The sequence below is a fragment of the Musca autumnalis genome, unplaced genomic scaffold (assembly GCF_047663935.1).
Source record: "Musca autumnalis isolate F117 unplaced genomic scaffold, ASM4766393v1 scaffold_1, whole genome shotgun sequence".
Lineage (NCBI taxonomy): Eukaryota > Metazoa > Arthropoda > Insecta > Diptera > Muscidae > Musca > Musca autumnalis.
In genome coordinates this window covers 114679435-114751523 of record NW_027411644.1, presented here as the reverse complement: position 1 = coordinate 114751523, position 72089 = coordinate 114679435, and the positions used below count along the sequence as shown (strand labels likewise).

Below are 72089 nucleotides of genomic sequence, written 5' to 3'. Positions count from 1 at the left end.
TATTTGTAGAACACCCTATATGTAAAACGTTGAATATCACATGACAGTAGCAGTATCACACAAAGCTGCGGTATCTTTTCGCGTCCTTGACTATGTCTATTTATTCTCATACCCACGATTAACCATTTAAATTCTTGTTTTCGCTGTTTTTACATATCGAATATAACGTTGTAGGCATTATAATCTATACCAAGTTTCGTCTTGTTTGCCGTCTTGTATAGTTTTCTGCAAAGCTTCCTAAGATTAGCTAGATTATTTATACATTAATTGTCTTTGTCCTAATATGTGATTTGGTCACCTGGTTCCCCACATTGTCGACTGCTGAGATCGATGTATTGGAATTTTAGATCTCTCAGCTTAGAGCCCGCTAGCATGCTACTGGTATTCCTTGGATTTCTATATGTTATTTGGCAATTATCACCAAGATAGACTTGATATAATATCTTCCGGTGGACGGAAAATTAACCCTATTGAGAGATCCCATCATGAAGAAGAATATACTTACTGAGGCTAAGAGAAAACTTATTTTCTAGTTTTTAGTGCATTCGTAAATAAAACACTGTAACTTTTATTTTTTTTATTTTTAATTTTTTAGTAACTAAATATAACTATTCCGAACAACCTTCTCCAAACTTTCGAACAACCTCCGCCGAATTTCCGAACAACCTCCTCCGAACTTCCCCCTCTCAACCTGCCTTTTCCACCTTCAACGAAAACCCATATCCAAATTATAACCAAATTAGGCCCAAAATGTAGATAAAAAATACCTGTAGTGCGATTCTCTAACTCATTTTTTGAGTTACCGACAAAAATCGGTAAAATTAAAACGCAAAATTATGATGAACAGTTCAAATAAAAATTGACAACACTCTTACTCTCGGTAGAACTTTACGACTGCTTTTTATTCATCGATAACTATCGAAAAACATCGGTAATTACCGAAATTATAAACATTTTAATTTTACTGACAATTGTCGGTAACTCAAAAAATGAGTTAGAGAATCGCATTACTGAAATCGGATGGTATTGAACGGTGCTCTTGAACCAAATTTAAATGGAAGGTGCATACACCTGGGAAGTTTTTGCGGATTCTGAAACTACAATGTTCATTGAATGTATCGCCTCCTTATAAATCAATGTAATGACTGAAATTTCCCAACTTAAACTTATTTATCTCAAAAATAGTAAAAACTAGGAAAAAATTACGAAAGCAAATCTTGTAGATAATTTTCACAGCTACAATATATTCATTAGTCCCATTTCGAAAGGATTTGCAGTTTTCTAGCTAAATCCTGAAGACCCAAGAAAAAAATCTGAAAGTTTGAAGTGAACCTCTTTATCTCAAAAGTGGTAAAACCTGGGAAAATATTAATCAGTCAATCTTGTACAGAATTTTCACTGCTACAACATTTTCTTTAGTCTCATTTCAATAGGACTTGCGGTTTCCAAGCGAAATCGTGAAAACCTAAAAAAACTAAAAATGTGAACTTTGATCGCGATTTATTAAAAAATCCATACAGCGATTTTTTCTTGTTTTTGGATTTTTCTCTTCTATAAACATTGCTGTTACAGAACCCGCAAAAATTTTCCTGATGTACGCGTTTTTCATTTAAAGTTAGTTAAGGTGCACTGTGTATAACATTGTAATATAAGGAGGCGATACAGTCAATCCATTGTCCTAATTTGAACTTCCATATCTCAATAACGGTAAAAACCACGAAGATATCATAAAAGCCAATCTTGTAAAAAATTTTCATATCTACAACATTTTTTTAGTCCCATTTCGATAGGATTGGCGGCTTCCAAGCAAAATCGTGAAAACCTAAAAAAACCCTTAAAAATGTCAACTTGTATCGCGATTTATTTTGTTTTTTGATTTTTCTCATCTATGAAGATTGTAGTTTCAGAATCCGCAAAAACTTCCCAGGTGTAAGAACCTTCCATTTAAATTTGGTTGAATAGCGCCGTGATCGCTATATGGGGCTATACCAAAACCTGGACCTATTTTCATAATATTTGATGGGAAAGTATATGTACCATTGGGAACTCCAAATGCCAAGTTACATCCAATTCAAGCTAAAAATGAAGATAAAATCCTCAATATACTTGAAATATGGTTGTGCCGCTATATGGGGGCTATACCAAAACCTGGACCTATGTCCATAATTTTTAGTGGGGAAGTTTCTGTACCATTGGGAACCCCAAATGCCAAATTACAGACAGTTCGGGCTAAAAATTAAGATAAAATCGTGAAAATACTTGAAATAGGGTCGTGCCACTATATGGGAGCTATAGGAAAAAATGGACCCGTATAGGATTGGTTTCATATTTATGTATGATCATCCAAATCTGAAAAGTGTGCAAAGTTTTAGTTCGGGCTGAAAGAGTCCGCTATCCGGCATCTTTCTGCGAATACCAAACCTTGTTCCATATTGTTTCCTAAAAGTTCTACTCCACTAAAGTTGGCATTTCAATAAAATTTAATACCTGATGAAAAATAAAATAACTGACTACGTGTAAGCACTGACAAGAAGTTAAATAGATCACACGACAGGCCGTCTCCTTGTCTGAAACCTCTTTTGGTAGTAAACTCTTCGGATAGGTTCTTTCATATTTTAACTGAGTTAATGTCATCTTACAAAGCCGAATGAACTTTGCGGAAATACCAAAATTAGACATGGCTTGACATACCTTTGAACGTATAGGGCTGTTGAAGGCTGCTTTATAATCGACAAAAAGTTGATAGGTGTCGGTCTGCATTTCTTGGGTCTTTACCAGAATTTGTCTCAAGACAAATATCAAGTCAATGGTGAGTTTGCCCGATCTATCTAGGGAGCCATGATAGAACAAATATAAGGTAAAGTTAATACTACAACAAATACAACTCGAACAACAACCACAAAGGAATTTGTTTTTGTTTGTAACGTTACTGCCAGTTGTATTTGTAAACAAAACAAGGAAATGTCTATAAATTATTGGAATTTAAAAAACTAATAATTTTTCACATTTGGTTGAATATTTTGGAAAACATGAATGAAAATTCGTTACATTTTCAATTTTTATGTTTCCACATCATTCCACTAAATGCATAAATTCTCGCAGAAAGTAGAATTCTTGCAGAAAAGTTTGGGGTCGCTGGAAATTCATAGAAAAAGGAGAAGCTGTTTCAATGTTTTGTTTTAGAAATCAAAGAAGCACATGTTTATTAGGGCTTTATTTTTTTTTTTAATTTTAACAAAATACCTCACATATTAACAAACGTTGTATCGCCTCTACAAGCGGGGATTTACTGCGCAGCTTGTCGTTCGAACTTGGAGGAGGTTACATATCATTGATATGAAGAAGTCTTTGTGAGAAATGGTTTTTTCGGAATGATATTTTTTTCTCAAAAAATATATGTCCCTATCGAAATAGAAATAAATGTATAAAATGTCATATGAAATTTGACACTAGCGTTACAACCCAGTTCAGTCAGCTGTGTATTGCTGCTACCTTTTCTTATTCTACCATGCTAGGGAGCAGGCTTGGAGCAAACAGTCTTATCTCCCTTCTTGTGGACGGGACATAGGATGCTCAGGTTCCAATCGCCAGGTACGTGCTCTTCCTGCCAGATGGTGCCAACTAGCTGATGCATACATCTTATCAGCGTGTCCCCCCAGTCTTAAACAGCTTGACTGATAAGCCATCAGTTCCTGCGGGCTTATTATTCTTCAGTCGGTTTATTGCTGTTTTTACCTCATCTTTGCAGGGCTGTATACATTCAATACCAAAAATGTTATTTCCATATACCGAGCACTCTATCTGTGTCAGATACAAAATTACCTTGCTGGTCAGTATAGGAGGATGTACCTGTACCAAAGCTATCAGTTTGGTGCTTCACTCTTTGGTAGAATTTTTGGACTTCATTCTTACTCCTGTACATCTCGATTTTTTCGCACTCTTGCTTTTCCATTTCTCTCTTTTTCCTGCGGAATCCAGGTATGAATTCTTCGGCTGTTTGCATGGAGTGGACAATACTTTGCCATTGCGCTGATATGTTATCGGAACGGGGAATGCTTTTATTAAGCAATTGGGCCAGTTGAGTTGAATATGCTGTGGCTATCTGTTGTGATTGCAGCTTACCGATGTCCATCTTCCGTCTGTTCGTATTTTACTTATGTTTTATAGTACATCCAACACACCGAGTATGTCCTCCATCTATCACAACGTGATGAATTTGTTTTTTTGTTTTGTTTTTGTTCTGGAGACAGCCAGGTGCCCTTATGAATGTCGGGATGCCTAAATCGGGTACTGCTAACAACCATGTTTTTGCTGTTGCGGAGTCTATCAGCCTCATTCCATTGTCAGATGTTTCAAGGTGGAGACTGAATTTCCCGACTGTTGGGCTAAAGATATTGTACTTTTCAATTTTGGCATTAAAATCGCCTAGAATAATTTTAATGCCATGGGCAGAACAACGGTCATATGTTTCTTCTGCTGTAGTGGCTACTGAAATATTTCACTCCTTCTTTTATGTCTACAATCAAAAATTTAACAAGCAGAATCGGCTGTATCCATAAAAATGGGAATCAGGTGAACGGGCCTAGTTGGGCAAATAAAAATGCAGTGTAATGGGCGCAGTCCACACGTAAGGCTTTTTAGGTTATGGTCTCCGATAACTGTTTTCACACGTTTGTAATTATGGACCTATCCTTCTGGCGTGTCTGGGTAGTGAAAACCTTTCCACAAAACTGTGGCGGGGATGCCTGTAGCAATAGAACCCAACATCGACAAAATATTTTTTGCTGATCGACCGATATAATCTTCGCCTTTGTCATACTAATCGTGTGGATTGCGCGCTGTTCTCCTTCTTTTCTATCAGATTTCCTAGCTTTAAAGAACACATTGTGACTAGGACCAGCCTGTACGATTGACTTAATTGCAGTGCTCATTTTTAACTCTGGCAGAGAAGACGCATTCATGACCAGAAAACTATTCTTCGAGCTGGATGCTTTGACTTTTGTGTGTGTTATAATTATTTCAAACTACATATCAAAAAAAATTGCACAGAAAAATCATCAAATTGGCATCACTGATTTTGTGTACGTTAAAAAACACCAAATTCCATCCATGTTGTGTATACGCCACCGACCATCTGTGACATTGTTGAAAAGCTGCACAAGAGAGAGAGATAGAGAGCACATAAACAAGGACTCTATGTGGGTGAGTATTTGAATTACGGGACAACAAAATGTGTATTTGTATGTGTGTTTGTGAGCATATTCTGTGTATTTGGATAGATGAAGAAGAAGCAGAAAAAAAAACAAAACGTAACACTATATCCCAATCACAACGACGTAACAAGAAGACAAAATACACACAGCAAAAGGCAATTTCAATGTCATCAAAAAGGGCTGTTGTATGATATTTTGCATTCGATTGAGTATCACAGCCAGCTTTGATGAGCATTGCAAAATAAACCAAAATCATCTTATAAGCGGCAAAAAAACTACAACAATACACAAAATCATAGGCATTTAATATTGAGCAAGTGTTGTGACCAACAGAAAAAAATGAAAAAATAATAGTGCCTAAAAGTAGGCTTTGATTTTTGATGTGTTGTGTAAAGTAACACTTGATTTATTTTATTACGGTGGTTTTCGGTAAACGAATGGATGGATGGGATGGAAGGATGAAATAATGTGTATGTGTTAGTGTTTACATACACAAATTGTTTGGTGTTCGTGTGTATGTATATGCATAGGGGTGTACGTGTGTGTATGTGTGTTAAGCTTCCGGTGAGATTCAAACAAGTTGTTAGTGTACGGTATCGAATACCACCTCATCACAAAGCTAGCGGGTGTGCATTTCTCTTTTGATTTCATTTCTTTATTCGGTGATTTCTTTACAATTTTTAAGAAATAAAACAATTTAATTTCATTTAAAAAACCTGTGTGTTGTGAAAATTTAAATCGTTATGTTTTGTATTTGGTTACCTAGTGGAAACGTCAAACAAAACGTCAGGAATGTGTAAAAAAAAACAAAAAACCTTATCACAAAAATGTTCCTTGTATATTGTAGTGAAAATACGAACATAAAATTTCCCATAATAATAAAAATAAAGCAAAACAGAAACTTAAACAAGATGCTTGCGTAACTCTTCAAGATGTTGTGAAATGTTAACAATTTTCGATCATATCACAGCCATTTTGATGAGTTATGCAAAACATCATGGGCAACAACAAAAACAGCAACTACAACCACAAACTATCCGAGCATCAGCTGTTAAAAAAATTTACAACAACACAAAACCCCAACCAACAAATAGTGTTTGAACCAAAGTCTTCTTAACAAGTCATTGTCCTCGGAAATGAAAAAAAAAACTCCACACAACACCACATCCTTCTTGGCAGAATTTCTTTTAACTACTTCGTTAAAAGGGTTGGTGATTTATGTATAACTTTAAAAACGAAGGCCAACAACTTCAATTTTATTGTTCCATTTGAAAACACATATCACAGCCATTTTGACGAGTTCGAATAAAGAAAAATTCAACAGTTTTCACAAAACAAAAACCAAACGAAAACAACAATAATAACAACAGCAACATATTTGCAAAGCCAACAAAAATCACCAGAAAAAAAGACAGAAGCAGCAACAGCTTCCATGAAAAGACAATAACAACAACAACAAAAAGAAACAATACACAGAAAAGAACAACAACAATACTGGCAACTGCAATTGCATCACATAATGAATGGTGTAAAACATAAAAATTGTTCTACATATACACAAACACACATACATTTATGTATGTATGTTAAAATATATGTACAAGTTCACATACAATCTAAAAATTGTACATTGCCATCTGCGAACCCTGTGCATCATCTGCTCTGTACAAAAAATACAATATCCTGCGGCGGCTACAAACTTTGCCAAATTCATATTTCTTGTTTTCCTTTTCTCCGTTTTCTTCTTGTCATTCTTTATAAAAATTTAAGTTGTAATTTTTCAAGAAATACCATCTATTTTTCCAGTATTGTTGTTTTTGTTAGTTATTTATGCCACAAATTCATCATAGGGCGTGGTTCTTTAAAAAAAATATACATATCTATATAGTATTTTTTATGTATTACACACATACCTACATATGTACACACAAGTTGACATAATATAGGAGACTGCAAGATGCACTTCAATTAAAGGTTAGTATAATTGTTATACCCTTCTCATAATATGGAGGGTATAACTTAATTTGTCATTCTGTTTGTAACACGTCGAAATATTCATCGGAGACTTGTAAAGCTGGGTACACATTGTCAGTTTTGAATGACAGCTTTGTTGTTGCTTGCTAGTGTGGCCGTTCATTTTTGTCATTCATCATGCAACCACAAAATATTTTGTGGTTGCTGGACGGTTGGACAGTTATCGATAATTACAAAAAATCGTCATTCAAAACTGACAATGTGTACTGTACTTAAAGTACATATGAGTGAAAGTCAAAGAAAATTAGTTTCCTTGATGCCAACAAAGCTCAAAAATTTAGCAAAAAAAGGTAATTTGTGTGGAAGTTATGACCGCGTAAATGAATACAAATAGGTAAAAACACGTTGAAGTAAACTAGTTTTTACAGTGTTTTATTTAACTTGCTTTTTTGTCTGTCTGTTTAGTACAAATCTAGTAAAAAACTTTTAACACAGTTGCAGTTGACCAATCGAACTAAAACTTTGCACACTTTTCAGATTTGGATGGCAATACAAGAATATTAAACCAAAACCAATATGGGTCCACTCGATTTCAGGCATTTTGAGGATATTATCTTCATGTTTAGACCGAATTGGCCGTAACTTGGTATTTGGAGTTCCCAATGGTACAGAAACTTTCCCACCAAAAGTTGTGGAAATGTGTCCAGGTTGTGGTGTAGACCCCATATAACGGTACCCGATTTCAGGCATTTTAAAGTTCTTATGGAAAATTTCGGCATAAATTGGCTCATTGGTCAAAAAATGTATAAACTAAAAAGTTAAAAATAAAAAATCATTAAAAAAATTAAGTTACAGTGTTTTATTTATAAATGCTCTGAAAACTAGACAATAATTTTTCGCTTAGCTTCAATGAGTATATTCTTCATCATGATGGAATCTCCAAATAAAACGCTTGCATTTAAATTAAAAATGATGACAAAATTAAACGGCAAGTGTTCTATTTGCGAGATTCCATCTTGAAAAAGAATATATTCATTGAGGCTAAGCGAAAAATTATTTTCTAGTTTTCAGTGCATTTATAAATAAAACACTGTGACTTAATTTTTTTAACTATTTTTATACCCTCGGCATTTATGCTAACGAGGTTATATACACTTTCATACGGGCAAAATGTGCATCATCGAAATAATGGATTTAGACCCCAAGTATGTTTGGACGAAATGTGTTTCAGACAATTTGGAGTCGATTGAGCAATGTCCGTCCGTCTGTCTGTCTGTCTGGCTGGCTGGAGCGCACGATAACTCTCGAACGGATGAACCGATGCGGTTCAAATTTTGGCTTTCGTAATATTTTGCCCAAACTTAGTTCAAGTTCGAAGATGGGTTATATCGGTCCACTTCTTCCGGTACCTCCCACACAAAAGTTCGAAAATGTTCGGAAAATTTGTGCGCACGATAACTCTTGAAGGGAGTAACCGATTTGGCCCACACTTTGTACATCGTAGTAGTTCTACCAGACTTAGATGAAGTTCAAATATGGACTCAATCGGTCCACTCCTTCGGGTACCCCCCACACCAAATTTCGGAAAAGTTCAGTTTAGGACCTGCTCTCGAATAGCTTTGATTTTTGTTGTAGCAACTTGTATTCGCTGTCCCCCATACGACGGTACAAGTTTCATAAGGGTCAAGTCCATACTTCCTGAGAAAATAGCCTGAAAGATGCAAAAAAAAACCCTATGACACCGTGTGTAGTGGTTGGAGCGCAAGATAAATCTCGAACGGATCTGCCAATTTGGTCCAAAATTTGGCCTTCGTAATATTTTGTCCAAACATAGTTTAAGTTCGAAGATAAACCATGTCGGTCCTTCAGGTACCTCCCTCACAAAAATTCAAAAATCTTCGGAAAAATATGCGCACGATAAATTTGAAGGAAGTGACTGATGTACACTGCACATCCTAATATATCTACCAGATATAGATCAGGTTCAAATATGGACTATATTTGTGCACTCCTTTGGGTACCTCCCACACAAAATTTCGGATAAGTTCACTTTACGACCTGCTCTCGTATCACTTTGATTTTTGTTGAAGCAACTTGCATTCGCTGCCTCAATTACAAAGGTATAAGTCATTCAGGGACAAGTCCATACTTTTTGAGAAAAAATCCCGAAAGTTGTAAAAAACCCTATGTCACCATATGTAGTGCCTGGAGGGCACGATAACTCTCGAACTAATATTTTGTCAAAATTTAGTTTAACTTCTAAAATGGCCCATATCGGTCCTCCCTAAGTGTTAATTCCTAATTCCTAATCCACATTTTTGTCGGCAAGTTCAACTGTTGAAAAAGGGCCACAAAATTCTGAAGAGACGCTAAATACATTATATCTGTCCGTTCATTAAAATTTTCAATTCACATTGGCTGAGGGTATACCTCTGTCGGCAAAGCCGACTGACACTTTTTTACTTGTTAAAATCTCCACTCCATCCACCTTTTATGGATCCTGACATTTTGAAGCCAGATTTTAGGGGATTTTTGTATTTTTTGACTGGCTGCGACGCACAGTGTCACGACAGTGGCCAAAAATGGTCAAAATCATGTACTTCGGAATACAAATTTACTGATGAGAATTTATAGTAAACATTTCAATTTGAATGAATTTGAATTGTGGTATTGATTTGTCAAGTAGTTTTGTCCATGGGAAGGTTCAAGTCCGATAATTGTTGGAAATATGTATTTTTGTACTTATTTTAAGAAAATTAATAACTTGTATTATGCTCCAAAATTTGCAGACGAACATGTTATTTCTGTTTTTCAGCGACTACCTCACTCAGGGGTTAACCCCTATTTTAACAAAGCGCTTTGCGGTGTTGGCTATAGCGCGAAAACGAATGAACCGATCATCATATATTTTGGGGGCTTATTAACCCAGATAAAGCCACTGGTCGTTTAAACGCCACAAAAAATGATTGCAAAAATTTACGTAAAACTCTGGTTTTTTTGAATATTTTTGTGGGGTTTTTTTGCATTTTGTTATAGTATTGTCTATTATCTGTAAGTTCACGCTGATAACGCTACATTTGACCTACGCATTTACACGCAATTGGCCTAAAAACCAACCTATTCAAAAAAATCGATTTTTTATAATTTTCGACTTTTGATGAAAAATTTAAATATGCGATAAAAATTTAATCAAAAATGTTAGAATCATGGCAAAAAAATTCTCGGCGCTAAGTGGGTTAAGTACGTAATAATCCTGCTTTAAAACGAGAGTCTTTTAAAAATGTCAATTTATTAATCGGTCAAAAAACGTTTTTAAAGAAAAATTCTCATATGTAAATGGGGGCTTTAGAAAGACGAGGACCTATACTGACAGATTTCGGGTGGAAAGTTATAAGCCTTCAACGAAGACTTAATACCAATTTTCAGCAATTTCGGTGTGATAATCAGGCTAAAACCTCCAAAATATTGAAAATCGGAAGGTACCGTCCTATGGGGGCTATATGAAGGCGTTGACCTATGCAGACAAATTTCAAGGTGAAAGTTGTATGCCCCCAACGATAGGGCAGCAATTTCGGTGTAATAATGAGCCTAAAATCTACAAAAAACCGATAATCGGGAGGTACCGTTTTGTGGGGGCTATATCAATACGTGGACCTACACCCAAAATTCTCAGTTGGAATGTTTCATACCTCTGCTGAAGACTAACCACCAAATTTCAGTAATTTCGGTTGATTATTATGTCTAAAACTTTCAAACCACTGAAAATAGGGAGGTACGGTTCTATGGGGCTATAGCAAAACGTGGACCGACCATCCCAGTTTTTTGTCCTGGAGATTGTAAGTCAATAATAGGTACGTGTACTATGAACTCGCGACATAGTGCGACGCGCATGCGGCTATTTCTGGATTAAAGTACTCGCGATTACAGATAATTTCATATTTATTATGACCATTTACCCAGACAGCATCACAGTAATCCACTGCCAAAGGCCAACATTTTGTGCGATAATTTTTCAAAAAAAAAAACATATTTTTTGGATCCCAGCACAGCAAGAGGATATTGTAAATAATTACAATATCCTCTTTCTGTGCTAGGACCCCGCGATATATTAGTTTTTTGACGGTTCGGATCACATAAATCATAAATCCATCCACTAGAACGGCGGAAACAGCTGCGAAAAACGTTTTTGAAAATATCGTTTTTTCTGTGGGTCGTTTCGATTTTAATGAATTTTATTGAAATAGGTATAGATCGATGTAATTTTTCATGATTGATAGTGAAATCGGGTGCGCATAAAAAGTGTATGCATTTTGTGCAAATTGTAGGCGTTATACAGTTCTTTGCTCACTAAACAAATGAAAAGAAAAAATTCGTTGTATCGTAAAACCGCATCACAGTGGTCCCGCTTGTATGGCAAGGTGCGACAAAAATATTTCTAATCTTCGCAGGACATCGTAAAATACAAATCATAGTTACACCAGATGCTTTTAGGTGATATACTCATTTGTAGAACCGTGTAATAACATAAACATATCCTCAATTGAAACGTTCAATTTGTAAAATGTATGTTCTATCAATGACACTACACTAAAAATAAAAAATTTAAAAAAAAATATTTTTTTTATTTTCATTTGATGTTGTGATGTTTGGGGCCAAAGCAAGGATCTATGCCTTAAATTGTTTTATTAGCACATTTTCTATTCAACGAATACAAATTTTCAAATAAACTAAACTCGGTTAGCAGTAATTACCTAACACCTTCTCTCATATTGGAGCTATAGCAAAACGAGAACCTACGTTGCTAATATTTCGCGGTTTTCTACCTACGAGCGATATATTCTTGAAGCATGTTCGTCCGTCCATCGGTCTGTTGAAATCGAAATACAACTCGCGATATTGAGAATAGAGCTATATAACTTAGGGGTCGATCATCGATAACAATTATCATTGAGTGGCGTTGCCAGTTGTCAAAATTGATCCACGTATGGCAACTCTCAACTGAAGTTGCGAATCTCAGTTGACGAAGCGGCTGTTTTTCAGCAACCACCAATTTTCAGTTGCAGTGAACATTTTCGAAGAAACAAGAAGTAAAATAGAAGGAAAAATAAACATTTTGTTAACAATTATTGATTCTTTGCATCATTAATTAATTTTGTGTATCAATATGGTGAAAATAACGACAAAGCAGCAGTTCGAAATATTAATTGATAAACTGAGTGAAAATCCAAACTTAGCCCGAGGAGTTCGGGAGTTTTGGTGAAACCAAAGCCACAGCGGATAAAGCGTGGAGGTCCATTTCGGACAGTTTAAACAGCCATGAACCTCCAACACGAACACCTGAAGAGTGGCAGAGTCTGGATTCACTTCAAAGCAAAGTTGAAAAAGAAAATGCCTCAAAATAAAATAAACTTCAACGACACTGGTGGTGGTCAATGACAATAAGTGAATTTATCGCCTTTGGAGCGGACAGCAGCAAATCTTTTGCAAATGAATTTGGTGACAAATACAGTAGGTTCAGTTTAAGTACAAATGACGAACATCCTCCATATATATAGCCAACTACACCAGGGAATTTGAATAAAAATAGTTTTTATTTTGCCTTTTTTCCTCCTCTGTCAACTTCGAAACGATCCAATTTTGGCACTATTTGTCCTCTATCAAGTGGACAACTTCTTTCAATACTCTCGACAATGTAGATTGAGCCATGCAATTGTTGAAATCATTGCCATGGGACTTTTGGAAACTTCCGTCCTCCAAGAATCGCAACGCTGCGCACACTTTTAAAAGTGGGGGTATTGCTGTTGATCTGTAACTTACTTGGAAGTCATCCTTTAACGTTTCCACAACGTAAACTACGGCATCCTTTGGCAATCGAAAATACGCCTTAAACCTGAAATAATTTACTGATTATACAGATCTTTCCACATGATCATCAGCTTACAGAGCAGATGGTAATTCCAATGGATTCGACTTGTCCCTCAAATTTCTTCTAATAGATGCAATGTCCTGTACATTTTCTTCATCATCAAAAAATAATTCCACCGAACTTATCATTTTTTGGGACAGCAAATAAATCTTGACGATCCGAAGATTCAATGGGCAGATTATATTCCAATCTTGAGTTTTTTTCCAAATTTGCTCGAAAACTCAGCCAAAATATTAAAATATTGTCCAGAATACACAAAAGAGTTATCCAAAGCGCAATTATTTTTAAAATGTTTTTTTTTTGCGAATAGAGGTCACAAGTTTGAAAAAACACTGATGGATAACATGTTTATCGACCACCCAGTTGAGTTGACATTAATGGTACAACATTTCGTCTCAGTCGCGCAGACAACTGACAACGCAACTCAAGTTTAGTGGCAATACAAGATAGACCCATTAGTTTAGTAGTTTGTATTAATCCTAAGATGAAAAAATGGGCCACATCGGCCTATGTTTTGATATATCCCCCATAGAGCGATACCTCAATATTCCACCGAAATAGCTGAAATTTAATATTTAGTTCGTTGTATACCATAACATTCCACCAAAAATTTGTTGGCACATATACTGATTTTCCGTATTTTGAAGCCTCAATATCCAACCAAAATGTGCCCCATAGAAGGGTACCTCTCGATTTTTGTGGTTGTGGTCTCAATACCCCACCGAAATGATTGGCATTTAGTCTTCGTAAGGCGTTAAAACTTTGCGCCACAAAATTGTCGGTATATGTCCACGTTTTCATATAGCCCCCATAGGACCTCAAGATTTTCTAATTTTGAAGATTGTACCCTTAATATTCCATATAAATTTCCGACCAGAAATGTTGTCGGCATAGTCCACGTCTTTATATGGGTATTTTTTGCAGCTCATCAGCAAAACATTTCAGTATATATACAGAGCTTTTTTGAATAAGGGTTCCAGAGATATCGCGCCTTGAAAAATTCTGTAAAAACTATAGGCAAAGAAATACTCATAACTTCTTTAATATTGGTCCAAATAAAATAATGTTTTTCTGTATTTTTTGTTTTTTTTATCCCCTATCTCATAAAAAATAGAAAAAATTTTGCACAATTGGCTTGGATGAAATTGTTGCGATTTAATATTAAAAATCAATTTTAATCAATGATTATACTCTTCGATTTTCTTGAATTTTTTCTGTATTAAACTACGATTAATTACACAAATTTTTTAGTGAGATTCGAATAATTACAATATTTCATAATTTCCAAAAAATCCCAAAAACAATATACATATGTATATATTTTTTAACATTTGTTTTGTTGTTCCATTTTGGAATTTATCTTGAACATCTTAAAAACTGTTTGAATTTTCGATTTTGAAAACGGTTCAGCAATTATTGTACTGAAAAAAGTTTTTTATTTAAATAATAATCTTTTGAAGAAAATAATAATCTTTTAATATTTGGTAGATGCCCATTCATATAATTCTCGAGCTGTAGTTATTTGATCATCAATTTAGTTAGTTAATTGTCCGTCTTGTATAACAAGGGCAGAATCACAAATTTTTCTATTTGGAACCATATTCAAGAAGTTATGTGTATTTCTTTGCCTATAGTTTTTACAGAATTCGATTTTATATATCCAAGTAAACTACGAAACTTTTTTAGATTTTCTTCATCTGAAAGAACATAACAAAATCTGTTCTCTGAATTTTTATTTGGCAAATGGCCGTATACGTAAACCCTCTTTTTATAAAAGCGTTTTGCGGTGCCAACTCGAAAACTAAACCATATATTTTTGTGGGCTTATCAAGAACATCAACATCTAGTCTTTCATCGATCGATTTTTTAACTGACAAATAAAATCGATCGATGAATTTCTAGATTCTGACGTCCTTTCTAGATTTTTATAGTATCATATAATAATTAAGATTTTATCTAATTTTATGTAAAAGCTATTCAAAATAGACCTTTGTGACCTTAGACCTTTAGAAGATTTGTTGAACTTGTACAGAAGACGTTAAATGCCCAATTATAATTCGAACATCATACAACTTTACTTTTGCCTGCAAAACATTAAAACATCAATTGGACCATAAAATATTCTCAACATGCATTTTGTAATCAAAATAGCGATGAAAAGATTTGACTTCAAAGGATAGTAGATATCCTGTGAATCGCCCTCTAACTTAGTATAATATACCGTTTGCTCAATTGTTTTCTTATATTTTTCTTTTAAAATAAATAATGATGTTTTGAAAAAATGTTGGTGTCCCGAATTTAATGTTATATTTCTATAATGTAGGAAAAAACTGCCCGGTGTCGGAGTCGAGTTATTTTTTCGACTCAGACTCCAGCAAAATTGCTCGACTCCGACTCCGAAACCCTGATCAACACAGCAAAAAATAAAGGAAATGAAAACCCACTTTTTGAAAAAGTGATCGATTTCACTCAGATATCCCCATATATAGCCCAAATAGAACGATACTCCCCTATTTTCGATATTTTAAAGAATTTAGCCACATTATTCAACCGAAATGACTGAAATTTGGTACTTAGACTTAATTTAAGTTTCAAAATTTTCCTCCAGAAATTTCTCGGTACAGGTCGACGTTTTGATGCAGCCACCATAAATGGTACTCCCGATTTTCTGCATTTTGAAAGTTTTAGCTACCGGAATAACTAAATCTTTGTGAAGATGTTAGTCACATTTGGAATTGGAACTTTGTGTTCCCAGAAGATAGAAAACTTTATCGCAAAAAACTATCTGTATGTATATCCGTTTTAGTTTAGCCCTTATGAACCGGGTTTCGATCCGAAATTGCTGTAATTTGGTATTGTGTATTGTCAGAGGATACACAAGCTCAATTCAGAAAATTGTAAATATTGTTCCACGTTTTGGAAAGAACAACGTCATCGAGAGCTCACCCATGTGTGCTCTTTTAAAGGGGTTTGCTACATTTCACTTAGGGAGTGGGTGCAACTTGGTATTTTGGAATTTCAATGGGTAGAGAACCTCCACGCAGAAATTTATCAATATAAATTGACCATCATCAGTTTAGATATTCTACTCCTCCAAGAAATAAGCTTTAACGTAGAGGAAGAGTTTAGTTCTTTCAAATTTTTTCTATTTACTTTAATACATTTCGTGGTGTAGGGTATAAAAAGTTTGGCCCGGCCGAACTTAATGCCACAAAGCACCGCCATATTACATGATTAGCTGTCATTGTTTTTGGATATATATATATCGGCCTTTTCGTAGAAAATTTACTTCTGTTGAAACTGAGGTATGGGGTATTGTATCTCGCGAATTGTTGTAATATACTATAACTTTTGAACGCATTTAGGTAAAATAAACTGTTTTAGCACGATTCACCGATGGATTTCTTAAAATTATAACTTGAGCGGAAGCTGTGGTCATATTAATGTAAAAAAAATAGGAAAAAATCGTTGAAGGAAACGAGTTTTTTTAATTCAATTTTCAATTAGTGGCTTTACAATACAATACAGAGTATAATGTTCAAAGAAGAAGTTAAAGAATACATTTCCGAGATGAAGTTTCTAATGTATGATTTTTTAATATAACCACCGCATTAATCTCAAACGGACGCTGACATTTTGAAGACTGAAAAATTGTGTTTTTTTGAATTTTTGCTCTAATCGGGACGCCCAACTGTACTCGTTTAAAAACTGATTATGAGATTGTAGTACTCGCGATTACGCATTTTTTGATGTATAACTCGGGTGTGTAGCCTTCAAAGGTTCACAACAATCTCAGCTTAAAGTCGAAATTTTTGTGCGTAAATGTTTCTAAAAAAACAGTTTTTTTGGATTCAAAATTTACAAATGCATTCGATTTCAGTGGAAACCCGCGTGAATTTAGTTTTTTTACGTTCTGAATCTAACAAGCCTTTGCGCGTCTAAATCCATCCACTAGATCGGCGGATATGATACCCCTCAAATTTCGAAAATCTGCAAAAAATATTTTTTAAAATATCGCGTATTTAGACGCGTTTTAGATGTGTTATTCCTACTTAGATAAATAGAGCGAAACGCATATTTAAAATGTGCGAAAACAGATATTGAAAAACGTTCGCGAATCCGGAGATATAATAGATTTGTTCTAAAAACTGAGTGCGATGCTACATCCACGGTTCTTGATGGATCGCATTGAAATGACATAGGATGATGTATTTTTTAATGGTGATCATTGAAATCGGATGCGCATAAAATGCAAATATACTTCATGGAAATTATGGGCATTTTACTGTTTTTTGCACCCTAACATGCAACTGATGCTACATCGTGGTATCCAAATGGAATTTCACAAAGTGTATATCAAATAAGAGGGATTGATTCGCTGTTTTGGAAAATCGGATGCGCATCTTGTGATTTCCACTATTACGCGGTTTCTATGCGTTTCAAATGTTGTAATATTCAATATAACATTATTTTAATGTTATGCAACAATTGGAATTCCTTGTGATTTAATATAATGTTCTAAAAATATTCGTCAATAGGAAAACTATAAGCGAAAAATTTGTTGCAACGGAATACCTTCATTATTGCGTGAAATTTGGATGAAAATGACGGAGAACACAAACATTTTTTCCTTAACTTTTCCTATAAAACCATAAAAAATAAAATTAGAATAATATGATTAATTTTTTTCGTCATATTTTTTTCGTATTTTTGCAAATAACACGAATACTATAGCTCCAAACTTCACGACTTAGGTTTCATTTTATTCCTCACAATCTCTGGATGCTGCTATAATTTTTTTATATATTTTTTTTGTAAGTATAAGCGCTATTGTTTCAAAAATGTGTTTGTAAATACGTGAAATTATTTAACAAATTTAATTTTTCGCGAATCTATTGAAACTTTTTGAATTTTTTTTGCATATTCTCAAAGGGTGCGAATTCAGTTAACGATAATTGGATATAACAGCTTACTATATTAAGCCGCGATTTTTTTAGATTTTTTTCTAATTAGCATAATTAAAACCGCCATATCTTTTGCGCGCAACGATCAAATTTGGTAACGAAAACGATTTTTTTCTTAATCTATGTACCAAAAATCATAGATGTAGTATCAACAATTTTTTTTGATTTTTTTTGATATGTATAAAGAAGGTTAACCCGGCAATAAAGCTCTAATGCAACAAACGGTGTTTTAGTTCTTGGGTTATTTTTCGTCGCCAGATGTTTTTTGGTCGACCTCGGTTTCGTGATCCTTGAGGATTCCATTCAAGCGCCATTCTGGTTATGCTATGCACATTTTTATACTCTCCACCATATTATGGAGGGTATAATTAAGTTTGTCATTTCGTTTGTAACACATCGAAATATTCATCGGAGACCCTATAAAGTATATATATATTCTTGATCAGGGTAAAATTCTTTATCGATAAACGGACAGAGGGCCGTCTGTTGAAATCAAGATACAGCTCGCAATTTTTAAGATAGAGATTTGTAATTTGGTATGGAGGTTTCTATCACTCCTAGGATGTTTGGTATTGCAAATGGGCTATATCGGTCTAAAGAACGGTACCGCCCGATTTTCGGTATTTTGAAGGTTGTGGCCTCAATATTCCACCGAAATGTCTGAAATTTGGTATTCATTTGGGGTATTAAACGTTCCATATGAAATGTGTCGGTATAAGTCCACGCCTTAGTATATAACCCCCTCCCAATTTCCGGTATTTTGAAGGTTGTGGCCTCAATATTCCAGCGATATGGCTGAAATTGGTATTTGGTTTTTATTTGGGGTATTAAACGTTCCATATGAAATTTGTCGGTGTAGGTTCACGCCTTCATACAAACCCCATAGAACGGTACCACCCGACTTTCGTTATTTTGAAGGTTTTAGCCTCATTATCACACCGAAATGGCTGAAATTAGGTACTTACTCTTCGTTTGGAGTATAACGCTTTCTCCCAGAAATTTGACGGTATAGACTCTATACTCTATACTATAGAGGTCCACGCCTTCATATAGTCCCCAACGGTACCTCCCCTTTTTTGAAGGTTGTGCTACAGCAACCCCTCGAAATGGCTGAAATTTTGTATTTAGTCTTTGTTGGAGTTAAAAGCCTTTCTGAACATTGAACAAGAATTGAACCCCCAGGTGTTGCTAATTCTCATGACCTTAGTTTTCATGATGTTAATCTTAACTCCAACATTGGGGAACAGTCTCTTTTAGACCCAATTTACATTAGGTGAGTTTACTTGCGGCAATTGTCAGTTTGATGGAGAGAGAGGTGAGGTATATGGTAACTCTTTGCCTCTCAACACCCTCTCTCACCCACAAACTGACAATTGCCGCAAGTAAACTCGCCTAATCTAAATTGGGACTAAGTCTTCTAATATTGACTGCCAGTTGGATATCTTGTGTGAGAGACAAGAGTTGCCATGAGAGCAGACTTCATTCATTATTCATTCATCATCCAGTACAATAGTGAACTGCAGAGGTGACATAGGGCATCCTTGCTTTACTACCGCGTTGCACGGTCTGACTTTTTCCAATTTTAGGTGGCCAAAATTAAGTACTCTGGTATTAAAGAGATATCGAAGTAAAACTTGATTGGCGTAGTCGTATCCAAAATTGCAAGTTGACGTGCCGAAACGACTGATTGGTATTATGAATATATTCGCCCTTAAAAGTTAAAATATCAACTTTTAAAGAATTCTTTTCCAAAAAAAATTAATAGAATTATTAGTAGATCATGTTTAAACTTTTAATCCAGAAATAAACCAACCCTAAAGTTTTTACAATCAAAATAATTGTTTGGCGTAGAGGTTTTCGTTGCCATTGGCGTAGTCGTTGTCGCAGGATTATTTTATACGACAACGAAAATTTTATTAAAAAAATTACAAAATTAAAAAAAAATATTTTTTTTAATTGTAAAATAATTCGTTCGAAATCATCTTTTGAGCCAGAGGATTATACGAGGACTCTAACAGATTTTCAATAGAAAGTTTGTCATCTGATAAAAACACGAATTTGTCATACGAAAATGAATAAAAAAAGTAAATTTTTTATTTATTTTAGTTATTTTCCAATATATTTCATTAATCATTGTCAAACAATTCTTTTGAAATTGATTTGTATTTATTTTTACATATGTATGTACATATATGCAGTCGTTAACAAAATCGGTCACGACTCTTTCCTCGTATTTCAACGCCATACGTGATATATATAAGTTATATTTTTAATGCCTCGAAATTGGTTTATTTTGCGTTTTCAAATCTATCAGATAGTAAAAGAACACATATAATAATGGCCCAAAGTTTATTTGTTTTCTTTTTTCGAGATACAGCTACCTGTTTATATAAGTTCGACATTTCAATACCTCACAGCGAATTCAAATGACAAATATGAATTTTGACAGCTCAAATTGAAATCATCTGATTTTGCCGGAGGACCTATAATTGGGGGCCATGGCTTTCTCAATCAATTTTTAAGAGTTTTTTACATTTGTCGATGGTGGAATAAGAAGGTGTTACATCAAATCATGTCAAACGTCAAATTTGCTCACAATAATGCATTACTGTGAATTGGTTGTTTACATTTTGTATGTGATTTTATTCACAATAACGCATTTTGACAACTGGTATGAAGATCAGGTGTTTTTGGCGTTACACCTTATTATTCCACCCACCATGTATTTGTCACAATAAATATTGGTATATTTTGCTTCCCAACAAAAAATCGTTGAAATGTCAACAGTACCAGCGATATTGACATCTCTGTTATATATCATAATTTTACAACTGAGTGAACTATTTATTGTGGATTATTTTGGAGTAAAAACTATAAATTATACAATTTTAGTGTATTCCCACTGTTTAGTGTACCTCAGCATGGTAGAACAAGAAAAGGTAGCAGCAATACGCAGCTGACTGAACTGGGTTGTAGTGTTAGTGTCAAATTCCATTCGACATTTTATGTATTTATTTCTATGTTCGATGTATATTAGGGATATATATTTTTGAAGAACAAATTTATTCATCAGAAAAAAAAAACTATTTCCCATAAAGACGGCTTCATATCATTGACATGTAACCTCCTCCAAGTCCGAACGACATGCCGCACACTAAAACACCGCTTATAGAGGCGGTACAATATTTGTTAATATGTGTGGTATTTTCTTAAACTTGAAAAGAATAAAGCCCTAATAAACATGTGCTTTTTTGTTTTCAAAAGCAAATGATTGAAACATCTTCTCTTTTTTCAATGAATTACCAGCGACCCGAAACATTTTTGCAAGTATTCTACTTTCTGCGAGAAATTATGCATTTAGTGGAATGATATGGGAACATTCAAATTGAAAATCTAATGAGTTTTCATTCATGTTTTCCAAAATATTCAATCAAATGTGAAAAATTATTAGTTTTTTAAATTCCAATAATTTATAGACATTTCCTTGTTTTGTTTACATTTACGTTGACACTAAGGTTTACAAACAAAAACAAATTCCTTTGTGGTTGTTGTTCGAGTTGTATTTGTTGTAGTATTAACTTTACCTTGTATTTATTCTACCATGGTACCTCAGTATAATGCAGCACATATCAAGGAACATCATTGCTTCTTAAAAAGAAGAGTAGTTTCGGTTTCTCTAATATTTTAAGTGGAAAACTTGTTGCATGACCATAGCAGCTGTCCTCGCTGTTCCCAATGAAAAATGAATCTACAATCCTTATTTAGAGGATTGGATATGGGAATGGTATATGGGTGCTTTATACTACATGTAACAGAAAGTAACATTTTAAACAGTAGTTGGTTTACATTACGAGACGAAATCCTTCCACGTTTACATTACGAGACGAAATCCTTCCACGTCAAATTAATTTATACTACATTTTTTTACATATGAGTTGTCAGTTCTCCCATACAAAATAAAGTCCCATTAGCCGTTATTAGCAGCTCTGTTGCAGTAAAAAAAAATTTTTACAAAATTTATATGAAAATCGTTTACGACTTTTACCACTTTATAAAGGTACACACGATCAGTTTTTACTGTCGATTTTTCGGAAATATCGATAACTGTCAAACAGTCCAGCAACTATCGAAAATCGAAAAAGGCGATATGGAAATATCGGAAATATCGATTGGTAGGTATTCCCCAATCAGACGCGCAAAATAGAGTGATAGTTACCTTGAAAAATCTTTGAAGAAGGAAGTATGTGTTACATAGTAATTTTATTTTGTTATAAAAAATACTAATTCATATATGTATCTTATTTTTGCAGCATAAATGATGAACTTTTGGAGAAGAATTGTCGTATGAAAAAAATAAATGTTATTTATAGCCCAAGAAATCCGTCCAGGGAATGATGAATGCGTTTCTTTCGATATTTTATGGTATATAATTGTTAATAGTATATAATTTTTCATAATATAAAAAATGTAAACTACGACTTCGCCTACGACATTTGAACGCATACGACTACGCCAACTGTAATAAGGGTGAATATTTACTAGATCATTCAAAAATGTCATATCATAGAAATCTAATATAAAACATATCCTATGCGATTTCTAGAACTATAATTTATTTATCTGGTATTTTCAACATCCTGACACATTTGACATCTCTATTTTCACTGGACTAAAGCCGTGGACACTAGCACGCATTTTCTTTCTTTCTTTCTTTCTTTCTTACTTTCTTTCTTTCTTTTCTTTCTTTATTGAGTGAAAGCCTACACAACAAGATAAATAAATCTTATAAGTACAGTGCAAGGTTATAAGATAGAAAGGAAATAAGAGAAAAAACACATATTAAACAAGCGAGCAAAGGCTATGGTCGGGACGGGCCGATTATGTGATACCCTACACCACTACCGCTGTGCATAAGCTTTTCACTCGTAAACATTTATTTTAGGGAGATACTTAAAATTTCACCTATCTGGCTTTTATACCAAATGAATTAATGTGAACTGAACCAAAATAATGAATATTTAATTTTATATTTGACTACTGTCGACATCTACTTGGTACTGGTTGAAAGATTTGCTGGTCTTCTTGATAAGCATTTGACGTGTCTTTAATACACCAAATAGAAGCAGAGGTATTTGACATTAAAGTAAAAACATCAAAAAATTAAAATTGTGCTAGCTTAGCGCCCTTTGCCTTAGTTTCATTATCTTGGGATTGGGATATCCCAGCTTCTTTTTCAAAAATTTTTGTAACGCAATTGGGAACATTTTCAAGTTCAGAATGTCTTCATAGTTGAAATGCATATAACCAAAGCTGAGATACTCTTCAAGTACAATTCAAATAAAAAAACGGGAAAGTGGGATGCGCGCTAATATATTTTGCATCATAATAAAGATGATATTTTCCTCTTCCATTGGCGGGCTTTCCTTTTGGTATACAACTACTAAAAGCGGAGATATTAGCATAAGAATAAAAATTTGAAGTTTTGTTCACATACGTTTTTTGCCCGTTCCTACTCCACCACCAAAATATCGATACTATCAAAATTGCGACCTGTAGCGTGATTACAAAAAATGGGATGCATTACCGATTTTTGCGATATCTCCGTTGTTTTACGCCAACCTACTTTACAACAATGTAAAGGATATCTTATCTTCTTCTTTCCTTTTGGATTACGCCTACAAGAAGCGGAGATATTCGCATATGAATAAAACGTTGAATGTTCTCCACATAAGTTGTTTGCCTACAACCCCTGAATATTATGCGACCATCACCAAAATATGCTTCTTCCTCTATATAACCCATATTTACCCTCAAAATGTCATGACAATCCGATCAAAATTGCGACCTGTAGCGTGATTTAAAAAATTGATAAAATGGGATGTATTACCACCGACTATTGCCATATCTCCGTTATTTGGCCACCTATGCCAACTTACTTTGCATCATTGAAAAGATGGGATTTTCTACTTTCATAGTCATGCATTGCTTTTGGAAGGTCCCCAACCAAAGCTGTGATATTCGTCATTATCAGGCATGTCACAGAAACCGATTCCGATCGAAAGTGGAATTGATTCCGAATTTAGCTTCTTCAGAAAACGAAAAACGAAAAATTTCTTCGGAATGAAACCACTTTTGGTTTCTCAAGTGGAATTGCATTTTTTTGAAAACATGTCACTTTAAAACACTCCAAAAACCAGCGTACGTAAAAATACTTTAAATAACATTTCCAATCGTTTCGTTTCGTATTTTCCATAGGAACAATACAAAACGAAACATAACCCACGTTGGCCGAGCTCGCTGTTTAGTTTTGTTTTGTTTACATTCGTGAGTGCGAACAAAACGAAAAGCGAAAAGTACTCAACTCCACAAGAGCAGATAGAAAACGGAATAGTACTAAACACATATGAATAAATTAAAAACGTTTGGTGGTTTCCCAAAAATACTTGTCGTTTCGGTGGTGAATGAAACGGCTCGGCAAAGCATAGCCGAAGTTACATTTCAGCAATCGTACGGTTTCCATCTTTTTACATTGAAAAGTTTGTGTTTTTGTTTTGGTTGTGAGAATGAAACGATTCAGAGAAGCTGAAAAGTTTGTGGCTTTGTGTGATTGGTACGGGAATCGTTTTGTTTGTTTCCGTTCATTGCCAAAAACACTTAAAAATAATAAAAATATTGTTTTATTAACAAAATCACATTTATTTTCATATTTGTTTTATCATTTTAATTTAAAATTTAGCAAATTTTCATTATTTCTCAATCAACGAAACCACTTGTTAACAAAGTGTTGCCACATAACTTTTTCGTGAAAATCGATTTTTTTCTTCGAAAAAAGATTATTCGTTTGCAAAAACTACACAATCTGGCATTACGAATGATAACATAAAGCGAAGATACAAAAAAAAAAAACAAAAGAAAAAAATAACTCAAACAAGGAGTTTCGCAATTAATGTTTAATATTTTATGTTGATTACTTTGCGCCTCAATTACAGAAAATATAGAAACACCGGGCATTTTGTAAAAATTAGCTTTCTTTTCGCACAAAAACAAAACTTTCTTTAAACAAAAGCTGTGTTCCAGATCTAAAAAGTTTTTACAATTTTTACGACTTTTACACATTTTACTCGAAAAAGCGTTCCCGTACACAAAAAAGTTGTAAAATGTTCACTTCTCTTTAAACAAAAATGGCGCTGAATGACACTCTCTTTAAAAACTTTTTACTCGACAAATTTGAGCGTGTAAAAAATAGTAACATGGATGCCGGCGTCTGATTGGCTGGTATGCCGACTTTGACATTTGTTCCAGCTTTTTTGACGTTTTTTCCATTTTTGCGTTCCCGAACTTTTTGAAAAAACTTTTGTGTGACAACAATTTTTCTCTATTTCTCTCTTTTACGAGTTTTACTATTAAAAAGTACGGGAACAAAGCTAAAATATTTTCACAATACCCGCTTCTACAGTGTTTTCTAATCATATGGTTTTTGTTTGGATTCTTTTTCGTCTAATGTTGCCATATTTATGCTAAATAATGAGAAATCCGAAATTCACCAAATCGATCGGAATCTGAAGAAGCTAAAACAAAAACGATCGAAATGAAATTGCGGAATTGAAACCATTCCGATCGGAATCTGTGACATGCCTGTATAATTAAAATCGCAAAAATGAAAAGTTGGGTTTCATTAGCGACTATTGCGATATATTCGTTGTTTGACCACCTACGACCCCAGCAAAATTTGAAGGAAGGGGTTCCATGCGATGACGTGATTTCATGGCATCTTTTGCATTGGTTCAAACGAAGTCGTGAAAGATCCAATATTTTCATCAGCATTTGAACCCATGCAAAGGAAGTCGTAAAAGATCCGATCTTTTCATCAGCATTTGAAACCATGCCATCGATACAATAGAGATGAATTTTGTGTTTTTATTTATACACATTTTTCTAAATATATAAGATTAATTATTTACAATAGGCTTGATGTTGTCGGAGACTCGAAATCTCGTCGTAATGATAATGTCATGTCAAAGCATTGGTGTAAATGACATGCTTTGGATAGAAAAATGAATTGTATCTTTTGGGGTCCACGCTCATATAAAATTCATCGATGAAGATGCTAAAAAGATGACATGCCAGATCACTTTCACCCATGATTGAATGGCATCTTTGGCATCGAACATTTTGCTGGGACAACCTTTACATCGTTAAAAAGGTAATATTTTCTACTTTCATTGTCGGGTTTTTCTTTTGGTATACCCCTTATAGACGGTGAGATATTTGCTTTGGAATACAACGATGACTTTTTCTCCAAATATGTTTTTTGCAACCCCTGAATATTTTGCGGCCATTTGTGCTAAGCGACCACATCAGCAAAACTTACAGAATTGAAAAATTCCTATTTTTATGGAAGTGATAGGCTTTTTTTCATTTTCAGCGAGTAAAGTTGGAAATTTCCAATGTATGGACGAAAAATTGTGCTCGGCGAATCCAACTCAGCACAAAAAAGATCATCCCGATATTTGCATTTTTACAGAAATTACAGTGATTTTTCATACAAAAAGACTGTTTTTTCGAAATTACCATATTTTAAAAACTGTTAGAGATAATGAAAAAAAATTTAACGACACAAATTGGCACAAATCGAGTAGAATTCAGCACAATTGTTGTTTTTTCGAAATTCGAAAATTGCAATTCTGTCATAGTTTCGAAAATAACGGTTTTTTCGAAAATGGTACAAACTGCGCAAAATTCAGCACAACTTTTGTTTTTTGCAAGTCTGTCATGTATTCGAAAATAACGGTTTTTTTTGAAAATGGTACGAGATCTCGAAAAAAAATTTGCGGCACAAACTGAGCATAATTTAGCACAACTTAAATTTTTGTCTAAGTTTTGGTTTGGCTTGAGGCTTGTCGAAATTGCAATTCTGTTAAAATTTTATCGAGAAAAATCTTTTAATATCTCAGACATTTTTTAGAATTTCGAAAAAAATGTTTTCGCAAAAATGGACACGATTCAGCACAACTCAGCTTTTTTCGAAATTCAAAAATTGCAATTACCACATATAAGTAACGGAAAAAATACTCCGCACGGGAATGACAAATTTTCGGGAACATGCACAAAAAACACTAAACACTCCAACAGTTCTTAAATAACTGACTATATTTTTCAATTTTGTCGATTATCTTTAAAACTAACGGGAATTGTCGTTACATTGACAGATTACATATAAACAAAAAACCGGTTTAAAGCATTTTTTCTTAATAAACACGGAAATGACAAAAAAACAGGGACAGGACTAAAATGTCTCAAAATCATAATTTAAAAAATAGTATTATTGCTCTGTTCCGGAACTTGCAAGAAGCTACAACTTTTTACTGCGATAACAATTTTTCCTTTATGTTATCAAAAAAGATAGTAAAAATTAGTAGACACCAGCAGTACTGGAACAGACCATATATTTATGAAATTAAAATAGACCTGGTTCATTCTTCTAGAATAACTCGGCGTACTTCATTCATATATTTTGAAATATTAATGAATATCAGTGTTTTTTAGCACAAAACGACTGAGGACACGCCACGGTAATGAGTATTTGCACCTTGCGGCCAATTTTTTTCATATAAATATGTAAAATATTTTATTTCGAGCCTCGTTTAAGGACATTTTGTTTTAGTTATTCCGTTTCTAAGAATTTAAATTTTTTTCAATATTTTCAATCCAAAATGCGTCGGGACACAGAAACAAGACATTTCGCAATATTCACCCATATAGCCATATATCAAAATCCGATCCTATTTTTAAAAATTTTTTGTAGAAATCGTTTTTAGCCGCAATAATGAATTGGTAAAGCTTTTTCATCGATCGGACCATAATTGTTGCATTAGAGAATTTTTGGTGAAAATTCGCCTTTGGCCCCATACAAATTACTATGGAAACAAAGATCCCAAGGTTGGCAAGGATTAAAAGAAAAGAAATTTCGTTTTTTTTGGGTCACTAATTTACATATGTATTTACAAATTGAAATCTAAAAACATATACTGCCTCAATAAGCGGAAGAATTAGTCCTTAACAATTTTATTTAAAATTTTATAAGCAGATTGCCTTAGGATAGAGATATGTGCGGAAAAATTCCACAAAGTCCGTTAGTGAAAGGAAAGATTACGGAAAGAACGTGACTTCGATTGTATTGCTGTTAGTGTCATGCTGCAATAGATGGACGACTCTCATCGAGTGTCTTGTAACTACGAAATATCGAAAGGAATTTGTTTAAGTGGCTAGGTCTTGCAGTCGAAGTTGGAAAGTGTAAAGGCCTCGACACATAAGAAGCATGACATTCTTGCTGAAGTCATATCTGATAAAAGACTAAGGACCAAGTTCAATCTAATAAAAAGATTTCAGAATCATATTTGGATTAGGTCGAACTTGGTCTTTAGTCATTTACCAGATATGACTTAAGCAAGAATGCCCTGCTTCTTATGTGTCGAGGCCTTAACTTCGTGGTAGTGATTATCAGGGTGATTATGAATGTAAACTCCCAGTGAGTTTTGTCTTTCAGTCGTTTCAACACAACAGGGAAAGTGAGAAAACTCACGGGGAGTTGATATTCATGATTGGGCTGTATATTTACCCAATAACCTTCATCATCAAAGAAAGCAGTACTACTCGGAGTGTTTCTAAAATTTGATGGATGAACCAATCCGTATAGACATACAGACATGTCACAGATTCTGATCGGAATGGTTTCAATTCCGTAATTTCATTTCGATCGTTTTTGTTTTAGCTTCTTCAGATTCCGATCGATTTTGTGAAATCGGAAAACTTCATTATTTAGTTTAAGTATGAAATTAAATATATAAAAAACATATTTATAAGTGTTTTTAGAGCGTTTTAAAGTGGCAAAATTAAAAAAAATCCGTTTGCAAAATCAAAAGTGGTTTCATTCCGAAAAATTCTTCGTTTTTCGTTTTCTAAAGAAGCCAAATACGGAATTAATTCCACTTTCGATCGAAATTCGTTTCTGTGGCATGCCTGATAATATCGATGTTGTTTGAGCCGAAAAAAACTGCATGGGCTATATAAAAACAGACACAGTAATTACTAAACAATGTGTGAATTAGGCAATACCCCAGGGAATTTTGGATATTAAAAAATCATTTTCTAAAGGCTTTTGTTTGGTTGTTGGATTTTATTATTTAATGTATTTTCTCTTTTCAATCAATTTATGTCTTTTGTTTTAGAACTTAAGACATGCTTTTTTAACTATTTGAGACATTTTAAATTATACATATACGATTAAAAAAACGAAATCAATAATATTTTGTTCAAATACTCAAAAGCAACACGGCTAGATTTTCTTTTAACATTTTACCTTTTTCTTCTTCAGATTCTCAATATTTGAGCAAAATTATTCTTTATCTAGAGATGAGGCAACACAAAAAAGGAAAAAACAAGTAAATACAAAACTGAATACATAGTGTATAAAAGAAATAAACAAAAATAGTGGGAATAATAAGGGGGGATGGGTGGAGTTTGCTTTTGCAGGACATGTTTGTGGGGTGGGGGATAGATTTGTTTTTTCATCTTTTGTTTTGTTTTTCTTTTGGGAATATTTTCATCTTTGTTGCAAAGAATTACATGAAAATTATGTTTTGATTTTGTTCTTTTCATCATCATCTTCGTCTGCTTACTCTTTATCTCTTGTGTGTTTATCTCAACTTTGTTTCTATATATTTCTCTTTTCTTTTTTTTGTTTCTTCGAACAGGCAACAATTTCATTCAAATAACAAAGCAATGTTTGTTGTTTGCTTTAATAGATTTTTTATGAAACAAAATGACATTTTTTAAATTTAATGAACAAACGGCTATGCTAGCTGATGACCAAATGGCGCTTTTCTTTCTTCCTTCGTTTTGTTTTCTTCCTTTATTGTGTGGAATATAGTTTGTTTGGTTTGTTGTCATAGGGAGAGGGAGCGAGAGTGGAGAGCTGAACTTTAATGAAATTTTATTTTACGAACACACATGACTTTCCTAACGATCCTTCTCCTACTCTACTGGGCCGGATGTGGTGGCATTATCAGGTGAAACTGTTGACCTTGTTGGGGTTGTTGCGCCGTCGTTGTTTGATAGTAGGGACTGTGCATGATCTGTGTGGGATGTATGGTTAGGGGACACAGAACCTGATACTGTTGCGCCTGGGGAGCAAATGTTGGCTGAGGACCCCCGCCAGCAGGGGATGGCTGTGGTTGCGGATGGAACGTTTGATGTGGCTGACCTGGTGAGGGTGTTGTAGATGGTGGCGTTTGTGTTAAGAATTGCAATTGCTGCGAATCATACATGCGGACCTAAAAATTAAAAATAATAAATTATTGTAAAATGTTAAGTTTATTGTTAATATTTTTGTTACACTTACCATTTGTGGCGCATATGGCTGTGATTGGAAATGTGGTGCATGCGGTGTTTGTGGGTAGGGTATGAATTGCGCTTGCAATGGTCCGGCAGCTAACAATGGTTGTCCTGTAGCCGCAGATGCATGCATTTGTGAAGGTGTCATAGGTCCTGAAAAGAATGGGAAATATGTATATTATTTAATCAGGTAATTACTATTGCATTTTCAGTTCAGATAACGAAGGACAGAAGGAAGTAAAAATTTTAAAATTCTCTCAGAAGAGTCTTTAAATTGCATTTAGGCTAAAATTGTTGAACTTTTGTCGGGAAGTACTTTGACGAAATGATCAAGCAATACAATTCGAACGTTATGTTCTTTGGAATAAATATTATAAACCGCCTACACCCTTCAAGAGTCATAACCATTTTTCTTAACGTTTTTTTAGAATTCTAGGGTAGGGTCATTATTTCAGGAAGTATGGAAATAACAGGAGTTGACCGATAATGGACTATTTGAAACTTGTCCAAGTATGCAGAAAATATTACGATTTGGGCCATATCGAATACTTCCTTCAATAGTTATTGTGCTTTGTTACTATAATGTTAAATAAATAAAAAATAAAAAAGTTATTGGGTTCCCCAACCAATTTAATTGGCGGTTGTAAGAGTTATTTGCAGCTGTATTAAGATATGCAATGTTTGGCCTAAATTGGTTTACATCCTTAGGGCCATTATTATATATTTTCTTTTACTATTAGATGGAAGCAAAATAAACCATTTTTGAAGCATTAAAAATATAATTTTCACATTAAAAGTTAATGCCAAGAAGCTTCTCCTTGAAATTTAATTATCACTTTTACATCACTTTTAACTTTAAGTTAACCGGAACGCTATAAATCTGTTCGGAAAATCCAAACAATAACAAAAGAAGGCTTGTAATATTGGGGGTTAGAGAGCGAAAGTTATAACAAACGAAAATGGGACTTTAAAATCGATGTCTACCAAATTTTGCTGGTTTCGAAAAAACTCGACTCTAGGTTTATAAAAATAATCTTTATTTTGTCTATATGAAAGAGTGAATGGACATTTTTGTTGGTACATTTATTACTTTATAAGAAAACGTGTAAAACGGTGAGAGGAAGAGTCTTTTCATCTCTACTATTATTATATGTTGGACTATGGCTGACTCAGATACTTGGCAAATCACTGCAAATGTCTGAAGTATTGTGTTTCACAACGCCGTAAAACTACAAAGAATCTGACGATACGGAAGTCAGCCTATTATTTGGCTCAATCGATCCTCAATACTTTCGCAAAAAAGGTAAAGTTCCATAGATTTTGGAATACTTATTTAGACCCCACATATTTATTTATTTGTCTTCCATAGGACTTCCACCAATCTATCGCTAAAAGACCTACTGGACTTCTCGTTGAAAATCTAATCGAATCCAAATTGTCTGTAACACTGATAAAACGTACAAATGGACCAAAATACAAGCTTAAAGAGAACATAAAAACTATGAATTCCAAACTTTAAATTGCAATTACACAATGAACTTTAAAAAACACACTAAATATCAACATATCATTCCATACTCACCATAATTGCTTCTTCTCATACGCGGTTGCTGAGCAGCCTGTGGATGAGCCGGAGCATGGAATGCAGCAGCAGGTTGTTGCCCAGGTATCATATACATTGGTGGTTGTTGACCCGCAGCAGCTGGTATTGGAGCACCTTGGGTATATATTGTTGTCAGGGTTACGGGTGTTTGTGGTGTATGAGGACGTGAAGGATTTGGGGTACTTGGACTGCGAGGTGTGAATGGCTTTGCCGATGGATTTAAAACGTGTGTCTTTTTTACAGGTGGTGCTGACGACGCGGTTGTTCCCGTTGAGGTGCTTGTATTGTTCGAAGCAGCCGATTGTGGAACCGATGACGACACTGCAACATTGGCATTGCCCGATGGAGGTGTTGTCTTATCTGAAGGTGTCGAACAACTATTCGATGCGGAGGCAGGTGTACCGACGGATGCATCCGATTTGGTGAGTGGTGTTTGCTGCTGTTGCTGTTGCTGCTGCTGGGGTGGTGTGGTATTATCGACAACAGGCGGTGTTGTCTGTTGTTGAATGGATTGACTACCAACCGATTGTGGTGAAATATTTTGTTGTGTCTGTTGCGTGGGTTGTTGGGCATTGGTAGGGGGCGGAGCCACATTTGTTTGATCCTGCAGTATGTGGGGCGGTTGTTGTTGTTGCACATGTTGCATAGGCATGGACGATGGTCCCGAATTGTGTTGTTGCACATGCTGCATTTGTTTCTGTGCCTGCTGCTGTTGCTGTGGCGGAGGCATATTTTGTTGCATATGCTGCATGTGAGGAGGCACATAATGCTGTTGTTGTGGCGGTTGTTGCCCGCTATGGTGCTGCTGTTGTTGTGATAGCTGTGGTCCACCATGATGTTGTTGTTGCTGTTGCGCTACATGTTGCATGGTGACGTGAGCTTGTTGGGGTGGAGGTTGGTGAGTGGCAACATGTGGCGGCTGCTGTTGCTGCCCCTGTTGCATGTGTGGCGGTTGTTGCTGCTGTTGTTGTGGTGGTGATACCGATGGCTGTGGTTGATGACCCTTGTTTGGATTCATGTGTTGTGTTTGCGATTGCACAGAAGCGGACTGCTGTTGCTGCTGTTGTGGTGGTGGACCAGGAGATGGTGATGTGTTGGCCAATTGGAAATCTTGTCCGAATTGTCGCAAGTCTTGCAATTGATTATCACGAGGTCTCATTTGACGTTGTGGCTGCGGTGGTGGCTGTTGTTGAACAGCAGGTCCCGACATTCCAGGCCCATGAGAGCCAGGACCACCGCCCTGCAAAGGTGGTGAACTACCACTAATACCTTGTCCCTGACCACCATGGGGTGGACCATGCTGAGAATGTCGCATTTGATTTTGATTATCATTGCCACCATAGGTCATGGAAGAATTGGACGAAGATCCTGAATATTGACGCATTGGTCTTTGAGGCAATGGTTTACCAGAGCCGCCGCCACCTCCTCCACCCATATTGCTGCCACTACCACCACTTTCTCCATTAAGTTTAGAACCACCCCTGTACTGTGAAGGACCACCACCATGCATAGCCGGTGGTGTGTAAGGTTGATATGATGGCTGTGATTGTTGTTGATTTTGCATAGGCATTGTGTTGTACATGATTGGCTTTTGTCCGCCGCCACTCTGATTGCCACTTTGTGACATACCACCGGAACCAACATTTCCACCACTGCCGCTTTGCGACATGCCTGCGGGACCACCGCTACTGTTGGGCGGCGGTGTATTGCGTACCATTTTCTGATTGAGCGGAGGATTTGATTTGCGTTTCATCATCGAACCACCACTTTGATACTTGTTACCACCATCTTGTTGTGACATCTGAGACGAGGATGGAGCTGAACCCTTCATACCACCTGACATGCCACCGACAGATGATTGCGTAGAGTTCGGTCCTTGACCCATCCCCGAAACAGATGACGACAGGCTATTGCCCATCATCCGATCGTTGCGATCATTGCGGTCATTGCGATCCATACGATCATTACGGTCGTTACGATCGTCACGATCATGACCACCATGTCCGCCGCCTCTTGGTGTTTGACCACCCATTGATTGTGATGACATGGAAACAGGTGGTGGTGGTCCGGTAATAGAACGCGTTGGCTTTGTGATATAACGTTCTGTCATAACCGGGGGTTCGTAACGCTTACGTTCCCGTTGCTCACGTTCACGATCCTCGCGATCTCTTTCGCGTTCTCTCTCCCTTTCCATTTCACGCTCACGTTCCCGTTCTCTTTCCCGTTCGCGATCACGCTCTCTTTCTCTTTCCCTCTCACGATCACGTTCTCGCTCACGTTCCCTTTCACGTTCACGCTCCAATTCAGGTCTTGATACGGCGGCAAACAAGGCCTCTTCATCGCCGTTTTCTAAATCTAAACGATCGCGGCACGCAGGATTATTTTCAATTTCAGCAGCCAATCTTTCTGCTTTGGCTTCACGTTCTTTGAACTCATCGGAATCAATTTTATCCAAGGGCAATGTATATGAGGACAAGGAATCGTCGAAATTGGACGTGACACCAAAGGTATTTTCATTTTTACGAAACATGTCGTTGGCATCCCAACCATTGGCGGCATCATCCAGTTCAATGTCAATGTCCCCATTTGTGCCGGATGGATCCCATGGTTCAAGTTCTTTTTCATCAAAACGTGAGCCTGCAAAATATATCACATGTAAACAATATATTAGTAATGTCGGAGGATCTGGCAATTTTGCTCTAAAACTTACCATTGCATTTTTCCGATATGGCAGCATCCGTTTGAAATGTTCCACCAGTGGCATACTGTGAATCGAAATCTTTTGCTGAAATACTAACTACAGTGTCGTATGGGAATATCATAACTTCTGGCACAGGCTTAGATTCTTCGGGAGCATTTTTGCCTAGTTTAATACAAGATGGGTATTCAAGGGCTACATCAAAACTGGGTGAGAATGTACGGAAAACTCCTTCGTATATATTTCCCGATCTTAGACGCATCTGTACAACATTACCGACCAAAGCTGTGGCTGCATGCATAAAAAAAGCATTATTGTAGATACCTTGAGCCTGTGGTCGTATTTTGATCGTCTGTCTATTATCACTTGAATATCTGAAAAAAGTAGAGAAAATGTGTACATTGAATAGGGATGGACATGGTCGGTAAATACCGCATAAAAACGATTGTTTTGGTATTTAATTTCGTATTTACTTTATTGAAATACAGCATCTTAAGAGTTTTTCTTGAGTTTCGGTTATTCTCTTTTTAACACGTGGTTAAACACCTCGGAAAGACTGTGGAAGGACTGCAAAAAGAAATGGGGAGCACAAGCGTTTCAGAGAGTTCACCAATCACCGTTTCAGAGAACTGCCCAATCCTTCGGATAGCTGAAAAGACATTCCGGCACATCATCACTGCTGCAGCCGCTCGCCATATACCTGCTGGTCGAATACACTAAGTAAGATCAAACTTCCCAGCAGAGGCGACGAGATTAGCAAATAAGCGTGATGAGCTTCGTCGAGCTAACCCCAGTGACCCCAGACTCAGGGAGCTAAGCGGAACAAGTGGTTAAATCATCTGAAGAGTTGCAACATTGGTGCCGACTTAGGTGAATTGTGGGCAACGGTTAAGTCACTTTCGAACCCCGGAAGGAGGGAAGATAGGACCTCAGTCATGTTTGGCGACGTTACGTTGACTGACCCGATGAGGTGCGCAAGTTATTTCAATCGACAGTTTGTCGAGCACCCCGGGAGTGGCAGGGCGAAGAGAAGAGTGATACGTCGCATCAGATCTCTTCCTGCCGAAGATGAACCACCACAGTTTACAATGGATAATGTTGCGAATGCCGTCAGGAACGCAAAATCATCCACAGCGTTGGGCCTGATGAAACCTCCATGGTAATGCTGAAACAGCTGGATGAGCCGGGAGCGGAGTATCTTACTAAAGTTCTCAACCTGTTCCCGAAGTCTGGAAAATGGACAGGGTGGTCCCGCTACTGAAGCCAGGATGTCATACAAAATGAATCGTACAGCCCGATTTCGCTTTTGCCGCCTGTAGCTAAGACCCTTGATGCCTTAGTCCTCCCCAGCGTCAGAAATCGCTAGCTAATTGCCGATCACCAGCATGAATTCAGTAAGCAGCACAGCACGACAACAGCGCTGGATGCCAGTAGTATATGTGGAATTCAGGAACAAGAAGTCCAAACCCCGTAGAGTGAAACAGGGGTGATGTCTCCGGAACTGTTTAACCTCTACCCCTACTGTATTCCGCCCCTCAGGTACCTACCCAGATGATATTATGAGAAAATGAACTCCTTTTTACCCGATCTTACCACCTTTTTCCACGCGAGCAATACGCAGATATCCCCAACTAAATCTACGGCTACTCTGTTCACCACATGGACGGCGCAGTATAGAAGAGAGTTGAATGTCGTGGTCGATGGTAGCAGAATTCCGACCACAAACTGCCACAAAATTTTAGGGGTCAAATTTGACACTACGTTCACGTCGTCCGTGCATGCCGCAGCTATCTGCGACGAACTGAAATGTAGAAACAAGGTCCTCAAGTCCTTAGCCGGCAGCACTTGGGGTGCAGACAAAGAAAACTTATTGACCACATATAATGCGATAGGTCGGTTTGGTCTAGAGTTGGGCAATCTCGTTCAATTGAAAAATCCGGATCACTATCTCGTTCAATGGACACTGGTAATTTCTTTGGCAAAACTGCGTATACTTAATTTCACACGTTGGTTTTTATGATGTTACTCATTCGCCTTTGAAGGAGGACAGTGATCCGGATCGTTCAATTGAACGAGATTGCCCAACTCTAGTTTGGTCCCCGAATTTAGTTGATACGCATTGGAATTAGATTCAAACTTGTCAGAATGCTGCCCTGAGAACAGCAACAGGGTGAGATGCTTTCGTTGCAGTACTTGCTCGGGTGTTACCGTGAGAGGTATCTAAGTGTAAGGTATCTAAGTCAATCTAGCCGGTTATCTCATGGCGTAGAACTTCGTCTCTCCTCTCGCTGTGCAAATCAGAACCGCTGTGGGGGTAATAGCCGGTCACTGCGGAATAAGATCCATGACTTGCATGTGGGGTGGCAATAACATTTAATACTGTAGGTTATGTGAGGATGAGGAGGAAACAGAGACAATCGATCACCTTCTATGTAGATGTCCTAGACTGATGGTCAGAAGACATAGACTATTTGGTGAACATGTTATTGAATCTCTTTCCTACTTCGCCTCTATTGACCCTACAGTGTTGGTGGTTTACTGCAAGAGCCTTAAGATGCTCTGGGGCAGGCCAGCACAGACCTAAAACCATTAGTAATTAAATCGTAGTTAGCTACTAAACCATCTACCCTCTTTAAATAACCTGACTTCTCCAATACAGTCACTAATTATTCTAATTATTCTTACTCATCTCTCTTGTCATACCAACTTCCGCTTCCCTTCCTGTCCAACCTTTCCAACCTAATCATCTTCCTCCCACACAGCACATCACATCAACAGACATATATCATCACCCACAGTCACACAGCACCACATAGCTCTATCCACAACAGGCACCACATCACTTGTCTTCCACACCACCATTATCTTCACACACACTATCATCATCTAAATAGCCACGCATCATCATCTACAGATATATAACATATCTCCTTGTCATCACCTGAATGCACAAATCATCATATAGCCATCAGCTACACATCATCACCATCTACAACCCAATCAACATCAACACACATAGCCATATCCATCATCTACAATCAAATAGCCCAAATCACACATCAATACAACATCTTTCACCTCTACAACACACATAATTTAATAGTTTGGATGATCACAATGGACCTCAAGGTCTCCGAGTGGAGTAGCTGCCAACATGGCAATTACACATCCTGAACCTAACCTAACCGTGAGAGCCATCCCAATCATTCTGAAACTACAATGTTTATAGATGAGAACAATCAAAAAAACAAAAAAAATCGCTGGAGCGCTTTTTAAATAAATCGCGATTTAAGTTGATATTTTTAGGGGTTGTTTAGGTTTTCGCGATTTTGCTTAGAAACCACATTTCCTATCAAAATGCGACTAAAACAAATGTTGTTGATATGAAAATTCTCTAAAAGATTGACCTTTCTGATATTCTCGTGGGTTTTACCGTTTTTGAGATATATAAGTTCAAATTGGGACAATTCAAATTCAATTCAATTCTGTATCGCCCCCTTATAAAACAATGTCATGACTGCAAATTCCCAACTTAAACTTATATATCTAAAAAAATGTTACAACTAAGGATAAGTTACTTAAGCCAGTCTTGTAGAGAATTTTCACAGCTTTAAGATTTTCTCAGGTCACATGTCGATACGACTTACCGTATTCAAGCAAATTCGCGAAACCCTAACAAAAAAAAACTAAAAATGTAAACTGAACTTCCTTATCTCAAAAATGGTACAAGCTGGGAACAAATGATAAAGTCAATCCTCTAGAGAATTTTGACAGCTACAACATTTTCTTTAGCTCCATTTCGATTGGACTTGCGGTTTTCAAGCAAAATCGTAAAAACCTAAAAAACACGTAAAAATGTGAATTTTGACCGCGATTTATTTAAAAATCCCTACAGCGATTTTTTCTTGTTTTTGGATTTTTCTCATCTATGAACACTGCTGATTCAGAATTCACAAAAACTTTCCCTGTGTAAGCGGTTATCATCAAAAGTTAGTTAAGGCGCACCCTACATGACATTGTTTTATAAGGGGGCGATACAGTCAGTGCATTATCCCAAGTTGAACTTCTATATCTCAAAAATGGTAAAAACTACGAAAATACCAAAAAGGTCGATCTTGTAGAGAATTTTCATAGCTACAATATTTGTTTTAGTCCCATTTTGATAGGAAATGCGGATTCTAAGCAAAATCGCGAAAACCTAAACAACCCCTAAAAATGTCAACTTAAATCGCGATTTATTTAAACAGCGCTCCGGCGATTTTTTTGTTTTTTTGATTGTTCTCATCTATGAACATTGTAGTTTCAGAATCCGCAAAAACTTCCGAGCTGTAAGCACCTTCCATTTAAAATTGTTTCAAGAGCACCGTGTATAGGAGAGAACCCCTTGATCAACAGGCATATCAGGCAGGTCTGAACAGCATTCAGACGAACGCAGGTGCTAAGACCATAAGCAAATACAGTGTGAATTAAGTCCTCGGAGTACATCCCCCATCTATCGCAGCTGGGGAGCGTCAGCTGCCACGACAAACCAAAGTAGTTTTGGCTCAACTACGCTCGGTATATTACAGTCGCCTAAATTCTTATTGGGCGGATATTGGTCGCGCCGTGCAAAACATCTGCCCAGTATGCGGCATTGGCCCGCACGACACACTACACATTTTCAACTGCCCTGCCAAACCTACTCATCTAACTCCAGTGGATCTGTGGTTACATCCCATCGAAGCAGCCACTTTCCAGGAACTGGAGATAGAACCAGATTGAGCAGAAGAACGAACACGCAAACACACAATAATTAACACTGTTACAGCAACAACAATACTTATCGACGTGGGATGTAATGCCAATGCTAAACATTTCCACTGGGGCAACAGCGACACGAATGCTAGAGTTCCTAAAATATTTCCAACAGCGGAATTGAAGCTCTCTTCAAATATAAGATCCTTATTAACAAAGATCCGATCACCGGAAAAGTATCATGCGCCACATAGAAATCCACGAAAAACGAACTGCCATAAATCGAATGGGCTTTCTGCTTCCAAGCTGAGAGAGATAAAATCCCTCTCTTCAGGCAAAGAAATCGAGAGCGCTGTTAATCATGTGTCAAGGATTCATATGAACAGATGTGAGTTTTCATGACCATGTGAATGGCAATAGATTTCATTCAGCCAGTGTGGTGAAAAAAGGATCAGGCTAAACTAAGGAGGACTCGCACAAACAGGCATTAAATCAATTTAACAACAAAATCAAGAAGGCCAAGTGAAAATCATGCTTTAGTGAGTCGATAGAGGTAGTGAAAGCTGTGGCTAGATTCCGTCGGATGCTTTCAACTGGCAGCATCAAACGAGAGATGGCACATGGAATAAATTACGTCGAGAGACACTTATGCTTAGTTTACATTTACGAAATCCACTCGATTTCAACTGTCAATTCCTTTGCGTAAACGTCAAATGAAAACTCATCTGAAATGCATTGGATTTCATTTGACGTTTAAGCAATGGTGGAGTATTGTCACCACTACAGTGGTCGGACCTCATGCAAGGTGTTCTAATCAAGTTAGAAGGATGGGTTCACGAAATTTGCCAATTTGCCAACACTGGATGGTGTTACCATGGAACTCTATTCAGAAGCCATGTATTTAGATACATCGGTTAACATGGAAATGAAATGAAGAACGCATGAAGAGAACATTGAACAAAACATCCCAGAAGGGACAAGGGAGAATTCTCTTATGACTATATGATTATACTACGCCCAATTCTTACCTAAAAAGCTATGGTTTGGTGGAGTATGCTTAACAAGAAATCATATCTATACAGGCTGCCCTGAAAGTGTTGCTGGATCTTCCTCCTTTATATCTTGTTCAGAAGGGTCATCGATGGACCGACCGGTGAGTATATATGTCGATAGCCTAGCGACCCTCAAGTCTGCGGGAATTTTAGCTTAGATTGCAAGAATGTCTTGGGGACCTAAAATCAATCGTAACTTTATGTTGGATCCCGAGTCATTGCAACATTGTAAGAAATGAAATGACAGATGAACTCACGCGTAGCGGATCAGAATCACAACATGTTACAATCGATAACTCGGTCAAGCCACCTTTGTGCCATCTCATGTGGCTGGTGAAACAAAGCTATCGGGAAAATACTAACCTGTTGCAGGGTTTCCGGGGAAATCTGACCTATCCTCTCCAAACGCAGGACCACATCCCCACTTTCGCTGAAGAAGATCGATAACAAATTAACTGTAGATCAATGTCTTACAAATGGGGAAGAATGGAAAATACGGATTACTTCAGGCAATGCGGTGGGTGATCCGCGAATATAAGCGCAACGCTATGGAAAATTGTTCAAACCTGTCAGAATGCCACCTTAGAACTTAAACAAGGTTTCTCCTCATGTCTTAACCCAGGAATGTCAGGAGGGATTTTCATGATGTAAAAAGAGATGTCCAACCTTACAAGAGAACCCCTAGGTCAGCATGTCTATCAAGCAGGTTTGAATAGCAATAACATTCGGAGTACATCCCCATCTATCGCAGTTGAAGAGCTTCAGCTGCAACGACAAACCAGAGCAGTTTTGGCTCAAATACCCTATGTTCTTATAGCGCAAGGATTGATGACACCATGCAAAAAAAACTGCCCAGCATCAGCAAAAGCCCGTACAAAACACAGCACCTTTTCAACTGGCTTGCCAAACGTATTTAACTACCTCCTGTAGACCCAGAGTGAGATTGAGCGGAACACGTAAAAAAGTATCAATCGGCTTTGCCGACAGAGATATGTCCTCCACATGTGTGAATTGAAACTTTCATCTATGGACAGATCGAATGCCGACTATATAGCCAAAATCCTTTTCCTCAAAAATTTTGTATTCCGGTGATTTTCAAAATTTTTTGACCCTATTTGTACGTATGATCTTGTCGACAATAAGATGGATTTGGATTAAAGCTGAAAAGTGTTGTAGCGTTGGAATGGACCACATTGTCTATATTGGAAGTGGATCTTATTTTGCGAGTCATTCCTTTACAGATAGCGTGTCCGCCAGTCATTAATGTTCGTCGCTCGGTACAATTAGAGCTTTTGGCCGATTATATCAGGACGCATGAACTTGCCTACGAAAAACATAATATCGCTGTAAACAGGACCACAAGATGTACGTACCCCCTCGGTAAAAAATTACATAATACATTAAAAAATGTTGAACTTTTGTAAGGTACCCTAAGAAGTTTACCGATATGGCCCACTTTTCATAATTTTTTTCTGAGAAAACTATCAATATTTTTAGGTAAATCTTTTATTCCTATGAAAGAGCACATCTTAAACTTCCTTTGGAATTTTTGTTGTTTGAAAAATATTGCACAGTTTTGTGGTAAATGGCTACCTGCGAAACCCATTTTATGTAAAAGCGTTTTCTTCCTATATTTTGTTGCAAAAAAATGTAAGAAAATGTTTTTATGTATTTAATAAGCTCACCAAAATATACGAAGATTGGTCTATCCGTTTTGGAGCTATCGTTGGCACCGACTTCAAAAATGGGATTTCGAAAAAACGCGTTTAGGTTTTTATTTCGGTTTACATGAATAAAAAATGTATTTTTGATAAAATTACAAGGAGTCATCTATTCCTGGTCCATACAGCAGCTCTTCCGCCGACGATGCAGCTTGTAAAATGGAAATTGGGTGTTGCCTTCACAACATTCTTCCTTCCTTCTTCGCACGTCTCTCTGCCAGTGAAATTCGTGCCTGGTCGATTTTTTAGCATATTCGTGTGCGTTTTGTCCACATCTCACTCCGATCGAGCTCAAATAAAATAACAATGATTTTGCACCTTCGTTAAAAAGACCAATAGGGATGTAAGCTGCTAACATTTGGTGGAAGTGGTCTGTAATTGTGTATGAATTTAATAGAATTCATTTCAGGGAAATCCCAACAGTTCGCCATTGTGAGGTACATTATAATAATTCTTCCACAAACATCCCAGATGGGAAAAGGGAGACTTTTCTCATACCAATGAGTGCACCCCGATTCATAATAGCTCAATGATATGGGACCTACTGTTTATTGCCGAGTCCGAACGGCGTGTCCTAAGACACCACTTGAAGAGAAGTTGTACAAGGCTGAAATACTCAGGAAATGTCGCCAACATCACTGAGGGGTATTTTGCCACCGTTGAAAATTTGATGTTGCCTGGCCTTTAGCGTGCAAGGCGGGTGTGCATACCATTGCACCACGGTGGCACCCGAGTGAGGTACATTAAAATTATGTGAAAAGAAGTGGTATAATAAACCAATAAAGTACGCCTAAACACACAAACCACTACGGGTTCTGCACTTGGAAAGGTCATATCTCAGCCAATTTTGCTCCGATCGACTTGTTCTTCAAAATAAGCCAGTAAAAATTGTTTCGATTTTTTTAAATTGACAAGTAGGGATAACCCCTTAAACAACGTTTGGACATTTTCAAGTTCCAAAGTTTGGACTAAATCGATTGCTCCATTTAAGAGATATCGCGCGTACCATTTTAGTGAATACCTATTTTCGAAGTTTTGTACCGTAAGGAGTGGACCGATAAACATCTAATATTCGAAGAAATATTACGATATGAAAATATTGGACCAACGGATTCTTTACAGCTTTCGGGTCGTTTTCTCAGGAAGTATGGGCTAGCCCCTCAAATAAATTGTACCATCATAAAAGGGGCCCGAGTACAACGTGTTGCATGAAAAATCAAAACGATTTCCGAAATGTTTTGTGGGAAGTACCCGAAGGAGTGGACTGATATATGTAGTCCGTATTCGAATCTGATCTATGTCTGATATAAATATTACGATGCGCAAATCGGGAGTTGTCGTGAGCAACATTATAACGAGCAATTTTGCACTTTTGTGGAGATGTACCACAGGAGTGCACCGACAGAAATATCTTATGTAAAGTTGTTAGGCGGGAAGTGCATACATTAATGGTACTGTACAAACACAGACAAATCAATCGAATTATATTAATATAAAACATTTAACAGTACAGAAGGTAAGTGTGTATTGTAGATAATACGACCATTATAGTCCTGATGTTATTATTAGATCAAACAATGTTTGAACGGTAGTGGTTACTTTTTAATATTTGCAGTGTCATTACACACAAATTGAAACAATGAATTGCATATGAAAAACTTAAGGCTTAAACGCTTGAGCCTAATGAAAATCACTTGATTTTATGAAATTTAGACAAAAGCCATTTTACTTTAATCTACGTTTAATACCTAGATATACACGATAACCAATCAAAACAACACCACCATTATTACCCTCTTTGTTTTGATCCAATACAATCGGAAAATAATAACATTGTATGTATATAATGCAATCAGATACGAAGTGTATAAAAAAAAAAATGAAAAAAGAAATCCAAGTAAAATAGAAATAAAAACAAACTAATTCATCAACAATAAAAAAGTGAAGTGAACGCAAACGTCATTTCGCTGCAGAATGGAACAAAAATATTAAGAAACAACACATAACTCGAACAAAAAAAGAAAAAGAAGAAGCAGTGGAAGAGGGCATCAAACACTAGCATGGGATTGGAATGAGGCCACGAAAGTAAACAAAGGCAAGTGTGAGTATGAATATACAAACAGCGACACACTGCAATACCACCAATAAAAAGACCGCCACCAACGACGACGACGACAGCGCGAAATGACGATGATAACGTCAGCAACGACGCAGAACTGCTGAATGTATCTGCCGATAGCAGAACTGCCTGCTGTTTAGTACAACAACACGATGAGCTCAAAGGAAACAAATTAAAGTTCTATGCGACCACTAACTAAATAAAAGTCGCATAGACCATCCATTCATCCCATCGCACAGCGCATACAACAAGCAAACGAAAATAAAAAATGAACCGAAACACAACATAGCTTTTTTCATACTTTATGTACGATATGCCCATAACATTAGACATACCTATATAGTGGTGATACTTATATGCAAAAATAACACAAAAACAACAGACATACTATAAAAATAACAATGGAAAACAAGAAAAGACTAACAAGCAGCAATATGTAGCTGGTTGGCAGGCTGGCTGGCTGCGGAGAGTGAATGAATTAAGGTCAATTGAAAATTAAAAATAAAAAATCAATTTACTTGATAAATAATTTTAGGACGAAATTATTTCAGTTAAATGCCTATGCACCGCATACATATTGTATGTATGTTCTTGGGAATAAATAAGATTAGATAAATTTAGATTTTACGAAATTGTAAAGTTACAACAGTTATGAAAAGATAAACGTTTTTTATCAGCATGAAACTATCTGACATTTTTAGTTTTTTGTTCAATTGTAAGTGTGTAACTGTTACGGGTTTACAGTATACACCATTCAAATTTCAAAGTATACAGGATAGTTCCCTACATAGTCAGGGGCCGGAACCCTTCCGGCACCATTTTTTTTATTTTTTATTTTTTTTTGGAAGCGAAGGAAATATGGACAACATTACATGTCATATACGAAGATAGCGAAATGGGCTAATCCAAAAGTTTTGCTCAACCAAATTAAAGAATTGTTCCAGCGTTGAAGAAAATGTGAATGAAATAATCAATTCAGCGCACAAGCTAAGATCGGCCGGGAATCCAAAGTTCTGGTATTAAAATCACGGGATATTCAATTAAATTGAAATTGCTTCAAGATATAAAAACGGATGTGGCCTTTGCTAGCAGATGTGGCCTTTGCTAGCAACAAACCAGTAAGGAAAGGATCAAAGTCGGGCGGGGCCGACTATATGATACCCTACACCACTGTGAATATGTAAAATATAAATCGGAGCTATATCCAGATCTTAACAGATTTCGATATAATTTGGCACATTTATTTCCAGACCGAATTCAGTCATACATTCCTAATTTCATGAAATCGGAACTATATAGCGTGTTTGGTACAGAAAATACGTGAAATCGGCCGAAAATATATATGGAAGCTATATCCAAATCTGAACCGATTTCGACATTATTTGGGACACTTATTTCTAGACCGAATTCAGTCAAACATTCCAAATTTCATCAAAATCGGACGTATATAGCGTGTTTGGTGCAGCAAATACGTGAAATCGGGCGAAAATATATATGGGAGCTATATCCAAATCAGAACCGGTTTCGATATAAGTTGGCACTTTTATTTCTAGACCGAATTCAGTCACACTTTCCAAATTTCATCGAAATCGGACATATAAAAAGGTAATTCTCCGATGGGAGCTATTGCTGTGTGGAACGTTGAAAAATAGCGATTGGTACTTCAATTCTGGTGTAACCGCACATATGTGTTCCAAATCAGAATTTTTCAACGAGGACTTTCAAGAAAAGAAATCTGAAGTAATTATAGAGAATAATACAAAGATGCTTGTGAATGGTGTTGGAAATGTGGATATGTTCTATAAGGTTGGAAAGTTCAAGAAAGTAACTTCTCGGGAAGTCCTGCATGTTCAAAATTTGTGTATATATCTGCTATCAGTTTCAAAGATCGTAGAAAGCCGGTATAAAGCTATATTTAACAGAAAGGGATGTAAAGTTCTAAACAAAACTGGGGGTTACTCTCTATTGCGATGTGTAAGAAAAATGCGATGCGTAAGGAAATTAAATGCGCCTCTAATTCGTTTTCATATGTCCTTTCGCAACTATTTTTTTCCTTTCTGGCATCGCCGCAATCTGTAATACAAAAGCGTATGTCAAAATCGTGAGTGAATGCAAATATCTTGCGTTAACAAAATACCAAACGCATCGCAATACAGAGTAACCCCCCTGGAGACGTCATCGTTACAGGCGAATTGTTAGGTGGTATGTTTCGCATGAATATCGCTAATAACAAATCTCTCATTTGTCAAGAAAAAAATCAAGCTTGGTGAGTTATGGCATAAGCGAACTGGACATGTCAATAAATAAGTGATCAAGATTGTGCTTCATGTTTGAAGAGTAAAATATCAAGAGTGCCGTTTAAAGATACTGGAACAAGAGCCAATGATATTTTAGGTTTGGTGCACACAGATCTCTGTGGCCCAATGGAAGTTCCTTCAATAAGTGGATCGAAATATATGCTCACATTTATAGACGATTTTACAAAGAAAAGTTTTTGTATACTTCTTAAAAAGAAAGTCAGGAGTTGCAGATATGTTTCTGGAATTCAAGGAATTAGTGGAAAATCAGTCCGACAGAAAAATCAAATTCTTAAGAAGTGACAATGGAACGGGACAAAATGAGATGGATCATCAAACCACAGTGCCCTGTACGCCTGAAAAAATGGGATGGCTAAAAGAATGAATAGGACAATAATAAAAAAAAACAAGATGCCTCTTAATCGAATCGAAGCTAGATAAGAAGTTTTGGGCCGAAGCAGCAAATACGGCAGTACACCTTATCAATCGAACGCCTTGTAAATCCATCAACAATATTAGCCTTGAGGAAGTTTGGTCGGGCAAACAGCCGTTAAACGTTACTCAAAAGGTATATTCAAGGCCAGGCTTGTAGTGAAAGGATAAACTCAGAAGTACGGTATCGATTATAAGAAACTTTTTCACCAGTTCAGTACGATTTGGATATTGACCAGACGTTAAGCGATCCAGTAGATCCAGTAGTAGTAGTTTGGAACAAGAAACTAGATTGTACATTGAAAAGAATTGGCCTGAAACAATCGAAAACGGAGCCCTGTGTTTATTACAAGATAAACGAGGAAGAAATTACATATGTTGCAATATACGTAGACGACATATTGATATTTACAAATAATGACGAATCAAAACTTTTTAAGAAAAGCCTTTCTACAAATTTCAAGATGAAGGATATCGGTCAAACTCATTATATCTTGGGAATGAGAGTAGCTCGAGACCGTAAAAATGGGAAGTTATGGTTGGATCAAGAACTCTACATTCGAAACATTCGGCAGAAATTCAACATGCTAGACTGCAACTTTGTTTCAATGCCGTTAGATGTTAGCCAGAAATTTTCAAAGCAGATGTGCCCATCTGATAAAGGATGTCTGGAGGGATTTTCTAACGCTATTTGCTACGAATCTAGACGAAAGAAAATCGACCTCAGGATATGTCTTCAGGTATCAAAGTGGATGCATTTTTTTTGGAATTCAAGTAAGAGACTACAGCATTGTCAACGACTGAAGCAGAATATCTGTCTGCGGGTGGACAAGAAACCCTATGGTTAAAGTCTTTGTCCCGTGAAATTGGAAACACATCACCGGTCAAAATTAAATGTGACAACAAAAGTGCTATTAATTTAACAGTAAACAGCGCCTACCATGCAAGATCAAAACATATTGACATTAAACATCATAAGAGAACTTGTGGAAAATGGAATGATAAACGTTGAATATTTGTGTACAGAGGATATGGTCGCAGATGCGCTTACTAAACCCTTGAACTCCTAATGTAATATAATGCAATGTTTAATATTATACAGTCGACTCCGCTTTACTGTAAGTCGGTTTACTGAAAAATATCGGATAACTGAAATCGTATTCCTGCACCATTACATTTTTAGGTCAATTTCTCACTATTTACTCCGCATTAGTGAAACTCCGCATAACTTAAAATATCGGATAACTGCAATTGTGTTTTGGCAAAATTTCGGACATTTCATTGAAATCACTCCGCTTTACTGAAAAAATTATCGCCATCTTTTTTTCAATAACTAGATCATGATGAAATTATAAGGTGTCGTAAAACTCCAGCGTCGTAGTTTCAATCTGTCAATTTTTTTGTTATTGTGAATAAGTCCATATTTACAATTTGCAATTTTCCTTGCGGCAATTGTCAGTTTGATGGAGAGAGGGGTGAGGCATATGGTAACCCTTTGCCTCTCAACACCCTCTCTTACCAACAAACTGACAATTGCCGCAAGGAAAATTGCCTAATGTAAATATGGACTAAATTGTATGGAAACGTAAACAAATATTTTGACATCTTGACGGATTTTTGGTCAAAATACAGTTGTTGTTGTGCTACTTACATGATCTGGTAAATAGATCTTGAACTAGATAAACTCATTAGAAGAGAGGGAAATGACGTAACGTTTAGTATTGATTTAGATTATTAACATAAGTCAAACATTTCTATAACTCGATTCTTCTAATTTCTTTTTAGTTATATATGTGGGACAAAAATGTTTAAAGAATAGAGTAAATGCGAAATCAGATCAAGAAAAGAAACTTATAGTACGATTACACTACAGTTTTTTGCCGGGTTAACCAACTTTGAGAGGATTTATTTGACGTTTGCGCTATGGAATTGACATTTTAAATCCAAACCCACTGGGTTAATCCGGTTAAGTGTAATAAGGGTATTATGAACTTTAGAAATGAAGTACGACGACAATATCTCGAACTTAAAAAAATAAAGAAACGATCACAATTGTAGTGAATCCAAAAAGAAATGTGTTGATGGAAGGACATAGATCAGGATCACATAAAAACGCTGAAAATGCTTTACTAATTTCGTTCAGAAATGCAACCTAAACAGGCAACAAGGGAGTCAGTGATTTAAATTTTTGCATTATTTTAATTGGATTGAAATAACGATTCTAGAGGTAACAATTATAGTTGAGTGGCGACGTTATTTAGCTTGTGAGTTATGTTCCGGAGAAGTACCTATGGTCAACTTATTCGATATTCCAGTTTCAATACTTATGTAAATTATGGTGTTGTACGTGTCAAATGTATATTTTTATTTTTTAACTGTTAAAAACTGTAAATAATTGGATTCCCGATTTTTTTACTTTTATTCAAAGTTCGGATAACTGAAAACATTTTCGCTTATGCGAAGTTCGGATAACTGGAAAAAATTGCAGTTATCCGAACTCCGCTTATGCGCAAACTTCGGATAACTGAAACAAATATGCTGATTTTTGTCCGTTTCAGTAAAGCGGAGTCGACTGTAACATCATTACACCTTTGTATTCTATGTTATCAATTGAATAATAAAATTATTTACTTCCGTTGAGAACTTTAATACAATAACAGGATATAATTCCCATCAAAAACTGATTCCATGTACTCTTTTGTCAGAACAAAATATTTGTTATGTTGCATTATTTTATTTTTTTGGCATTTTATTTTAAGTTGCATGGTCACCACACTCATTAGGAAAATTGCCTAATGTAAATATGGACTAAATGTCGAGCATGTGAAGAGAACGACGAGACGTTGGAACATTACCTCTCTCATTGCCCAGCTCTCGCGACCCTAAGAACCAAACTCCTGGGAATCGACACAATTCAATAACGTAACCAAATCAGGGTTAAACAGTTTAAAAACTTAGGGATTTATTCGAAGTAGTTAAAAAACAATTTATGGCTTGAATGTCAACACGGAATTTGGCGATTTTTTCATGCCCCTCTTCTCAACCTAACTGTATATTTATATGAGAGCTACATCAGATACCTCTCATTCCCCGGTATCCGATTTTTCCCAGTTTTCAAACTGCGGGGCCAACCGTTTTTGGATATTTACTTTACATATTTTGAGTGCTACTTGGGACACCTTTTATTCCCCGGTAGCTTCTTTATAGTTTTCGAACTGTCAACCAAACTGTTAATGAATATAATTAATTTTGGCTATCGACTTTTTACAAATATTTTAAGGCTACATGAGATAATTATCATTCCCTAGTGTTCGCTTGTTCCCATTTTTTAAAGTTTTCGAACGGTGAGCCCACTATTAATGGAAAAAATTCAAAAGTTCCTAAAATTTTCAATATCGAAAATTGATTTTGGATGTGGGATTTATTTATTTCCCCCCCAATATATTCGATATCGGAAATGGATTATGGATATGCACATTATATAAAGAAACAAGAAAATTGCGGGAAACGAAATCTAGGAAAAGTGAAATACTTTAATTTAATTTGGCAGCACCGCGTTGGTCCTTGATGATATTTGTGAAAGGTTAAATGTGAAACAATTTTCCACTGTTGATTTCATGGGCTGCGGAAATGAAAATTTCACTAATTGTCATTGGTAGAACGATTTCTACGACTAATTCATGCTTAAGAGTAGTAACAGCCTTAAAATCGAAAGAATAGCATGTACTCTTTTGTCAGAACAAAATATTTGTTATGTTGCATTATTTTATTTTTTTGGCATTTTATTTTAAGTTGCATGGTCACCACACTCATTAGGAAAATTGCCTAATGTAAATATGGACTAAATGTCGAGCATGTGAAGAGAACGACGAGACGTTGGAACATTACCTCTCTCATTGCCCAGCTCTCGCGACCCTAAGAACCAAACTCCTGGGAATCGACACAATTCAATAACGTAACCAAATCAGGGTTAAACAGTTTAAAAACTTAGGGATTTATTCGAAGTAGTTAAAAAACAATTTATGGCTTGAATGTCAACACGGAATTTGGCGATTTTTTCATGCCCCTCTTCTCAACCTAACTGTATATTTATATGAGAGCTACATCAGATACCTCTCATTCCCCGGTATCCGATTTTTCCCAGTTTTCAAACTGCGGGGCCAACCGTTTTTGGATATTTACTTTACATATTTTGAGTGCTACTTGGGACACCTTTTATTCCCCGGTAGCTTCTTTATAGTTTTCGAACTGTCAACCAAACTGTTAATGAATATAATTAATTTTGGCTATCGACTTTTTACAAATATTTTAAGGCTACATGAGATAATTATCATTCCCTAGTGTTCGCTTGTTCCCATTTTTTAAAGTTTTCGAACGGTGAGCCCACTATTAATGGAAAAAATTCAAAAGTTCCTAAAATTTTCAATATCGAAAATTGATTTTGGATGTGGGATTTATTTATTTCCCCCCCAATATATTCGATATCGGAAATGGATTATGGATATGCACATTATATAAAGAAACAAGAAAATTGCGGGAAACGAAATCTAGGAAAAGTGAAATACTTTAATTTAATTTGGCAGCACCGCGTTGGTCCTTGATGATATTTGTGAAAGGTTAAATGTGAAACAATTTTCCACTGTTGATTTCATGGGCTGCGGAAATGAAAATTTCACTAATTGTCATTGGTAGAACGATTTCTACGACTAATTCATGCTTAAGAGTAGTAACAGCCTTAAAATCGAAAGAATAGCATGTACTCTTTTGTCAGAACAAAATATTTGTTATGTTGCATTATTTTATTTTTTTGGCATTTTATTTTAAGTTGCATGGTCACCACACTCATTAGGAAAATTGCCTAATGTAAATATGGACTAAATGTCGAGCATGTGAAGAGAACGACGAGACGTTGGAACATTACCTCTCTCATTGCCCAGCTCTCGCGACCCTAAGAACCAAACTCCTGGGAATCGACACAATTCAATAACGTAACCAAATCAGGGTTAAACAGTTTAAAAACTTAGGGATTTATTCGAAGTAGTTAAAAAACAATTTATGGCTTGAATGTCAACACGGAATTTGGCGATTTTTTCATGCCCCTCTTCTCAACCTAACTGTATATTTATATGAGAGCTACATCAGATACCTCTCATTCCCCGGTATCCGATTTTTCCCAGTTTTCAAACTGCGGGGCCAACCGTTTTTGGATATTTACTTTACATATTTTGAGTGCTACTTGGGACACCTTTTATTCCCCGGTAGCTTCTTTATAGTTTTCGAACTGTCAACCAAACTGTTAATGAATATAATTAATTTTGGCTATCGACTTTTTACAAATATTTTAAGGCTACATGAGATAATTATCATTCCCTAGTGTTCGCTTGTTCCCATTTTTTAAAGTTTTCGAACGGTGAGCCCACTATTAATGGAAAAAATTCAAAAGTTCCTAAAATTTTCAATATCGAAAATTGATTTTGGATGTGGGATTTATTTATTTCCCCCCCAATATATTCGATATCGGAAATGGATTATGGATATGCACATTATATAAAGAAACAAGAAAATTGCGGGAAACGAAATCTAGGAAAAGTGAAATACTTTAATTTAATTTGGCAGCACCGCGTTGGTCCTTGATGATATTTGTGAAAGGTTAAATGTGAAACAATTTTCCACTGTTGATTTCATGGGCTGCGGAAATGAAAATTTCACTAATTGTCATTGGTAGAACGATTTCTACGACTAATTCATGCTTAAGAGTAGTAACAGCCTTAAAATCGAAAGAATAGCATTATAAAATTGACATTATGACAACATTCTGCATTATGTTTAGTTTGTAGATTGCAGATATTTACGAAAAGGTGAAAGATGAAAACCCACATGCTTTGTCTGCAGGACTTTAAGTGCTTAAAAAAATATTGTTGACCACTTATAACACAAAAGGTCGGTCTTTGGTAAAAACCAGAGCGGTTTGGCTATAAAAGTGCAAAACAATGGCAGAAAATTGTAAACCTTTCATAACCTGAGAACTGCGGCAGGGTTCATCCTCCTGATTACTTCAGTGGACCATCTACATTACCCTCTTTGGGTGATACTGTGGGAGTCATCCTAAATATCATATGATATATAGGAAACACAAACTAAGTTTACTTAGGAAGGATCTCCACGATATAGAGAGACAAAAACAGACGTTACAAAATAGAGCTGTTAAATCAAGAAGTCTACTTTGGTTTGTGACAGTGTGCATATACAGCAGAAATCGATTATAACGATGGTCAAGGACCGACGGAATTGGTCCGCAAAAAAACCGATATGTGGTTATAAACGATGGCATTATGGGGCATGGGAACAACAGTTTTTTTAATTTAAAATTTGTCTCTTAGTACCTGGGCTTTAACCAAACGAATTTTTGAACTTCAAAGGACCCTATCTCGGGATGTATGCATTTCCCAAAGAAATATTATATTGTCGTGATCAGGAAGGTGAGATAGATCTACCTGTAAAAAAAAATTTCATCCCGATCGGAGCTGACCGGCTCAGCTCAACTTATGCCGCGATTTCGACTGTATGTGCCCATCAAATACATCCGAATTGTTGTTTTAATTTACAAAAATTAATCAATAATTATGGTTTATAGGTATATGAGATGTAATGCAAAATAGTTGTTCTGAATAGTTTGAAAAAAATGAGAAAATTGGCAGGAAATATATATAACAAGCATTTATAATATGTTCCTTTTTTAAAAATTCGTTTATTGATTTGTTTAGAAAGCTGCTAATGGCTGATGCCCTGATAAAACCTACTACAAAATGAATATAAAAACTCTTTCTCTTCGCATAAACAATCCTAAACTACATAAAAAACAATAACATGTCATAACATTAAATTTTATGCAGTTACTCCTTTCTCTTCATCTCGCAACCATATGTTGAACAAAACATTACATAATTTTCTTCGATTTTTTTCCAATAAAACAAATCCGTAATGACGCTGTTCTGTAACAATGGTTTTAAACAAGGAAATGGCCACTAATTTTCCGTGTACATTGGCCATCGTGTTGTTAAACATAAAATTGCATTTCTGGCTTACCTTGAGATATTTCCACCACCAGTGGTCAAACTGCCTCCTCCACCACCACCTCCGCCGCTGGGCCGATTTTTGCGTTTATTGTTATTCATTATGTGGCTGTTTTGTTGTTCTGCTGTTTTTTGTTTTACTTCAACTTTATCTGTGTTTTATTTTTCTAATTTCACTTTTTTTCTTCTTTCTTTCCTTGCTCTCGAAATAAAGTTGAATTTTATGTGAATTTGTTTTATTTTTTAACTCTTTGTTCAAGCGATGACTATTTGCAATTTGGAATTTTACATTTGAGTTGTGTTTGTTGTTTTAAGACCTTCTGCTGTTTTCTCTGTATGTTTTTCTTCTCTTCCTTTTTTCTGTTATTTTCGGTTGTTTTCTTTAGGTTTGTGGTTCGCTGCAAATTTTCACGACGTTTTTTCTTTCCTCAACACGTTCACGTTTCGCTGTTTACGTCGCTGTCAACGCTCTTGTCTACTGCACTGCGCTACCACACTTTGCACTTTTTCCCTGCTTCTTTCCAAAAAAGAGAATTGTTTCTTGACCAACTTTCGCCACGTAATTGTTGATGTTTCCTAGCGTTGTTATTGCAAAATTCCTTGTAATTAATGTGTGCCGTGACGATTAACTTACTTCTCTTGTTTATTTGCTAAATTTAAGTGCGTAACAATTAGTAGTTTTTAACAAATTTTTAATCGCTATTTAACTTTCTTAACAAATCTTTGCTGAGAACGGAGGCTGCTAATCACGAAGAAATGATAACTTATAATAGTGTTGCCACATCGTTCACGTACAGTGTTGATACTCATGCTAGAGAAGATAATGTAAAAACGGTCAAAGTAATGTGGTGTGGCAACCAGTAAAGGGGTGTTTACACTAGCAAGCATTCCATATCTGCCAACACAGACAATGTGGAGACGTAATTTCACTTCATTTTTGCTGGTGTGGATGCAAGAAGTAAATGGCGTAAGGAAAATCCCCAACATTACACAGATTAGCGACTGTGTAACGATGGAAAATTCCACGTCATATGACATTGATGGCTAGTGTAAACACCACTCTTTTTATTTCAGATCTTTTCAACGAACTAGTTCGTTCTTTTAGTTCATCGTTTGTCGAAAAGCTCTGTCAGTCACCTGTCTTTTCGTTCTATCGTTCACCGGCTCCGACCCGTTCGCTTGCATGTTCGTTCATTTGCATACAAACACATGTGTGTCTCAGAACATACCCACAAAACAATTTTTGCCGAGATCATCCCCAATTCGGAAGAAATCTCTGCACAAGTTTCCACTTCTGATTCCGTATTCGCATGCAAAACATGTACTTTTTTGTGTGAAGCGTGTCACATAATTCGGAATGTTTTGTCGAGGGAAATTCGAAAAGAACATTCGAGCTTCCCCACGAATTCGTTTTAGAGTTCGAAAGAAATTTTGTGAAAAATTCTGAGGGAAATTTTGAATTTCGTAACAATCTCGGACAACACTCTGAAGAAATATTCGAAAACTTGTAGAAAGTAGAATTCTCTTCGGAGATTTGTTTCGGGATTCTGAAAAATGAATGGAATGAATGGAACAAGTTCTAAAAAAATCGATATGTTCTATCCGAAAACTATTCGTTTGGGTAAAGTTGTATGTCGTTATGGCCGTTTTTACACTGTTGGGCATGATGCCGAAAAATTCAAATTTATTTCAAATATATATAAACAGATTAACGCATTAAGCTGAAAACAAATCCAACGTTTGAGTAAAGTTTCGTGTTGGGCGTTGAGAAAAACAACAACAACAGGGCGACGCCGACACTAAAGCGCAGCGTTGATATGTTTGCCGGCATATATTTCAAATGAATTTGAATTTTTCGGCATCATGCCGAACAGTGTAAAAACGGCCAAAACGACACAAAACTTTACCCAAACGTTGGATGTGATTTCACCTTAAAGCTGCAAACACATACAACGTTTGGGTAAAGTTTTGTGTCGTTTTGGCCGTTTTTACACTGTTGGGCATGATGCCGAAAAATTCAAATTCATTTGAAATATATGCCGACAAACAGATAAACGCTGGACTTTGGTGTCGTCGTCGCCCTGTTGTTGTTGTTTTTTTCTCGACGCCCAGCGCAAAACTTTAATCAAACGTTGTATCTGTTTTCAGCTTAAAAGTTGCAACACTTTTCACGTATCACAATAAAGAAGGTAGATGGTCAATTGCTACAACAACAAAATTTGTAAACAATGTGAACAAAATATGAAATTACTTTGTTACAATGATATTTTTCATTGTGTTCCCGTACTTTTTAGTGGTTAAGTTAGAAAAAAGAGCGAATTTTCAAATATCGCTTCCCCATACAAATTTCTTTAAAAATACGGGAACAGAAAAATGACGGAAATTGCAAAAACTCCAGCAGAAATGTCAAAATCAACGCATCAGCTATAATATTAGATACCAATGAACATGCTTGCTGCAAGTTTCTACTAGGCCAACATTTTATGGCAGAAAACAGGAGAAGAGGGTATTATTCGGTGCTATCTTTGTTTAAAAGAAGTGCAAGTCTTGCTAGATTTCGGAGTACGGGAACGCATTTTTAGCACTAAACAGGAAAACTACTGCAAGTGGTAATATTTTGCAGGATCTGAACACAACTTTTATCTATCAAAATTTATTATTATGATGTCTCAACTCATTTTGTATTTTTCATTTGTTAGTACTATACACAATTAATACGATATATAGATAATTTTACGATAATTTTCGAAATAAAGTTGTAAAGTTCTATATTGTCGTATATTTTTGATGATTAATTCAATTTACAACAACTGCTATCAAATAAAATGCTATAAAAAAGCATTTAGAAAATTGCCTTGCAAGCAAAATATTAAGAAGAAAATTACAGATTATATAATTGACGAAACGAACGCTAAGGCCATGTTTATATTATAACCATTTGCAGGGTTAACCTTCTTAATGAGGATTTATTTGACGTATACGCAAAGGAATTGCATTTGAAACCCAGTGGGTTTGTTAAATCCTGTTGTATAAACGAACTATAAGTTTGATCGGTTCAATAAAAATGACATACAGTCAACCTAAAAAGTCTACATACACCCTATAAATCTCGAGTTTTAACGGTAAAGTTTAAAACACATCCAACGTTTGGGTAAAGTTTTGTATCGTTTTGGCCGTTTTTACACTGTTGGGCATGATGCCGAAAAATTCAAATTCATTTGAAATATATGCCGGCAAACAGATCAACGCTGGACTTTGGTGTCGGCGTCGCCCTGTTGTTGTTGTTTTTCTCAACGCCCAACACAAAACTTTACTCAAACGTTGGATGTGTTTTCAGCTTAAGGAAACATTTTTATGAAAATCCAAGTACCATGGTGCAATAATACAGGTAAAAGCAAGTCCCAGCTGATTAGATTCACCAGTAATACTAGTGTCAAAAACAATATGAAGTTTAATACATGTTGTTCTATTCGTTAATTGTCAATTAATATTTATATTTTTTACTTTCTGATAAACAAACATAAAACACATATTTTTGAAGTTATAGACTTCACGGGTAATACTTACATGCGAACTTCGAATAAATAGATCAGCAGAATGCTACTTTCGAATGGTGTAAGAAAACAAAAGGCCGTTTAAAATGGTGCGTCAGGAATTTGCGGATACAGGTCAGTGCTATATTTATTCATGGTAAAGTGGGTATTTATGCACGTAAAAATATCTCATTGCAGACAAGGATCTGATGGAAAACCTTATGAATGGAATCTCAATATATTGGATGCACTGTGAATTATACGGAATAAGATAATTGCAGAGTATGGTTAACCTTCTATTATGGAACCTCAGCCATGTTGTTTTGGGTAACTATGGCGAAGCAGATTTGTTCAAAATATCCCTAGGAAGAGGTATCAGAACAGCAGTTTCGTCTCAGGTGTTGCTGTGGTTGGCATCACGAAAGTAATCCTATGTGGTTGTTGTTTTTAGCTACACAAAACGTCAAGCAATGGATTAAACAGACCATAACCCCACGTTCATATTTCGTAAATCTTAACTTACTATAAGGCCCATTGAAACTCTCCTTTCGTTATCAATTTTTATCCTTACACATTTAGGAAAAAAATAGTGAAGCCATTTTGCATCTAGCTACTTCAGCCAACAATATTTGGGGATAATGTCCAAACAAACTGATTTTATTTAAAGCATATGTAAATGCATAGAGCAAAATATATTTTATATTTCGAATTGAGTGGTTTCATTGGTTTATGTCTTATAAGGGAGCCAAAAAGATGTAGCTTTTCGCTTATACTGACAATTAGATCGGCTACATTTCCTATTATTGCAGGCATGCAGTTTTCTCTTAATGATCCTACCGTACTACCTTCACCACCATTGTTGTTGCTTTAATATTTTAAAACAACTATTTTGTTAGTGGATAAGATTTTGCATTGTTCGCCAAGGGGTAAGGCAGGGAATACTATAGTTTCGATCCACGCCGCTGGATCTCATCAGTTCCCTTGTTTCTTGTTTGTGGATATTCTCCACCGAAGTTATTTTTCAATAACTTCTTCAACAAGAAACTTTTTATACCCAAACATCAATCGTCAGCTCGAAGTATAAAGGTAAGCAAAGAAAAAAGTTCAATGAGAAGTTTTTTGTTGGCAACCTCATACAATTCCGACGAAAGTGTCTGCGAAAACAATTCAAACCTCTTCCACTAGTATGTGTCGTCGAATTTCAACGAATGCACACACCAAAAATTTGGTCGGTCTGTCCCGGGCCACACTACCGTAATTTCACTGAAATTTTGATATGAAATTATGCGTCTCTATATCGACGTCCATAGTAGAGTAAAGGCCTGCGTACATAAGCTGCTCTGCCTGATTGCCTTGCTTTCCTGCTTCATTTTTGACATAATAAAAATAAAAGAATAAAGGAGGCCGAGCAAATTTCGAACTGGGTTGCCCTTTTCTTTTTTATTCTTTTATCAGAAGTAAGCAAGGTAAGCAGGCAAGGCAGCTTATGTACGCAGGCCTTTAAATCATTAAATTGCTGTAGTGGGGAATTCGATTTAAGAACACCTAGTTTCATGAAATTTTTTAATGAAATTCACGCTAGTGTGGACCGGGACTCTGCTTTACAGCAAAAACATTAATACTTACCACAGTCAACATTTTCGCGGAAGGTACCACGCAGAAATGTTATTGATGTTAATTTAGTTAGTTTTTATTCATTTTTTAATTTACAATTATGAAACTTTAAAACATATGTATGTATTTATATTTCATATTTTGTTTACATTTTTGAAAAATTACATCGATACTAGTATTACGTACAACAACAAATTTCTATGTGGTTGTTGTATCGATTGTTGTACAACAACACTTGCTTTTACCTGTAATAATTGTACCATGTCCAAGTACATAGTTCTATTCATGAACCAATTATAAAGGTCTTCTCTCAAGCGAATTCAAACAAAAACACAGATTCGAAATGTCAAAATTCATCAACAAAGGCGAAAAATTGGTTTTCGTCGTGACGGAATGTGTTTGTGGCGAATTTCTTTACTGTCAATTAAGGTAGATGCATACATACAATTTTCCGAGAAAAAGTTGTAAACGTAGTTATTTTTATTTGGCCTAACAGAAAATTTTATTTACTTTTTCGCGATGCATCTACCTGCTTCTCTACAGTTTGACATTTCTCTATCTGTTACATTGTTCACGGCGAATAAAAATGACAAATATGAATTTTGACAGCTCAAGTCGAAATCAGCTGTTTTGAGAGAAGACCTTTATAATTGGGCCATGGTTCTATTTCATATCCCTAAAGGCCTGCGTACATAAGCTGCTTTGCCTGATTGCCTTGCTTACCTGCTTCATTTCTGACGTAATAAAAATAATAGAATAAAGACGAAATTTCGAACTGGGTTGCCATCAGTTGGAAATTGGGTCGGCCTTCTTTGTTCTTTTATTTTTTTATTGAAGCAGCAAAGCAAGGCAATCAGGCAAAGCAGCTTATGTACGCAGGCCTTAAGGAACAAAATTAAATACAACAAAAATATATTTCATAATATGAAATTTACCGTTATTCTAAAAAAATTAAAAAAATAATAGGGAAAAAGTGTACATACACCCCAATGAAATATTGAGATTACCGTAAAATTTATGGAATAAGCAATACAAATGTTACATTTTATTGGTTTTTCAAACGCCTTTGGTTGTCCATGATAGGTCTGTCTGGTTACCCTAAAATTTGTAACAATTGTTGCTGGAAGTCGTCTGCTAACGCAAAAAGTCAACAAAAGAGAGCGATTCGAGAGAGACATTTTGACATTTCTTTCACTGAGAGTTTGCAAGTTCTTGCTGGACAAATTTCTTCTAGCAAGAACTTGTAACTCTTCTTCTTCCTGAAAACAATCAATCATCTGTTTTTAATTTTTCGTTGATTCATGTTTGTGAAAATTAAAAAAAAATTATTGCGGAAATAGCAAGTCTAATTGTATTATTTTTTTGTACAACAAAGTTGCAAAGTGTAAAAAATCAATTTTTGGGTCATTTTCTTTTTTATTTTTAATAAAATACAAAATTTTTGCTTCCTTTGATTCCTTCATTGGCGGACAAATTGTTCTGTTTTGGCAAGTCAGCTGATTGCTGCCTGGTTTTTGCTGGGACGGTGTTTGTTTACTTTTTACAATTTTCTTGCAAAAGAGAATAAAAAATCCTTACTCTCTGAGAAAGTTCTTGCTGGACGATCATCAAGCTTAACACTATACGAGAAAATTAATAAAAATCATTAAAAATGATCTTCGCCCTAACAGACAAAATTTCAAAAAATAAAAAAACATGCTGAGCCGGCTGTGATTTAAACCCACGTCCTTGAAAACATATCAAAAAATGTTGTCGCGGCGTGTTGGCGTTCTAAGCCATACTCATAACTTCAAAGGCAGCGCAAAATAACGATTGTCATGAAGAAATTCATTTCAGCGGCCAAATATCCGCGTAAATGTATACAACACATTTGCATTTGAAAAACGAAAAGTTCTAGGACAGAGAAGCCATTCGACAGTCGATACGTCTGAAGAGCTGCTTAACCAACAGCGAAAGCAGGTAACGTAATTTGGTGACTGTGTGGGTTCGAGTCCTTGGCTTTCATTTTTCACTTGCAAAAAATTTCCGATCAAGCTTAACTCTAAACCAAAAAATTAATTAAAAATAATTTTTACTAGTTTTTTAACCATTTATTTCCACTTTTATTATTGTTTTAGTGTTTTTGTTTTTCTCCATCATACAACAACAGCATAAAACAGTTGCATTTTTCGGTAGTTTATGGGAAGAAAGCAGGGTTGCTTTTGGTGTTTTCGTGCGTTGTTTAAGCGGGGTACACACGATCATTTTTGACTGTCAGTTTTGCTTAAATAACACTGCTCAACAAAATTGAAAAAGTTGAATGTTTCAACCGAAGTTGTTGTTGTTTCTAAATGAAATCGGCGAGCTATTTTCAAATCTGGTCACGGTTTTTCTCCATCAGCTCTAGTTGTTGAGATATAGATCAAAATCGGTTTTTACTAGTTTTGCCCAGAATTTCGTTATTTTCGGATACAAACAAATATTTTTTGCGGGTTTTTCGACACTATTATATTAAGAAGATGTTATACGCTCGATACAAAAAGGTTTTTGAAATAATTTTGTCGAATATATATCAAAAAATATAGAAAACATTCGATGAATTTTGTAAAAATTGCATATTTTGAGTAATTTAAGCTGTAATTACGTCATCGGGGGAAGTCATAGGAACTTCATATGGCATTCCGGATATGCTCAGGGTGTCTACTATATAGTCCTGTATTCAAATATATAGTATAAAGTTCATAGCGCCCACGATTCGCCCATAACCTAAAAATCGTCATGAAAACTGCCATTGAAAAGTAAATGGCATATTTGGTAATGATATTACAGGTAAATGATTTCTCTTTAGCAGTCTTCATGACGATTTTTAGATTATGGGCGAATCGTGGGCGCTATGAACTTTATATTATATATTTGAATACAGGACTATATAGTAGACACCCTGAGCATATCCGGAATGCATTTTATGAAGTTCCTATGACCTCCCCCGGTGACGTAATTACAGCATAAATTACTCAAAATATGCAATTTTTACAAAATTCATCGTATGTTTTCTATATTTTTTGATATATATTCGCCATAATTATTTCAAAAAACGCTTTCTATCGAGCGTATAACATCTTCTTAATATATTAGTGTCGAAAAACCCGCAAAAAATATTTGTTTGTATCCGAAAATAACGAAATTCTGGGTAAAACTAGTAAAAACCGATTTTGAGCTATATCTCAAGAACAAGAGCTGATGGAGAAAAACCGTGACCAGATTTGAAAATAGCTCGCCGATTTCATTTAGAAACAACAACAACTTCGGTTGAAACAAAAGTCGTGTTGACCAGTGTAATCGGTTGCTTGCCAGTGTGGCCGTTCACTTTTGTCAGTCATCAGACAACCACAAAATATTTTGTGGTTGCTGGACGGTTGGACAGTTATCGATAATTCCGAAAAATCGACAGTCAAAACTGATCGTTTGTATCCAGCTTTAGAATAAATGACGCAGCTATCGTCATTTATTTTTTATGGTAAATGACGAAAAATGTTGCAAATAAATGACGAACCAGCCCTAAAACTCATTTTTGTGCTAATGCAAAAAGCATATAAGTTGCCTTGCGGAACTTTTTATGGTCATATTACACTACTACAAAATATTTATTATAACAAATTATATGCTCTGTTCCAGAACCTGCAATAAGCTACTATTTTTTACTACGATAACATTTTTTCCTTTATGTTATCGGAAAAAGTAGTAAAAATTAGTAGATTCTTGCAGTACTGGAACAGACCAATAATTAACAGGGCGTTTTTGTAAAAATGCTTGCCTGTCACACGAACTGTTCGTACTAAAACGTATACGTTCAAAATTTGGTTCTTGTAAAATTTTACGAAACATTCGTTTTTATCTGAGAGCTTTCGTCTATTTCATAAAAGCTTTTATATTTCAGGGTTTCCATTATACTTATTTTGTGAATTTTGCATAGGCATCTGCACGTAAAATGTGTTACTTGATGGCAACCCCGATAAACAGATGAAAAACAAAAAATAAGAAAAAAAATGTAATCAAATGTGTCCAAAAATAATTGTGATAATATGAAGAAACGGATGTACACATACGCGTGTGCTTCTATGGAAATAAATAAAATTGCATTCCCTTCCAGTTTTCGTGTGTTTTGTGCCATTTATTACTCAAATTATTTAATTTTCATTCAAAACGATGGGTCTTTTCCATTTGTTTATTTTTGACGTATTCGTGCGTCTGATTTTGTTACGAAAACAAAAAAAAATTAGGAAAATAAAAAGCTTTCATTTGTTTGTCACACGAATACAAACGTCAACCGCTATGAAAACCAAATTGTGTCTTCTGCTATGTTTACATTTACGAAATCCACTCGATTTCAGCTGTCAATTCCTTTCCTTATACGTCAAATGAAAACTCATTTCATATCGATTGGATTTCATTTGACGTTTGGGCTATGGAATTGACATTTGAAATCGAGTGGATTTCTTAAATGTAAACATAGTATTCGTTCATGAAATCGACGAACGAATGGGCAAAAAGTTTTTACAAAAACACGCTGTAAGAAGTGGCTCATGGTATAAGAATAAAGGTAGTTCCATGCTAACATCTGATTTTTTTTTTTTTTTTTTGATATTGCAGTACATGGTATAAGTAAAGAGGTAGATTTAAATGAAAAAAATCTATAGAACCCTTGTTTTTCTTGAATTCCTAAAACTTCAAAATAAAAGCAACAAGTGGGTTTGTTTACAATGCATTTTTTGAGCATTTTATAAAAAACGCGAAAAATGAATGAAGAGTTAAGTTTTCTCCACATAATCGATTTGTGAATATGATAAACTGATTGTTTCAATGCAAATCTCAACAATTTCTTCCATACAAATGGTCTAAAAACAATTTTAAAAATCATTGAATTCGATTGTTTTTAAAATTGTTTGGCATATTATTCAAACACCACACACACATACACAGTTTGGTTTTATTGTTTTGAAGTTTTAGGCATACTCGAATGAAAAAATTTAAATTGACAAAAAGCTTTGGCTAACCTTTCTTATTAAACCATGTTGCAGTACATTCATTGTCACTCTGAATTTGACACAGAATGCTTACATGCATATGTATGTGTTTACATGTATACATAAGTATGTACACATGTATGTGCAAATGTAAGTTTTTTAATTTTGATTTTATTTTTTAAATTGAAATGAAAAATTGTTGTTTACAAATTAGATTTTCCCGGTCGTCCAAAAGTGCAAAAGAGAAATAGATATTAAAAAGCCTCATATTGATGTATCCCTCACTGTTCCCGCTGTTGGTGGGACTACATATTAATGCACATTTGAAGAAATCCATCCCAAATATGAAGAAGAAGAAATCCCTCGTTGCTGATGGTCATGATGTTTACCCAACCAGCCTGCAATGATTTAGACAAACATCGATCTGTTCTGCGCATTCTGGCTGTCGTCCGCCAGGAACTAGAAATCACAAGAAATTTGGTAAAATTAGTAAGGAATGCAAGCCCTTTGCAGCTGGTCCGTTCTTGTTAACGAGAATTTCCCAAGCTTTGGATGACGTCAAGGAACACTTAAACAAAGCGGTTAAGCTTTTTTCAATAGTGTGTGACTAAACAGTTTCTAACAAATTTAAAAAAGTGAAACATCATTTGTTATTCTTAAGATCTTTTTATTAATAAAAAGCAGCTAAAAAGAACTTGAGCTTTATATCTATATAACACAAAACTAAACGTCTGAGTACACAAGCCGACTCGCCTGGTTGCCTTGCTTTCCTACTTCATTTCTGACATAATAAAAATAAAAGAATAACAGCGTGTTTTTGTAAAAAGTTTTTGCCCATTCGTTCGTCGATTTCATGAACGAAGACACAATTTGGTTTTCATAGCGGTTGACGTTTGTATTCGTGTGACAAACAAATGAAAGCTTTTTATTTTCGTAATTTTTTTGGTTTTCGTAACAAAATCAGACGAACGAATACGTCAAAAATAAACGAATGGAAAAGACCCATCGTTTTGAATGAAAATTAAATAATTTGAGTAATAAATGGCACAAAACACACGAAAACTGGAAGGGAATGCAATTTTATTTATTTCCATAGAAGCACACGCGTATATGTACATTCGTTTCTTCATATTATCACAATTATTTTTGGACAATTTGATTAATTTTTTTTTCTTATTTTTTGTTTTTCATCTGTTTATCGGGGTTGCCATCAAGTAACACATTTTACGTGCAGATGCCTATGCAAAATTCACAAAATAAGTATCATGGAAACCCTGAAATATAAAAGCTTTTATGAAATAGACGAAAGCTTTCAGATAAAAACGAATGGTTCGTAAAATTTTACAAGAACCAAATTTTGAGCGTATACGTTTTAGTACGAACGGTGCATGTGACAGGCAATCATTTTTACAAAAACACCCTGTAAAGCTGAAAACAGATACAACGTTTGATTAAAGTTTTGTGTCGTTTTGGCCGTTTTTACACTGTTGGGCATGATGCCGAAAAATTCAAATTCATTTGAAATTAGGGATACGCAAGTCGATTCTCGAGTAATCGATTCCTCGATTCTTTGATTTGAAGAATCGAAAAATCGGAATCGAGTTTTGACTTCATAGAGAATCGAAAGATCGATTCTCTATTATGATTCTTCGAACCTGCGTGAAGTTAGCGACGTCGCCAACTTTCGATAACACAGAGTTATCGAAATTCACAGGGTGACACAGAACGTCAAAAATTCACATTTAGTACTATTTTTGCAACCCTGCTGACGAAAAAAGTTAGCGACGAATATTATAATTAATTAATTTTATAAAATTATGAATGAAAAACTCTAAAAACAATCCATCTTATTATAAATAATAAAATTTAAGTAATTTTCAAGTGTTAAATGTACGTCAATGTTACCAAACCATATCAAATAACGCATTGTTTTGAACCTAAAATTGACCGGTGGTCAGGACAGAGAATCACCTCTGGTATCTTTCCTATACAAACCTCGTCCAAACTGAATGCATGGAATGAAAGATAGAGTCCCAGAGAACATTTCCTCATACTAGGAATATTCAATTTCAGTTTTTTGTAGAACAAAGTTGTCGATTTTCCGTTTTCCAACTGGTGGTCAGGACAGAGAATCGCCTCTGGAATCTTCAATATACAAACCTCGTCCAAACTGAATGCATAGAATGAAAGATAGAGTCCCAGAGAACATTTCCTCATACTAGGAATATTCAATTTCAGTTTTTTGTAGAACAAAGTTGTTCATTTTCCGTTTTCCAACTGGTGGTCAGGATAGAGAATCGCCTCTGGAATCTTCAATATACAAACCTCGTCCAAACTGAATACATGGAATGAAAGATAGAGTCCCAGAGAACATTTCCTCATACTAGGAATATTCAATTTCAGTTTTTTGTAGAACAAAGTTGTCCATTTTCCGTTTTCCAACTGGTGGTCAGGACAGAGAATCGCCTCTGGAATCTTCAATATACAAACCTCGTCCAAACTGAATGCATGGAATGAAAGAAAGAGTCCCAGAGAACATTTCCTCATACTAGGAATATTCAATTTCAGTTTTTTGTAGAACAAAGTTGTCCATTTTCCGTTTTCCAACTGGTGGTCAGGACAGAGAATCGCCTCTGGAATCTTCAATATACAAACCTTGTCCAAACTGAATACATGGAATGAAAGATAGAGTCCCAGAGAACATTTCCTCATACTAGGAATATTCAATTTCAGTTTTTTGTAGAACAAAGTTGTCGATTTTCCGTTTTCCAACTGGTGGTCAGGACAGAGAATCGCCTCTGGAATCTTCAATATACAAACCTCGTCCAAACTGAATGCATGGAATGAAAGAAAGAGTCCCAGAGAACATTTCCTCATACTAGGAATATTCAATTTCAGTTTTTTGTAGAACAAAGTTGTCCATTTTCCGTTTTCCAACTGGTGGTCAGGACAGAGAATCGCCTCTGGAATCTTCAATATACAAACCTCGTCCAAACTGAATACATGGAATGAAAGATAGAGTCCCAGAGAACATTTCCTCATACTAGGAATATTCAATTTTAGTTTTTTGTAGAACAAAGTTGTCGATTTTCCGTTTTCCAACTGGTGGTCAGGACAGAGAATCGCCTCTGGAATCTTCAATATACAAACCTCGTCCAAACTGAATGCATAGAATGAAAGATAGAGTCCCAGAGAACATTTCCTCATACTAGGAATATTCAATTTCAGTTTTTTGTAGAACAAAGTTGTCCATTTTCCGTTTTCCAACTGGTGGTCAGGACAGAGAATCGCCTCTGGAATCTTCAATATACAAACCTCGTCCAAACTGAATACATGGAATGAAAGATAGAGTCCCAGAGAACATTTCCTCATACTAGGAATATTCAATTTCAGTTTTTTGTAGAACAAAGTTGTCGATTTTCCGTTTTCCAACTGGTGGTCAGGACAGAGAATCGCCTCTGGAATCTTCAATATACAAACCTCGTCCAAACTGAATGCATGGAATGAAAGAAAGAGTCCCAGAGAACATTTCCTCATACTAGGAATATTCAATTTCAGTTTTTTGTAGAACAAAGTTGTCGATTTTCCGTTTTCCAACTGGTGGTCAGGACAGAGAATCGCCTCTGGAATCTTCAATATACAAACCTCGTCCAAACTGAATGCATAGAATGAAAGATAGAGTCCCAGAGAACATTTCCTCATACTAGGAATATTCAATTTCAGTTTTTTGTAGAACAAAGTTGTCCATTTTCCGTTTTCCAACTGGTGGTCAGGACAGAGAATCGCCTCTGGAATCTTCAATATACAAACCTCGTCCAAACTGAATACATGGAATGAAAGATAGAGTCCCAGAGAACATTTCCTCATACTAGGAATATTCAATTTCAGTTTTTTGTAGAACAAAGTTGTCGATTTTCCGTTTTCCAACTGGTGGTCAGGACAGAGAATCGCCTCTGGAATCTTCAATATACAAACCTCGTCCAAACTGAATGCATAGAATGAAAGATAGAGTCCCAGAGAACATTTCCTCATACTAGGAATATTCAATTTCAGTTTTTTGTAGAACAAAGTTGTCGATTTTCCGTTTTCCAACTGGTGGTCAGGACAGAGAATCGCCTCTGGAATCTTCAATATACAAACCTCGTCCAAACTGAATGCATAGAATGAAAGATAGAGTCCCAGAGAACATTTCCTCATACTAGGAATATTCAATTTCAGTTTTTTGTAGAACAAAGTTGTCGATTCTCTGTCCTGACCACCAGTTGGAAAACGGAAAATCGACAACTTTGTTCTACAAAAAACTGAAATTGAATATTCCTAGTATGAGGAAATATTCTCTGGGACTCTATCTTTCATTCCATGTATTCAGTTTGGACGAGGTTTGTATATTGAAGATTCCAGAGGCGATTCTCTGTCCTGACCACCAGTTGGAAAACGGAAAATGGACAACTTTGTTCTACAAAAAACTGAAATTGAATATTCCTAGTATGAGGAAATGTTCTCTGGGACTCTATCTTTCATTCTATGCATTCAGTTTGGACGAGGTTTGTATATTGAAGATTCCAGAGGCGATTCTCTGTCCTGACCACCAGTTGGAAAACGGAAAATCGACAACTTTGTTCTACAAAAAACTGAAATTGAATATTCCTAGTATGAGGAAATGTTCTCTGGGACTCTATCTTTCATTCCATGTATTCAGTTTGGACGAGGTTTGTATATTGAAGATTCCAGAGGCGATTCTCTGTCCTGACCACCAGTTGGAAAACGGAAAATGGACAACTTTGTTCTACAAAAAACTGAAATTGAATATTCCTAGTATGAGGAAATGTTCTCTGGGACTCTATCTTTCATTCTATGCATTCAGTTTGGACGAGGTTTGTATATTGAAGATTCCAGAGGCGATTCTCTGTCCTGACCACCAGTTGGAAAACGGAAAATCGACAACTTTGTTCTACAAAAAACTGAAATTGAATATTCCTAGTATGAGGAAATGTTCTCTGGGACTCTTTCTTTCATTCCATGCATTCAGTTTGGACGAGGTTTGTATATTGAAGATTCCAGAGGCGATTCTCTGTCCTGACCACCAGTTGGAAAACGGAAAATCGACAACTTTGTTCTACAAAAAACTGAAATTGAATATTCCTAGTATGAGGAAATATTCTCTGGGACTCTATCTTTCATTCCATGTATTCAGTTTGGACGAGGTTTGTATATTGAAGATTCCAGAGGCGATTCTCTGTCCTGACCACCAGTTGGAAAACGGAAAATGGACAACTTTGTTCTACAAAAAACTGAAATTGAATATTCCTAGTATGAGGAAATGTTCTCTGGGACTCTATCTTTCATTCTATGCATTCAGTTTGGACGAGGTTTGTATATTGAAGATTCCAGAGGCGATTCTCTGTCCTGACCACCAGTTGGAAAACGGAAAATCGACAACTTTGTTCTACAAAAAACTGAAATTGAATATTCCTAGTATGAGGAAATGTTCTCTGGGACTCTATCTTTCATTCCATGTATTCAGTTTGGACGAGGTTTGTATATTGAAGATTCCAGAGGCGATTCTCTGTCCTGACCACCAGTTGGAAAACGGAAAATGGACAACTTTGTTCTACAAAAAACTGAAATTGAATATTCCTAGTATGAGGAAATGTTCTCTGGGACTCTTTCTTTCATTCCATGCATTCAGTTTGGACGAGGTTTGTATATTGAAGATTCCAGAGGCGATTCTCTGTCCTGACCACCAGTTGGAAAACGGAAAATCGACAACTTTGTTCTACAAAAAACTGAAATTGAATATTCCTAGTATGAGGAAATATTCTCTGGGACTCTATCTTTCATTCCATGTATTCAGTTTGGACGAGGTTTGTATATTGAAGATTCCAGAGGCGATTCTCTGTCCTGACCACCAGTTGGAAAACGGAAAATGGACAACTTTGTTCTACAAAAAACTGAAATTGAATATTCCTAGTATGAGGAAATGTTCTCTGGGACTCTATCTTTCATTCTATGCATTCAGTTTGGACGAGGTTTGTATATTGAAGATTCCAGAGGCGATTCTCTGTCCTGACCACCAGTTGGAAAACGGAAAATCGACAACTTTGTTCTACAAAAAACTGAAATTGAATATTCCTAGTATGAGGAAATGTTCTCTGGGACTCTATCTTTCATTCCATGCATTCAGTTTGGACGAGGTTTGTATAGGAAAGATACCAGAGGTGATTCTCTGTCCTGACCACCGGTCAATTTTAGGTTCAAAACAATGCGTTATTTGATATGATTTGGTAACATTGACGTACATTTAACTCTTGAAAATTACTTAAATTTTATTATTTATAATAAGATGGATTGTTTTTAGAGTTTTTCATACATAATTTTATAAAATTAATTAATTATAATATTCGTCGCTAACTTTTTTCGTCAGCAGGGTTGCAAAAATAGTACTAAATGTGAATTTTTGACGTTCTGTGTCACCCTGTGAATTTCGATAACTCTGTGTTATCGAAAGTTGGCGACGTCGCTAACTTCACGCAGGTATTCTTCGATTCTTGCAGTGGGAATCGATTGATCAATTCTGTTTTGACTTTTTGATGTACCACGAAAATGAAATATACAGATTACATTGGTAAGAGCAAGACAACAATATTATATTATTTGTTGTACTGATGAACAAAGTTAATCTAACGATACGGCAGTGTTAAACGCGAAGCATTGTACACTAAAACTTTCACATTTTCAACTAAGGAGTCATCTCATCTCGAACGTAAGAATCGTAAAATCGATTTTTGAGTTATAAGTAAGAATCAAAGGATCAAAGAATCGATTCTTGAGTTCTAAGTAAGAATCAAAAGATCGAAAGATCGATTTTTGTTTGGTAATACGTATCCCTATTTGAAATATATGCCGACAAACAGATAAACGCTGGACTTTGGTATCGTCGTCGCCCTTTTGTTGTTGTTTTTTTCTCGACGCCCAACGCAAAACTTTAATCAAACGTTGTATCTGTTTTCAGCTTAAAGAAGGCCGAGCAAATTTCGGACTGTGTTGCCCTTTTCTTTTTTATTCTTTTATCAGAAGCAAGCAAGGTAAGCAGGCGAGGCAGCTTATGTACACAGGCCTTAATGGTGTCGTAATTGTAAAGAAGCATATAAATTATTTAACTGCCGATCAGGAATTACCTAGTCTGGTGGTAATGGTCGTGAATGTTTTTGCTGCAGCTGCGATTGTTGATCACATGCAATTGTTGCTGGTGGAGGTGTTGGCGCAGGCCAATTGTCAATATGTATTGATAATTTTGTAGCTAAGCAAATATGTTTGTATATTTTATTCAGTTATCTGATTCTAGTTCCTCAGTGACCAGACTCAATTCTGCAACCACTCGTGTGTGCCTTGACAGCTGGGGTTCTTCTGCTACGATGTATGTGGTTTCCGAGTACGACATTTATGCCAAGTTTACACTTGCGCTCTAAAATCCACTGGATTTCACGAAATCCTGAAATACATCCCGGTGTTTACACTTATTTTTTGTTGATTTCATACATATCACAATGATCAAGGTAGATGCATACGCGCAGCTGATCGAACATGAATTTTCAAAACAAGTTGTTGCAAATTGAGTTAGTCATCAAAAATATACGACAAACTATCTATATATCGTACTCATTGTGTATAGAACCCGTTCCCGTACTCCGAAGTCTAGCAAGACTTACACTTCTCTTTAAACTAAAATAGCACCGAATA

At 35.9% G+C, this 72089-nt stretch overlaps 1 protein-coding gene across 1 annotated transcript; it reads right to left on the bottom strand.

Annotated features, from left to right (window-relative positions):
• Positions 1-29803: 29803 nt before the first annotated feature.
• Atx2 (Ataxin 2) lies at positions 29804-55007 on the bottom strand. The gene is made up of 5 exons (XM_073988748.1): positions 54213-55007; positions 34784-35145; positions 32053-34710; positions 30478-30623; positions 29804-30409 (listed from the first exon to the last, which is right to left on the bottom strand). Exons 1-5 carry the CDS (start codon positions 54299-54301, stop codon positions 30116-30118), a joined length of 3549 nt encoding a protein of 1182 aa, XP_073844849.1. The 5' UTR covers positions 54302-55007; the 3' UTR covers positions 29804-30115.
• Positions 55008-72089: the final 17082 nt, after the last annotated feature.

Bases quoted from the DNA above. Each gene is read 5' to 3' on its own strand.
- Atx2 (XM_073988748.1), bottom strand. From the start codon at position 54,301: ATGAATAACAATAAACGCAAAAATCGGCCCAGCGGCGGAGGTGGTGGT. The intron at 35,146-54,212 runs GTAAGCCAGAAA...TACTTTTTTCAG, and splicing joins GGTGGTGGAAATATCTCAAG to ATATTCAAGTGATAATAGAC. The intron at 30,410-30,477 runs GTAAGTGTAACA...TTTAATTTTTAG, and splicing joins AGCCATATGCGCCACAAATG to GTCCGCATGTATGATTCGCA.